We start from the raw sequence: 72,089 nt of genomic DNA, 5'->3' as shown, positions 1-72,089 counted from the left end.
ATTTTTATCAGTTTTTAATGTCATAATCAAAATCTCCTATATCATTCAATTGTTCATTTGTTGTTTAGTCATGTCCAACACCTCATGACCCCATTTAGGGTTTTCTTGGCAAAGATACTGGAGTAGTTTGCAATTTCCTTCTCCAGCTCATTTTACAGATGAGGAAACTGAGGCAACCAGGTAAGTGACTTGTCCAGGGTCACCCAGCTAGTAAGTTTCTGCAGCCAGATTTGAACTCAGGTCTTCCTGATTCCAGGCCTGACTGACCACCTGCTTTTTACAGAGAAGTTTTGGAAGAGCCAGACCTAGAGCCCTATTCTCTGACTCCCAGTCTAAGGCTCTTGTCACCTAACTACATAACATTAGAAGTTAATATTTCTCCTCTGTCAAAGGAGAAGTTCTCCCGTTTCCATTATGTATTTGTTTTAAATGTATTTGCAATATTCACATCTACTTACCAGTTTTAAGTAAGAAACCAAAGACCTTAGGAACACTGGGGGCATTTTCATCACTACTAAGACTAGGGTTTCAGAAAAGAAAAAAAGAATTTAGGAAGCAAGGATCTACTTAAAAAAAGATGGTGTCTGAGAACAATTTTTGAATTTCTCATCCACAGCTTAAAATATAGTAATGATAAGCACTTGGCCTCAAAAAGGCTGGCAATAATGTATTTAAATGGAGTGTTGCACATCTAATCATGAGAATTTCAAACTGAAAAGAAAAGGGAAGGGAGAACACTGCATAAGTACACCTGCCAAGTTCAACACCATAGAAAGAAACTCCAATATAGGAAGAAGCAAAGTCATAGAGATGACCAGAAATTAGCAGGAGACAAAATTCAAAAACGGGAGCCATCATTAAAATCCATGGCTTCAGATGTCTATTCACATATGCATAAAATACAGATGACAAGCTAGGTGAACTACCAATTTTAATGCAAGGAGATAAATTTAACCTTATAGATATTACTGAGGCTTGATGGGATGACTGGAATATGCCCCTGGAAGATTATGCTTTATTGAGAAGAAGATCTTGAACCAGGAATGTTTCAAGTTTTACAACTAATAAAAGTGGTTTTTTAGTCTTATTGGGACCATCAAAGAAAGGGTAGGAGTGTTTGTCAGGGTGGAGTAAACACTTTTTCTCCCAAATGGGAAGTCTGAGCCCCATGGGGGCAACATTTCTTGCTAGCACTGGGGTTTTGGGGGGGGGGTTGGAAGGATGGGGGTATATATCTGCACAAATTGCCAGTGACAATTGAAGCTTATGTCAGCTGCCTTTCAGATGAGCATGTATAGGAAGTGCTTACCATTTCTAGCACATCCCAGCTTCTCTTCCAATGCTTATTGGGTTCCATGGGGCTGTTAAGTAGCACAGTAGATACAGCTTTCGAGTGGCAAATACCTGAGTTCGATTGCTGCCTTAGACACTTAGGGGCTGCTAGATAGTATAATGGATAGTCAGGAGATTTGAATTCAAATCGTGCCTCATATGCTTACTAGCAATGTGACCTTGGGAAAGTTACTTACCCTCTGCAACTTTTCTCAACGATAAAATGGGAATCATAATAACACCTATCTCCCAGGGTTGTTGTGAGGATCAAATAAGGTAATATCTCTAGGATTTTGGAAACACTAAAGTGCTATATAAATGTTAGCTATTGTTATTATTATGTTCCTCTCTGGCGGTAAGGATATTCTAAGAATAATTCATCATTCTATTGTCTCCTGTCCTCGCTCACTTGGATCCTAATCTGTCTTCCCTTTTCATCAAAACCCTCAAGAGGGAGTCCAGGTTCCATCTCTATATCTCTATATCTGAAATGTCACAGATGACCCCAGAAGACCAAGAGTGAGTCAATCACTTGATACTTCCATGGACTCGCTCCAGATTCTCCCTAACTGAGATTTAAAGTTCAAGATAACAAAGCACCTTAACTGACCTCAATGAGGTCAAGTCACTATGTCCTGATAAGCTACATCCCAAGTTATTACAAAAACTGACAGATGTGATCCCATACCACTGTGCTGCCAAACAACAGCGGTACTACAAGACTAGAGAAGAACAAATGTCCCAACAGGAAGGAAGGAAGGAAGGAAGGAAGGGAGGAAGGAAGGAAGGAAGGAAGGAAGGAAGGAAGGAAGGAAGGAAGGAAGGAAGGAAGGAAGGAGTATAGTATTCCTTAATCCACAGTTATACACCACCAGCAGAAGAACATTGATTTTAAAAAAGAATGGGTCGATCCTCTCTGGAATTTTGTCATGGGTGAATTTTTATCTATCTTTATTGCTATCCTTCTTACATTGTAGCTATGATATCTGTCTAGCTTGGTACATTATAAGGCCTGTGAGAACATTTCTCTCCCTCCATTTTATGCTGTTCTTATCTCCATCTCCTATGTTCCTCCATCTCCCACCTCCATGACTTTGCAGAGGTTCCCTCTTCATCTCTTCTTCACCTCCCTAGCTTCCTTCAAAGTTTCTGCATAAAGGCTTTTATGATTCCTGCAATAAACTGCTCTGCATTTATTTTACATACATTTTATATGTATATGCTGTCTTTCCCTGATGAAATATAAGCTCCATGAGGAAAGAAATTGTTTCATTTATACCTCGGTACCCCCAGCATCTAGCACAATACCTGTCCCACAGTAAACACTAACAACTTGTTGATTAAGTAATGGTGGTGAAATAAATATGAAGTCAACCCTGGGTTCCCAAAACTTGTTTTAGCAAAGCAAAAGCTCTGGCAGATCCTGCCAACCTAGAAAAGTTTTCTCTGCAGGCCCAGCATCAAAGAATGTGACTATTATCTGAGGACAAGCCTATGCAAGGATGGAAAAGTCCATGCCCAGAAGGGTAACTGTGAGGTGATGAATATTTTTGGCTACAGCATCTTATGTAACTGTCTACTAAGATGTGGAAGGTTTTTAATCTGCATTAGTGAATGTACTACCCACTACTATTGGTCGATCAATCAATATGCACTTATAACATACCTACTATGAGTAAGGAAGGTGAAAAGGCTACAAAGAAAGAATTAAAATAATCCCTGCCTTCAAGAAGCCTACATGGTCATGTGGAAAACAGCAGGTATGTACAGATTAAATATCCAGAGAATTCATGCAAATAGAAAGTGGTTTGGGAGGAAGGATACTCCTGGTAGGTAGGGTCAGGAAAGACATCCTATAGAAGGTGGTGCCTGAGCTGTATCTTGAAGGAAGAGAAAGAGAGAAGGAAGAGAATGTCTACAGGGGAAAATGAAGAGGCAATACATGTTAGGCATGAGGTAATGGCCAGTGCAAAAACACAGAGATTGCTGTGATATCACAGAAGAAGTGATAGAAGGCTAGTTTGTCTAGATTGTGGATTGTGGGCAAGGGAGCAATGGCTAATGAAAGATAATTTGGAGCCGTGTGGTGAAGGGCTTTCAAAGCTAGACAGAAGAGTTAATATTTTATCCTTAAGGCATTAGTGAGTCACTGAAATTGATTGTATAGGAGAGTTATGTGGTCAGATCTAAGCTTAAAGAAAATGATTTTGACAACAGGGTGTAGAATGGACTGGAGTGGTAAGAGACTTGAAGCAGGGAGAGCAATTAAAAGGCCATCACAGTAATCTAGGCAAGAGATGATGAGGGTTTAAAATGCAGTGGTAGTTATGGGAATAGAAAGAAGGGGTTGGTGGCAGAAATGCTGTAAAGGCAAAAACAGCAAGATTTGGTAACTGATTAAATTTGTGGAATGAGAGAAAGGGATGATTGGAGGATAAGGTTATGAACCTGTGAGAATGGAAGGAGAGTCACACCTTTGATGGAAATGGAGAAGTTTGGAAGAGGGAAAGGTTTAGAGGGAAAGATGAATTCAATTTTAGTTATGTTGTGTTCGAGATGGCTGCAGAACATCTCATTTGAAATGTCCAATAGACAAATGGTGACGTGACTGGAGCACAGGGAGATGTTGGGGTTGGACATATAAATCTGGGAGTCATCTGCAGAGAGATAATAGTTAAATAGAGAAGAGGAACTAGAACAGAACATTTGGGAAACAACCACCATTATAAGGTTGATCCTATGGATGATTGTCCAGCAAAGAGGACAGAGAAGAAATAGAGAGACAGGTAGGAGATGAACGAGGAGTGAGCATTGTCAGGAAATCCCATAGAGGAAAGAGCATTCAAGTGGAGAGAATGATCAACAGCGTCCAGTACAGCAGTTGAGTCAAAGAGGATGACTGAGAAAAGATTTTCAGACTTGGCCATTGAAAGATAATTGTTATCTCTAGAGAGTTGAGTAATGAGGTTAAAAACCAGACTGCAAAGGGATGAGGAGTGAGTTAAGGAGAGGAAATTAAAACAACAAGCATAGACAGATTTTTTTCAAGGAATTTGGTAAAGGAAAGGTATAGGACAATAACTTGAGGGGATACTGCAGCCTTGTGAACATTTTTTTAAAGATGGAGAAGACTTGGCCATATTTGAAGGCAGTAGAGAAGGAACCAGGAGATAACAAGAAGTTCATGATTCAAGAGAAATGGATGTGATTAAGGTAGCAAAGTGCTAGAAACCATCGGAAGGCTCATGATCAATTGAACGTATAAAGAGTTTGGTCTTGGTCAGGAATCTGGGCACATCTTTGTCAGAGACTAGGGAAGAAAAAGACAGAATGACAGGTAATAGCAAAGGACTTTGACATGTAGAGAATAATAGAAGATGACAGTGACTTCAAATAGCCTCAATTTTCTCACTAAAGGAAAAAGCAATGTCCTTATTGGAGTGGGAGGGAGTGTAAGAGGTGTGGGAGGCTTGAGGAGAGAAGATTTGGAATACTCTCTGTAGAGAATGAGATAGGAAATCAACTAAGGAGGGATAAAAGAATTGTCTTGTAGCAGGGAGGGCCCAGGTGAAATTAGGTAAAATGAATTTATAATTTACCAGGGTAGCACAATTATGAAACTTCTCTAGCTCCATTCAATGCAGGAGCAGAAGAGGCTGATGATAGGAGTAATCTAGAGCTGAGGTTTGGCAAGAAGAGATATGTGGGGATAGGAGAAAGGGACAAGGGATTCAAAGCCAAAGGACAATGTAGAGATGACCCTAACTATAGGATCACGATGGGAAAGGGAGGGAAGGGAAGGGAAAGCAGGGCTAAAGGCTTGAAAAAGCATTGAAAGAGAGAGGGACTGGAGGTCTTGATGAAGACAATGAATAGATTAGGAGGGGTGAGGCCTGGGAAGAGATAGAATGGTAGGAGGTTATGATTAGATAGAGGAATATCAGAGTTTATAATAAAGGAAGTAGAATACTTACAGGACATGGTGAGATTCAATGTGTGAGCATCCTTTTGTGTGACTGAGGTCAAGTAAAGTCAAGTCATTTATTAAATGCCTACCATGTGCCAGACACTGTGCCAACCACTAGAGAAATAAGAGAGGCAGAAAACAATCTCTTCTCTCAAGGAGCTCACAATCTAACTGGGGAAACCACCTGGAAACAACTATGTACAAACAAGATGTACAGAGAATTAACTGGACATAATCAACAGAATGAAGGCATTGGCATCAAGGAAAATAAGAAAAGGCTTCTTAAGGGAGGTAGTATGTAGTGAAGGAAGTCAACTCAATTCAATAAACATTATTAAGTGGTTAGTATGTGCCAGATAATGTAAAGAAAAAGAGAGTCCCTGCCCTCAAGGAGTTTACAATCTAAAGGGAGAAGACAACAGGAAGGGAGCTGGAAAGCAAGGTGGGAATAGCAGGGGGCATCCTGTACAGGGCTACTTTTTTGTTCTGTGAAGATGAAGCCAAGCAGAGTGGCAGATGGAGAGTGGGGTAAGCTAGAACTCATGGAACTTAAGAAGGTTCCAAAGAGTCTGGAGGTTAGGGAATTTGAGAGAACATCAACGTGAAATCTGAAGTCTACTAGTATAAGGGCAGTTGTTGAGTAGAAGAGAATAAGAAGATAAAATCACAGATCCTTGAAGAAATAAGGTATTAAGACAGTGACATCTGTCCTATTTGTGTCTAGGTGCTCCTTGACTACATCAGGTAATGAATAAACCACTGATTTTGGACAAGAGGAGAGAAAGGATGTGGATTCAGATATCACACAAGCTTAAAATAGGGAGAAAAGGATGAAGAGCTTGAAGAATTTCACATGAATCATAACATTTGAACCCAACTTGTGAACTAACTCCCTCAAAGCCTAAGCAAGCTTTTGGGAGATAATCTCTAAGTTCCCTCTCAATCAGGAATATGATGGAAAACGTTTAACTATCAGCTTTTGGGGGAGCAAGGTATACACATTCTGCATTATTAACATTTTCTCCATCAATCTCTTAAATCTAGACACTCAACAAAACAATAAACCAAGTCCTAATTTATAATATTTGCCAATTTCCTTAATGTAAATGCTCAGACTGAAAATTTAACAATCAGCTCTTTTAAGCTGGTTCAAGCAGGCTCCAGCACACCCCTGCACCTCAGCTCTCACAATCTAGGATTGACCTTGGGGTTTCCAGAACAGAGTATTTAAAAACCCTGGTCCAGCATCCATCTTAACCTCAAGCCCCAGCTGCCCTTTTAATTAATTCACATAGCTCTTAGCTCCTGAAATAGACTGTAAGCTTTTAGAATGTAGGAATCCTATTTCTGCTTCCCTAACAGCACAGCATAGGGCTGATCACACAGTAGGTACTCCATGAATAGTTACTGGATGAACAAATGACCCAGTTTGGTCCCAAACCTGGCAATAATGACTCAGATTTTCCTTGAATTTGTTTTTAGTTTTAAGCAGCACAATTTTCTTTAAATCTGTTCAGTTCCAGCACAACAAAAATTTATTGAGTACCTGTCACTTGCAGAGTTCTGTGCTGGCTGCTGAGGGAGAGGCAAATTTTAGATAAGACAGAATCCTTGCTCTTGTGGTGCATACAATCTATTACTGGGGAAACAACCTGCAAACAACTACGTAAAAGCAAGATATGAACAGGATAGATTGGCTATAATCAACAAAGGGAAGGTGCTAGCATCCAGGAGGATCAGAAAAGGCTAGTAGAAGGATGGGATGCACACAGATGACCATAATATACCATAATACATTATTAGTGCCTCAGAGAGGCACTAATATGAAATTCAGAGTCCCATAAGGCCCACTTGAAGAAAGTTTATTACTAACTGGGGAGATCAGAGAAGGCTTCATGAAGGAGGTAACATTTAAGTTGGGTTTTAAAAGATGAATAGGAATTCAATAGGAGAAAGAAGGTAGTACTGAGGATAAGGAAAAGTCATAGCAGAAGTAAAGCACAGGTAATGTGTAGGCAGCCATGAGATGCCCAATAAGCCTGGAGCATCCAGCACATACAGAAAATGATATTCGAAGTGGTCAGAAATGTAGACTGCAGAGGGCCTTGAATGTCAAACAAAAGAGTCTGAATTTGACTGTGCAAACAAGGAGCTACAGAAAATTGTTGAGAGGAGGACTGATCCAATCAGATCCAGGTATAAGGAAGATTAGTCTTACATAAGAGTACCAACGGATTGGGAGAAAGGAAAGAGAAACTGTTAGAAGGCAAATAGTCCAGGAAGATGGTAAGGGATATGATGAAGGTTGGACTGGAAGTTGGGGAGCAAAGAGGATAAAGAGGAGGAGAGAGGAGAGGAGAGGATGTGAGATATAGAGGTCTGGAAAGTTTCTAGTTCCATATCCCAGCATGAAGATCCAGGCATCAGGCCAGGACATATACTCTCCCCATCACCTTCCCTGTAACACCTGAAGTCCCTTCATGACTTAGAAGCTTGGCACACACACAAATCCATCTTTTCTTCAGAGCTCTTTCAGCACTCTGCAGTTGGCAGATTAGGCACAGGAGGAGAGACAGGTGAGGAAACTGCTGTCCATATTTCTTAGAGTTGGTGGTGGAACTTATTTGCAAAATATTTTGGGAAACTGCAAGAGCTAGAGAGAAAAAATGATAAAAGGACAACCAAGGATTGTAGGAAGTAAGTTCTCACACTGAGTCTAGTGCAGATGGTCTGCTTGGATTGCTTTAATGCCACAAGAACCAGAGGAGTGGTGGGTGCCAAATTAGAGAAAGGGCACAGTCATCGCTGTCTGTAGAGGCCTGAACTGGAGGGGAAGCTGGTGTGCTGCCCAGACTTCAGCAGAACCAGGGAGTCCTTAACTTCACTCATCTTTGTGTTTTTGCACAAGCCTCTTCATTTTAACAACAAATGCTGGAGAACATTTTAAACATATACCAAACTTTCACCAAAAAAAAAAAGTGTAGCTAAAATATCAAAAGCTCTGTTCTCTTTCCTTTACTGATGAAGCAAAATATATAAGAAATGAAGACTGGTTTATAGATAATTTGGCACGGACATAATGGCAAACTTTGTAGCTCTCCAATTCTTTCATTAACTTTATAAGATTTTATTTATGTCTTGAGACATCTGAGTGCCCTCATGTGGCTCATTTCAACCTTTCAGTCTCAAACCAATTTCTATGCTAAAACAGCACATGTTACCAAACACAATGTGTTGTCTGTTTTAGAGAGAAAGCTGTCCTCAAAGCTAAGAAGACCTAAGTTCAAGCCCCTTTTTTGACAAATACTGCCTGTGGGAGCCTGGGTAAATCACCTTTCAATGCTCTAAGACTGTAAGTTGCAGGTGTAAAAGCATATTGAAAACATCTTTTCAGTTTCTCTAGAAATATTTAGAAATAAATATTTTCTCTAGTTTAAAACCCTTTCCAGCCTTCTGTCTTTATGAAAGTGTATACAACAAAGGTTAAGGGACCAGGAAAAGGATCATGGGTGAAAACCAAATTTAATTCTTGTCTAGACAAAATCAATGACTTTCCTACCCCCTCAGACGATTAGGCTATTAACTCATCTAAAGGCAAGAAGTGTCCTTTTTCCCCAACCTCAGAAACAAGGGCATTAGAACTCAGTCATCTCCACTGAGAAAGGATGATACTGATCACATAGACGAGAGCATTTTAAATCCTTGATGGGTGTGGCCCTGGAAAAAATAGGAAAGTGACTTGAATAGTGACTGTTCTAGAATGTTAACCCCAAACTGCATTTTAACATGTAATCTTTTCCTTGTTTAAGATTCTTATAAATGTTACCTCAAATTGTTTTGGGGTAGATGGGAATATGGCTCTATGGCTCCCTAAAAATCTCAACCTCTCTCTCTCTCTCTCTCTCTCTCTCTCTCTCTCTCTCTCTCTCTCTCTCTCTCTCTCTCTCTCTTTCTCTCTCTCTCTCTTCCCCTCCCTTCCTCCCTCCTCCTCCCAAGCTAGAAATGCTTGGATATTAGATGAATCTTAAAATAAGTTGAATTGTTTCTGGCATACTTGTACCTAAAACACAGAATACAATATTAATATTTTTTCTTCAGTAAAGAGAGGGAGCTGAGCTGTGTCGATAGGGGAAGTTTTTTCACCTGATTGTTCCCTTTGCCAATGAAATCAACGCTCCAGTTCCTACCAAAGGGGCAGCCCTTGCCCTAATGATGCAAAAATGTACTTATTTGGAATTTATAGGGACTGCCTGAGTGCGGAGGATAGCTTGATTCAGGGATTAATAAATATCATACAATGTATTGATTTTAAAAAACAGTCAAGTTCATAGAAGTCTCACCTTTTAAGATGCTGAAAATGGTTTTTTAAACTAATTAAATAAACATCTTTGAACTCATTTCGTCTTAATCTAATAAAACACCTTCCTCCTGCCCTCTAGTACCCTAGTATTTCTGAACTGAGCACAAGACAGATTTCCCCACAATCCAAGTCTATGTTTATGTGGCCATAATTAAATGTTCCCCATTTATCAAAAAGGAAGAAAAAGAGCCTTAAGAACTGAATTTTAAAATACCATCATGTCAAAGTTCTCTTGAAGAGGGGACAGTGGAAGACCTTGCCAGGAAATTTCAGACACAGAACAGATAGCTAAGTCTGAGTCTTATCACTGACCAGTTCTGACGTCTGCTCAGTCCTGATTCCCCAGCTACTTTTCTTCTGCATCCCCAGACATACTTGAGAAATGACATTTCTGCAGTTCTCAGGGAGCACGCACACATACACATACACACACACACACATACACACACACACACACACACACACACACACACGCATGAGCAGAGAGAGAAAAAGCTGTTCTCTCAAACCAAAGGACACCCCAGAAAGTCAAAGAGAAATTTCCCAAAAGTCTGGGATCTCTGAACCTCCAAGGATCACCGTCATCAAGTACAACTCACTTGCATTGAGGATATCTTTACAACTACCTAGTACCAGAGTGGCAGTATGGCACAGTGGATATAGACCTGGACTGGAATCAAGAAGATCTGGGTTCACATTATGCCTCAAACACTTATTAGCTGTGATGCCCTGGGCAAGACACTTAACATTTTTTAATCTAACTTTCCTCATCTGTAAAATAAGGATAATAATAGCGCTAACCTCACAGTTATTTTAAGGATTAAATAAGATAATATAGGTAAAGTGTTCTGCAAACTGTAAAGTGAGATATAATATTAGTTATTAAGCTTATTATTTTACCTTGCTACAACAGAAGGGTGTGAATTGATCTAGATAACACCAGTGTCTTACTGCCACCAAAGTATAGTGTTAACAGCTTTCAGTTAACTGTTATCCTATGGAATGACTCGCTAGGTGTCTCTTCCCCAAGGTAATGCCTATATCTAACATAACTCCCTCTTCTGCCTATGTAGTAATTGGTGTTAGTGTCCCATACTATACTGGTGGTACACTTGAGAGAATCAGGAGAGGCTCAAGAGGCATTATCAAGGATATGGCTCTCACTGATCTTGTAACAGAGGCATTATTATCCAAAACCCTCAGGTTTACTGTGCCAAGACCTTAAGCAGTTAGTGGTACACCCCAACACATAAGACTTCACAGAATTTGGGGGCTGGAAGGGACCTCAAAAGCTATCTAGCTCAACTCCCAAAAAGACTCCCTATTTCAAAACAACCAATAACTGGTCTTCGCAAGATAAGATCATCACTTGTAACATCACCATGCTGCTAACTCAAGACTTGATTGACATTCAGCCCTCCTTCTTCCCTCTGATTGGAGGGATAGAGAAGAGCACCCAAATCTTCCCAATGTCTTCCTGTGTATGGGACAGAAATTGGACTCTGCTCCTTCTACTTTCCATCTGCTGCTCTGCCTAGTTTCACCTCCATGGAACAAGATGCCCCCTAAACACACACACACACACATATACACACACATACTCACATACACACACATACACACATACACACACACACACACACACACACACACTTTCCTGCCTCTTTCTGTGTATTGTTTCCCCCTTCTGTTAGATTGTAAGCTTCTTGAGGACAAGGACTGTCTTCCCTTTTGTTAATGGTATCCCTAGCACTTAGCACAGTGCCTAACATACAGTAGGTACTTAATAAATGTTGATTGGATTGGATGGTCATCTGGCCTTTTCTTGAAGACCTTTAGTGAGAGGGAGCCCATTACCCCCTTAATAGCCCATTTCACTTTTGAATAGCTCTAATCGTTAGGAAGTTTTTCCTCATACCAAGCCAAAATTTGCCTCTTTCCAGGTTCCACTTACTGTGCCTAGGGAAACACAAATACAGACAGACACACAGGGAAAGGTGCCAGACAACTAACCAGACCATGCCTCCTCCCAGGAGCTGCATGGCTCTGACACCAGGAGCTCTGTCTCCCCTGGCTTTCTTGCTCTTCTTCCTGTCAAGATTATCAACTACACAGTATTTAGAAACAGGTTCAAAGACCCGGTTCTCCTTCAACTTTTATCTACTGCCTGCAGGCAACCTCAGAGTAAGGAAGAAGCAGGTGACCTAGTTTAGGGTTACTGTAGTTGCTGTTTTCCTGTTCCCACAAGTTAATTCCTCAGCCTCTCTGATTGTATTAACACCTATGCCAAATGCTTCTTCTCCTGTTCTATTGTAAATATACAAAAGGCTTCACCTCTACTCCATCACATAAACTTACAGACCATTTCTCAAGGTTTTATAGACCTGTATGATCTTTTACCAAAATTCTCTGTCTAAAAGTTGGGTTATATTTTAAACAATAACTTTGTGGGATAGACGCTACTGTTGTCACCAAGTTGCAGAAGAGGAACCTGGGACCCAGAGATGTTGGATGCCTTACTCATGCTCCCATAGATGAGGAGATGAGGACGGAAGAGTTGGAAGAGGAGGAGGAGGGGAAGGAGAAGAAGAAGAAGAAGAAGAAGAAGAAGAAGAAGAAGAAGAAGATGATGATGATGATGATGATGATGATGATGATGATGATGATGATGATGAAAGAAGGAGAAGAAGAAAGAAAGAAAGAAGGGAAGGAAGGAAGGAAGGAAGAGAGAGAAAAAGAAAGAGAGAGAGAAAGAAAGAAAGAGAAAGAAAGAAAGAAAGAAAGAAAGAAAGAAAGAAAGAAAGAAAGAAAGAAAGAAAGAAAGAAAGGAAGGAAGAAAGAAAGAAAGAAAGAAGGGAAGGGAAGAGAAGAGGAGGAGAAAGAAAAAGAAAAAGAAGAAACATTAAATCAAAAGTAAAGGGAAAGGGGTGCATTCCCAGTACAGATAGTCGTGACCGCTGTGCTTATAGCAAGTGAATTGAGTCACCCATCCTAGTAACTGTGACTTAATGGAACTCCTTCACCTGGTTCTTGACCCTAAGCTCCTTCGCTTATTGATTTGCCCGTGGAGTTCTTTTGTCTCATTTCTATTTGGCTTCTGCTAACAGAAATCAGACTCTAACTGTGTTCATTCTCTGATTTCCTTGTCTGAATACAAGTAGGGAATGCCTCTCTCACCTACTACTCTTTCACCTCCCTCTATGACTATAATTCTGTGATTCTCTGGACCATTCTTACCATATTTCAGGAGTTTGGACACCTAATTGCTCAAGTTACAGCAGCACTCCCCTCTGTGACAAACTTTATTCCTGAGGCTTAGGTCAGGGCAATTCTGCCCAATCAATTGACAAGTATTTATTAAATGCCTACTATGACCCAGGGTACTATGCTAAGCACTGAAGTTACGAAAGACAAAAAATGAAAAAGTACCTGCCCTCAAGGAATTTACATTCTAACAGAGGAGATAACACATACATATATAGATATATGCAAAGCATATAGAAAGTGACCTTTGAGGGGAAGGTTTAAGTAGCTAGGGAGGCTGGGAAAGGCCTCCTGCAGAAGATGTTACTTCAACTGAACATCAAAGGAAATCAGAGATTCCAAAAGACAGAGATAAAGAGAGGGAATATTCCAAGTATGAGGGAAGGAATCAGGAACTGGAGTTCAGAGAGTAAAGGCCCATATGGCTGAACCACAGTGTGTGGGGGAAAGAGGTGAGCAAAGCGTAACAAGATTGGCAAAGTATTTGAAGCTACATCAAAAATTTCTTGTAGGCATTTCTAACTAGCTGTCCCTCTACAAAAGGTAAAGTCACTTGCTATATTAAAAATTGTAATTTTTATTTTCTGTTTTTGCACTGGCTGTTTCAAAAACTCAGAAAGAGACTACAGCTAAATTGACATAGTACCGTTTTTAGACCGCTAGCTTCTTTTATGAAACTGCCCCTGGAATGTTAAATATTTCCATCCTCAGACATTCACACAAACTCTGTAACTTAACTCTGAAGATCACACTATCCCTGCTCTTTCCTTAAAATGGCTTTTGACCAAAAGAAATAAAAGCTGACCTATAAAACATTTTCATTGAATTGGAAAAAAAAGATACCATTTTATTAATAATTTTTAAATCAACTGCAACATTTTAAATGAATTTTGTTTGTACATATTAAAAACACCTATATTGAGATGCCAGATATTGTAACAATTGTTTTACCCAAATAAAAGGCTACTAATCACACCTAAACAGTTCCCTCTGCCCCTCTGATTAGAGGTGGAGTCATAAACTCCTCCATTTAAGGAGAGGAGACAGGACAGACATCTCTAGCTACAGTCATTTGGGATTTTTTTTTACTTCTCCACCATGTGCCAGCCACTGGTCCCTTCCACTTAGCAAAGGCTTGGCTCTGTTGACTATTGACTTAATTGTTTTACTGGAACTAAACAGGCGTTTAAATTAAGAACTTTTTTGTAAACCTAAATCACATTTTCTTTCCCTCATTTCTTTTCTCCTCAGATGGTTCATCCCTTTCCCCTCCCCCATACTCTCTTTCTCCTCCTCTGTCTTTCCTTCTCTTATCTTCTCTCTTCCCCTTACCTCTCCTCTCTTCCACACTTCTTCCCTTCCCTTACTCCCCCCTCTTTATCTCTTCATTCCCCTCTCTTCACCTCCCCTTTTCCTCCTTCCCCATAATGCAAAGTCACCCAAGATCTCAGGCTGCTTAAAGCACAGACCAACTAAGAAGACAGTTCTCTGAGACATACACATCACAAGGGAACAAAGACCCTCACAGAAAGCCTCCTACTTGACTAGATTCTACTCCACTTCATGGTTCTGTCACGTTGTGCTTTTGCCTGGCTCTCTTTTTCTCTCATGTCAACAAAATCAGTTTTACAGCCATAGTAAGTATATTAGTCAGTTTAAGGAACATCAGCCCAGTGGCCAAAGTTCTCCCTGTTTCTTGTCTGACATTTACAGGAAGCCTCGGGATGGAAAGATGCCCTCTCCAGATGCATTGGCAATGCTCCCTTTCTGCTCTCACAACTCCACAGATCTGTCTGTCTTCTTGATTCTAGCTATATCAAATCAAATGAGATCCTTATCATCGCCTCTCCAAATGGCTGTCCTCATTACAGTTGAAAATTTGACAGCAAGAAAAAAAATAGATTATTCAAATTCCACCTCCTCAATTCAATGAAACAAGCCATTATTAAGCACCAACTATGTGTAGTTTTCAGTGCTTGATCCTGAGGTCAGGCTTTAACCTCTAGGAGCTTACAGTCTAATAGGGAGGGTTACAACACGTACACACACACATACACACACCAACAAGTGTTATGCATAGTAGAATGTGATGAGAGCAAAAGACAGATCTGGATAAGTTGTTTAAAAAATTCTGAAGAAGAGAATATATCCAACTAGAAAGAAATGCATGATCCATGCACTAAGACTTATAGGAAGAGAGAATTTAAATAAGCAAAGGTGTTGGGGAAAAGTCTAGGCATGAAAGATGTCCTGAATAAATGCCTGGTGACAGGAAATGGCAAGATTGTATCAGGAAACAAGTTTGATTGCAACATAGACTATATCCAAAGGAGAATGTGAAATAAGGTTGGAAAGGTAGACAGATGTCCATTAAGAAGACTATTTTGATAGTTGTGTGAGGATAGATTGAAGAGAAGGGAAACTGGAGGTGAAGAGACTGGTTGGGAGGTTATTATAATGGTCCAAGCTAGAAACAATAATGGCCTAAAATGAGATCAATGTCAGTGAGAGTGGAGAGGCGTGGATGGATTTGAGAGATACTCGACAGGCAGAATTGAAAAGATCTGGCAATTGTGATGTGCAACATAATGGAAAGAGTCAAAGAAAATTCTGTGGCTTCAAATCTTGGACACTAGGAAGATAATGCTATCAAGAGAAGCCTTTTCAGAGTCGCCATTGGTAATGATCATTCCCCCATCAGACTTCACATAGTACTTTGTACCTCTCAGGTTCTTATGGATTCTTTTGGATTATACTGATATACACACACATGTTTACACACACACACACATAATTTCCCTTTTACTAAACTGTAAATTTTATGAGGGTGTGGACTGTGTCTTCTCTAAGTTTCCTGCCTCCTTCAGCACATAGCCCAATGCTCTCCATGGTAGATGCTTAATGAATGAGTGACAGTGGTGTATACTTTGATGTCTCAGTGACACATGGGGTGTTGAAGTAGCAGTAGAATAAAAGTAGGCTGTCAACTGATTGATTGATTGATTTAACAAGAGAATGTGGTATCTAATTTGTTGACCAGGTGGTACATCAAGCAAGTATTTGTTCAAGAGTATCCAGTGTACATGCACAGGCTTTCTCAACAGCTTACTCCACTGGTCAACAAGGCCATGCAAACCTACAACGTGCATTTATAATACTCTGGCTTCCCACCATAAGCATAAATGGGCAGGTTTAGCTGCCTTTTCTGGCCAAATTCAAAACATAGTCTGAGGAAAAATAAATGGAATTTTGCTTTGAAATATAAGGATTATGAACATCTTAATGTGATTCTCTTAATGGCTCCACCATCATCTGCATTTGGAAAAAACTCATCTAAATCACAAAACAGCTAGTTGGTGTAGTAGATAAAGTGCTGGACCTGTGAATAGTCAGGAGCATCTGTGTTCAAATCCCACCTCAGATACTTGTTAGCTGTGAGACTACAACCAAGTTATTTAACTTCTCTAAACCTCAGTTTCCTCATCTATAGAATGGTGATAAATAAAAGCACCTATCTCAAGGATTGTCATGAGGATCAAATTAAATTGCAAATCTTGAAACACTATATTAATATTTATTATGAGATTCAGACAGTTAACTTTTGTAGTGGCCACATGGTTTACTGAAGAACTTTAAAGCAAAGAAACGACAAAGAAATTGCTTCACCCTACCAATTCTCCCAACTTTTCTCCAGACTGGTAGATGAGGGAAAGAAATAAGAGAGGAGGTCAAATGCTGAGAACCCACCAAAACCAGCTCTGCAATCAGAAAGGGAAGGAGGCGCCACAGGGTGGTGTGTTACATAGAAAGAAGAACTCTTGGCTGGAATTGGTCTCCTAGTCCAAACTCATCGGCCCCTGAGGTTTCATGGCAGAAGCCAGTCCAGTCCAGTTTTGCCTCTGGCCGCTGATCTTTCTCCACTAACAGCCTGCTGTTGTGTCTGTAATGGGTCTCTGACACCAACACCACAACTCTTCCTAATTGTGCTCCAAGTCTCAAATCTCTCTCCATCATCCTCATCCTCCACACTGCTGCCAAAGTAATTTTCCTTAAACAATTATCTTACATGAGACTCTCCTACTCAACCAACTCAAGGATAAATTAGAAAGGCTCTGGTTAGCTTTTCTAGCCCTTCACAACCTGGCCCCATCTTATCTTTCCACTCTCACTGGACATTTCTCTGGACATTTCTCCTCCCACCCTCTCTCATCTGGCTAACCCAACCTTCTCTCTCTCTCTCTCTCTCTCTCTCTCTCTCTCTCTCTCTCTCTCTCTCTCTCTCTCTCTCTTTCTCTCTCCATATATACATATATGCACATATATGTGTGTACATATATATGTGTGTACTATATATAGATATAGATATAGATATATATCACAAACAAAACATAACATATTCCATCTTACTTTCTTTATACTGGCTATCCCCCCATATCTGAAATACAGTCCCTCCTTACCTCTGCTTCATAGCATCCCTCTCTTGAAAATGCAGTTCAGGAAACATCATCTGTCTGAAGCCTTTCCTGATACCACCCCCCTCCCCAGCTGCCAGTGCCCTCTCTAACTTTCTTACATTTGACTACTTTAATGATCTGTATTTATTGACTTTACATTTATGCTGTATGTATTTTTACATACATGGACTTTTCTGCCCCTTTAGAATGTAAGCCCATTACAAGAAGGAATTGTTTCATTCTTTGTACCTGGCACATGGTATGTGCTTAATAAATACTTATCTGTTGATTTATTCAGAATGTGCTTTGGCTCTTCACCACAGGGGAGTTCAGCAGCAATGGAAGGAGCCACAACAAATGGCTGCAGACCACCTGCCCCACCAAGAGCTCATTCCAACCCACAAGGAAGGAATAGCATGGAGCACTGGGCCAGAAGTCTCTTAAAGAACAACACAAGAGGAAGTTCAAGGACGGAGGTGAATTTATGTCCACCGACATTTCTTACTTTTCCCCATCAAACTTCTAAGAGGCATTAGGAACACACAAATGTTTGTTGGATAGAATATATCTGGCATGTTAAATTGGGAGTTTCCTGATTTAATATAGATTGGTCCTATGTGTTATGATTCATCAAAATGATCTTCCAATGTACTTTACCATGCATATGTTCCTCAGAGACAATAGCCACCTTCCCACCCCAAGAGGGGTTCTGATGATGGTAAAAGTAGCTTTTCAAAATAAGCAAGTATTCTGGGGCCACCTAGTGGTCACTAGATTCTATCAACAAGACTGTGCCCTTTCCTGGGGCCATAGTCTGCATAGAGGTTCACTTAGGTTTGGTGGATATCGGTTTCTTGCACCACACCTGGAGCTATTACTTTGAATGAGACTTCTTGTCCTCTATTTCCCTCGGCTAATAGTCAGTGTTATACCGAGTGCAACATTTCTTTCTGTTTTCCCCAATCCTACAGAATTAGAAAAACATTCTCTTAGGAAGTTGAGACTCTAAAGGTCCATGGAGACCTCTAATCCAAACCTCTCACTTTAGAAGTATGGAAATTAGCTCCAAAATGATAAACTGACTTACCCATGTTCATACAGGTAGTATATAGTAAAGCCTGAAGCAGAGGTCTAATGCTGTTGGACTCTTGTACTCTACTGAAGAGTCCAGACAAGGGGATAGTGATCATGTTGAGAGCAATGAACGGGAGTCTAGTCACAGCTACAGGGTAAACTGTTGAGTGAATCTGTTTGACTCTCACCTTACAGAAGTCATAGAATTAAGTATTAGATGGTAACCTACCCTATTTACCCACCTTCTAGTAGCTCATCTGGGTCTTTCCTCGGGAGAGAGAAGGAGAATTATGGAAAACTCTGTCCCCTAGAATCTTTTCTGTCTCCCCCACCCACATGCCAACCCTGGTGTTTATCCATTCTAAGAATGGCATGAAATTTATAGCTCCCTAGGCAGCTATAAATTGTTTTTAAAGAATCCTAATAAAAAGTTGAAGACTTGACTGAGCAAAGAACAGAACGTCTTTCCAGTCCTTGGACCTGTCTGTTCCTATACACTTTTACGTGTGTGTGTGTGTGTGTGTGTGTGTGTGTGTATGTGTGTGTGTGTGTGTGTGTGTGTGTTCAGGATCCTATACCAAGTCATGCTGCCAAAGATGGATAAGACACAATCTCCATTCTCAGGTAGTTCACAGGCTGGCAGAGAGGATGGACATGATCTTGAGTCACGTCTAATTCTTCATGACCCCATTTGTGGTCTTCTTGACAATGATACTGGAGTAGTTTGCCATTCCTTTCTCTAGCTCATTTTACATATGAGGAAACTGAAGCAAAGAGGGTTAAGTGACTTGCCCAGGATCACACAGCTAGTGTCTCAGGGAGACATGGACATAAGTGATCACAATATCTCAGATAAGGCATACCACTTCCAGTTGGGGGATGGAGAGCAGAGGGATCCATAAAAGATTTCTAGAGGAAGAATTTGAGCTGAGATTTAAAGAGATCGGGATGGAGAGGAGCTTTCCAGTCATAAAGAACTGAATAAGCAAAGACATAGAGGCAGGAAAACCTGAGGCATATTTGAAGAACTGAGAACTTTCTGTTTTCATTGAAATATAAGGTACTCGTAGGTGAGCACTGTGAGATAAGGATAGGAAACTGGAAGAGTTTTTATCCTAGACTAACCAGTTTGGACTCTCTATGGCAGCAGCAGCAGCTGTAGTAGTAAACGAAATAATTATAATTACTTGTTCCTTTACATTTTTGAGGAAATAGGCAAGTTGTTGGCCAAAATACAATACTAAAACAATAGATGTTGCTTTTGGTGGGGGAAGAGGAGGTGAGGTGGAGTTGGAGGGGGAAGATTCAGGGCTCCTAAAAGATAGGCATAAATTTTAAAAAGAATCCAGACCAGGAATGCAGATAGATAGAATAACCTTGACTTGTTTGCTTAATTTATGTTCTTATGCAACTTAATTTGCTTGCCAGTGTTGGGGGAAGGGGAGAAGGGGGAGAAGTTAGTATTACACAGTTCCAGCGGGTTTTTTTTTTTAATCAGTTCTCAAAATGGGTTTTGAGGACACAGGATTTCCATTAGAGTTTAAATAGGAATTAAAAGAAACTTTCTAACCCTTTCAGGTGGTCGTCTGGAACCACAGACTCGGAATCAGCACCAAATACAGGGAATCAAAAGAATATCTTTAGCATTACTCTGGGACAATATGATTTTTATTGATTGCCCTTAGCTACATGTGGCAGCTCCTAATCTCTGCTATGAACTAAAAGAGCTGCTCCTCTAAGACAGAGGTTTTCCAGCCACAGCACCTTAGCAGATCAGAGCCAAGAGTGCAGCATATGGTTCTGAAAAGCTGAAGCCTGGATGTCAGAAGAGAAAAATTAAATGACCATAAGACCAATGAACCATTTCATTCATTAACCAATTAACCATTCATTTAATCAAGCATATTTATTAATTAATCATTTATTAAGCACCTACCATGAGCCAGGTAGTATGCTAGGCACTAGGGATGCAAAGACAAAAAAGAAACAGCCCTTGTCATCAAGGAGCTTACATTACATGCCTATACAACATGTATATAGTTATATACAAAATGCTTGGGGGGAGGGGGTGGCATTAGTAGCTTGAAGGATCAGGAAACACTTCATGTCTGTAGAGGGTGACACTTGAAGGAAGCTTTGAAGGAACAAGGGATTCTAAGAGGCAGACGTAAAGTGAGAGTGCATTCCAGGCAAGAGAGAGGCTGGGGAAAGGTTCAGAGATAGGAGGAATATTATATGTGGGGAAGAGTAAGAAAGTTAATTTGGCTAGAACATAAAGAAAGAGTGGCAGCAGGGAGTCGCTGAAGTTTACTGAGTGTCGTAGTCATATGTATACTTTAGGAATATCACTTTGGCAACTGTGTAGAAAATGGATTAGAGAAAGAAGAGATATGAAACCAATGGAAATGGCCAGTAGAGACAACACAATGCAGACATAACCACCCACCAGAGAGGACATGCCTAGCAAGTACTATGTACCTAGGGAAAAGTCTTACCTAGTGGAGACCAGAGATACAATGAACAGCAGAAAACAGAACCCTGTTATATCACCAAAGAACACAAGCAGACCTGTAATGTCAAAGGCATGAATTGCTCTGGCCACTAGCATCCCATATCCCCTACATGTATGTCCTTTGAGGGTATGTTCTAGCCACACAGTTTCCTAGTGTGTGATCCTCTGCATATATTTTCTGGCCATGCATGTTCCCTACATAGGTGCCCTCAAGGCATGTTTCCTGGTTCCCCCATGTTCCCTTCTCCTTTAATGCTATCTGGGACATTTCAAAGTTGAAGTAACAAAGTTACTGGGCTTACAGCCAGCAAACATCTTGGAGTTCATCTGTAGAGAACCTTGAGGGTTTTGAAAGAGCCCCTTATCAAGAGCTCCCCTCCTCCAAGGGAGAATAATAACTGACTTGAGAAGTTAAGTGCGATGTTGTTCTCAGGTGCATGTCCTTGAACTCGGGTGTTGAAATTCCAGGAATTGAGGCTCCTGTACACGGGATAATATTCCAGGAAAAGAGGCTATGAGGCCCCCCTTGCTACTAATCACGATCTGTTCTGTTCTCATACCTTGATCGCTACCCCTATGGTTTTTTACTGTATAAGTACCCTGACCCCTCTGATTTGTTGGCTCAGTACGTCTAGAATAAACTCGGCTTGTTCAGACTGCTGTGTCCTGCCTGTCTTTTCATCTTGGCTCTGTGAGCCCCATAACCGCCCCAGACCTGTCTGACTGCGCTGGCCTCAGCATTCATCAGCCCAAGACAGTATCCTGGGTACAGCATTTTCACTGATGATCTTGTCCAACTCTTCCCACAATCCCATTGTAAAGATTAGGAATCTAGGGCCCAAAGAAGCAAATGAAAAACCCACGTTCCTGATATTCAATCCCACACCCTTCCATTGCACCAAATTACCAATACGTGCATGCAAATATCCTCATTCTGATACTTGCTTTCAGTTTCCTTATCTATAAAACTAAGCTAATAATAATTGTAACATCCACTTCACAGGATTTGTGTGTGAGCTATGTGACATTTGCTCCTACAAGAGAGTCTTAGGTTGCGTGATTCAAGTGCTGTCTTCTTGAAACCTACTATGGAAAGAGTTTGAAACTGTGGATGAATGACAGGTGGCATGCAATATCTAAACTGGCCACCAGATGGCTCTATTTGAGTCCCAAATCCGGAGACCTTGCAGGTCCCTTTTTCTCCTATCTGCACCAGTCAGCCCTTTCCTAAGAGACTTCTACCACACTGTTAAGCAAGACAGCTCAGAGTGACCCTTTGCTTGACAGGTCTAAAGTTAATCTAAAGAATGATTGAGAATATCGCTCAATATTGTGGAATAGAAAGAAAATCTACTTTTTCTACTTTGCATACTAGGATCACAGGGTTTATTGTAAATAAAATCAATCAATCAACATTTATTAAGTGCCTACTGTGTGCCAGGAACTCTGCTAAACACTGGAGATACAAAAAGAGGTAAAATATTGTCCCTGACTTCAGAGAACTTACAATCTAACAAAAAGAAACCCAGACCAACCTCCTAAAACCTGCAGGTCCTGGAATGAACAGGTGAAATGAAGTATGCCCTAGCCATCTCAGACTCATGGGCTAAAGAAGATGGGTGAGTCTCCACCAGCTCCCTGACTTGTGGGCACACAAAAGTCATGCTGCCTGCTTATTCTCAGTTGCTTAGGAGTGGTGCTGATCACAGCTGTAATTTTTTATGTACCAATTTCCCTCTCAAGCACAGGGGGTGAAGCCTTCAGCTCTTTCTCCTCAGAGGAAGTTCCAGCTCCTAAGAAAGAGCATTGTGAAAAAGCAATGAAGAAAGAGGGAAAGAGCAGAAAAAGGTGGGAGGCAGGGATATGTAAATAACATGCAGAGAGTTCCTGTTTTAAAATGTCACTTGGATTTTGGTCCCCAGATCCCACTCAGGGCAGGACAGGTTCCACTGTCATCTCTCTGCTCTAGAGAAGGCAGGGGCAAGCTCACTTCCCACAGTGCCTCACAACTTTTCTTTGCCTCCTTCCACAATAGTAAGAACTAATGTTTATATGATACTTACTATGTTCTGGGAACTGTACTAAGTACTTTATGATTACTATTTATTTCATCTTCACAATCCTGGGGTGTAAGTGCTATTATTACCCCCATTTTACAGTTGAGGATACTGAGGCAAAGAGAGGTTAAGTTCAGGATCACGCAGTTAGTAAGCATCTGAGGTCAGATTTAAACTCAGGTGTTCCTGACTCCAGGTTCAGTGCTCTATCCATTGCTCCACCTAACTGGATCTCAACAGAGATTTTTTTTTAATGTGCAGAAGTACCAGGCTATGATTATTATTACCAGAGACCACAAGAGTAGGAAATTGTCTATGAGAAGTGATGGAATGAGCCTCACATAAGAACTGAGGCTTGCTCCAAGCTCTTGGTAACTTTCCCCATCAGTGCTATTTCCACCAGACCTATCAGGGGTTCCATACCACAGTGTACTATGTGAATTAAATCTAGTATTGTAAAACAATATTTCTCAAACTCAAACAGAATCTGAGTGTTCCCATGGGATGTGAATGGAATTTCCATGAACAACTTTCCATGAAAAAACATCAGTGATGTTTATATTTTTCCCTTGTAAAATATTTAAAATAATATTCTATATGTGGCTAAAAAAAGCCTGGCAATTTTGAGATAAAAGAGACTTACAGTCCTCTATTTTGCTTCCTCATGCCCCTTTTTTTTTATCCCAAGCCTATTCCTGTTCCCAAGTCCCAGTCTTCCCCAGCATGGTACAGAAGAAAAAACCTTCACATTGGAGTCGGAAGCTTTTGGTTCAATCTTGCCTCTGTGACTGTGGACAACTCACTTAATCTCCTTAGATCTGTTTCAGCATCTGTAAAATGAAGGGGTAGGACTAGATGTCCTCTAGATGTCTAAAGATGTCACTTCTAGTTCTACAGCCATGATCCCAGTAAGATAGACACAGACAGACAGATACACGCCGATTCTAACTCTAACCCTAAATGCCTCCAGTTCTAACCCTAACTTCCAGTTCTACAGCCATGATCCCAGTAAGATTAGGTTTTTTTTTTCCTAGTGCCTTGGAAACCATATCCAAATCAGCCTGGGAAAGACTCCTGGAAACCATTCAGAAGTCCCCTACTTGTAATCCACAAGATGGCGCCCAAACCTCAGAGTTAGTGCTTTTGTCACACATTCACTGGGAAAGAATCCTGTCAAGTGAGAAGGCTGGCTTCTGACCTTGTTTATATGATGATTAAAGAATTGTAGTTTTAGAGCTAGAAAGAACTTAAAAGATGATTAGCCCAACTCCTTCATATTACACAATGTTTTCCCAGGTTTTTTTGGCACTGGTTTAAAATGTCACAATGTCTTTTATTGGTATTGAAGCTAAAGCTGTATCCTCTGACCATTCCTTCAATGTTGGGGGTTGAAGGGGTGTGAAGGGGAGACTGAGCTTTGTGGTGGCAAGAAACAACAGGGGGAAGCAAATGTACGGTGAGGGCCCCTTGGTCTGCTAAAGTCTGCAGAACAGGAAAGTCTGAGAAAGGAGTTACAGAGTAAAAGAATGGTTTTGTCCTTTTTATTCCTTAAAAACTGGTGTAAGGGACCAAAGTAATCAACAGAAAATACTTGCTTCCAAACATGAATCCTAAAGAAAGACCTTCTGTAGAGTTACCTCTCACCCATCACAGAATTCTTTGCCCCTTAGATGAAACCTCCTGTTTATTTGAGGAATCCTCTACCTGGAAAGAGGTTTAGGGAAGGAGTAGTGGCTGTGCCCCATGCCTGGAGTTCTTCATTCCCCCCAGCCCATGCCCTAGTTTCCCCGATGTCCTTCAAGAGTTTGTTCAAATTCCACTCATTGTAGAAGGCCTTTCTTGACTCCCTCCACAATTATAGTCTTCCTCTCTCATACTGCCTTCCATCATGTCCATATATATCTTGCTTGTACCTATTTATTTACATTGAATTGTAAGGTCCCCATTGAAATGTAAGGTCCTTGAGAGCAGGGCCAATGTTTTTGGCCTTCTAGGTATCTGCAGCTCTTAGCCCAGGGTCTGAAATAGCAAACTTATTGACTAACTTTAAAATGCCTGTTGGGATAGGAAGCTCACCACTTACCTAAGTAGGAAGACTATTCAGTTTACCTGAAAGGGAGTGGGGTAAGTGTAACAAGTTCGGACCTCTCTTAAGATCAATTTGACATTTGAGTGGAGGATGGAACAGAGAAGAGACTAGTGGCAGGTCAACCCACCAGCAGGCTAGTGCTAGAGTCTAGAGGGGAGGGAGAGAGGGAGAGAGAGGGAGAGGGACAGGGACAGGGACAGGGACAGGGAGAGGGAGAGGGAGGGAGGGAGGGAGAGGGGGAGGGAGGGAGAGGGAGAGGGAGGGAGGGAAAGGGAGGGAGGGAGAGAGAGAGAGAGAGAGAGAGAGAGAGAGAGAGAGAGAGAGAGAGAGAGAGAGAGAGAGAGAGCGTGTGTACATATATATATATATATATATATATACACATACACACACACACACACACAGAGAATATATAGACTAGACTGTAGTCTAAGCATGAGGTGGCGAGGGCCCGCATCAGGGTGGTGGCTGCATCAGGGGTGAGAAGGGAGCACAGGGCAGGAATGTTACCAAGGTGAAAACGGGCCTTGGCAACAGATCCGATGAGAAGGGAGGGAGAGTGAGGAGCCCAGGTGAGCAGGAAAGTGGCGGTGCACGCCCTAGACAGTCCGGGGAAGCTGGGCGCTCCCTCCTGTTTTAGAAGCAGTTATCAAGCATTTATTCAGTGCCTACTTGAGTGCCCACACTTGGCACTGAGGATACAAGGACAAAGCCAGAACCGACTCCGGCTCGCATGTTCACACTCTTTCGTCCCAAACCTCCTTCTCCACTTCGTGCTTCCCAGGCTGTTCTCATGCTCCCCGTCTCCCCCTACATGGGCCCTCTTCGGGGCTGGTCATCCGAGGGACGGCCAAAGGTTGGCCTTAAATCCTGGACGGGCGGAGACGCCGGCGGCCAAGCACCCCGGAGAGTGGGGAGGGCCCCGGGCTCCGCCGGACGGCCGGGGGGCCGCGCTCCCACACCTCCCACGGCAGCCCGAGGTGCCGCTCCAAGCGCACGGGAGCCTACACCGGCCGCCTCCGTGTTCCTTGCCGCCTAAATGATGCCTTGAGGTCGCTGCCCACTCCGGGTCCGGGGCCCCTCACACTCACTCCTGCCCTCCTCGCTCCCCAAAGTGCCCTCCTCTCCCCACGGCCGCAAGCGGCTCCTAAAGCTCGTTTCTGCCCGCGCAAGCTTGCGCACTCCATCCACCCGGGAAAAAACAAAGCAAGGCTGGATGGCATCGTCCTGGGCGCTGGGCGCAGCTGGTGGCGGCCCCGGGCAGGCGAGCGGGCGGGCGGCTGGGGCGGCCGCAAACCTGCTTCCTCCTGACTGGGGTCAGATGACTGGGTAAAGATGGCCGATGGGGAGGCGGGTGGCTCCCCGGGCGCGGATCCGCGGGAGGACTTCGAGATCGTAGACCGGACCCAGATCCCCCCGGCCAGCGAGGTGCGCGGCGAGGCCCGGGACGACGCGGGCTGGTCGCGCCCCATCCTCTCGCTGGCCAGGAAGGCGTCCGAGAACTTCTCGGTGAGCTGCGGCCACGCGCTGCGCTCCGCAGCCTCCTCCGCCGGGCTCCGCAGCAAACTCCCCGGCGGCGGCGGGGACAGCCCGGCCGGCCCAGGTAAGCCAGCGAGCCGGCGGGGTGGGACGGGAGGGGAGGGGAGGGGGGCGCTGTGCCAGCCCCGGGCCCCCCGCCGCCCTGCCAGCGGCCGGGCCGAAGTCTTCCCTAAAGAACTCACGCACCTCCCCGCACGCCCCCGGCCACTTTCCCTCCTCGGAGGGCGGAGGGGGCTGCGGAGATCGTCTGCCGGTCCGACCCAGGGTTTGGTCAGTAGGGGAAAGGGATCGGGATACAGTTTAAACAAAAGGCTACAGTAACTTTCCAGTCCTCGTTAGGCCCCTGTACCCAGAAGTTTAAAAATCCCCCTGTCTGTTAACACATCCTGACGGCAGGTGGGGTGTTCTCCCAGCCGACACTAACCTGTGTGACTAACGCATTAAATGTTGATGGAGTGGAGTGAAGATCCTTGCTTGGCTTGGTGTCCGTCACGTGCGCTTAACGCCTTACCTGCTCGGAAATGCGCGGTGCGTCCAGCAGGGCTGGACATCGCACCGGTGGAACCCAAGTGGGCCCGGGGCCGGGAGGGCAGAAGCGGGGTCCGAACCAAGGTTCCTGATTCCAAGGCCCAGGCTCCTTTCATGACTCCGCACTGCCTTCAGAAACATGGCCAAGCTATCCCTGGAAGAGGCAGAGCAGAGACTCCGCGGATGTGGGGATATCGGACCGCTTCTGAGGGGCCCCCGAACTCCCAAGTCCTGGTAGCCTGTGATCATGAAGAACCAAAGTTTTCCACTCTGTATTACGCGATTATAACTATATATTACATGACTGAAAAAGAACCAAACGGTTCTAAAGAAGTAGGTATAAAGCACTAGATGGGGGTGGACGATGCAAAAATCCTTCTCTTATTTGACTATTACTCAGGCTTTAGATATATTGAATCACAGTATCTTCCTGTAAGAAAAGGCCTGAGAGGTCATTTAGCCCAATCATTCTCCAATGGGTGAATCGCAGCATCTGAACTCCCTTTCAATACCTCTTGCTTAAACTTCATCAGTGAAGGGAGTACATGACCACTGTCATCTCCTTTGATTGTATCACTAGGAGATCCCTATAATGTGTTAAGGAGCATATACTAATTTGAGATGACTGAATAGTTTTTCATAGGGAAAGAAAAGCGCAGGGTTTGAAAGGATGAAGGTTGGGAGTGTTGGTTCTATAATGAGAGGATTTGAGCAATTCAGGAAAGTAGCAAGTATCAGGAAGCTCAAGAAAGGAAGGAGACAGGATACAGAAAACAAATTTTCCTTTTTATTTTTCTTTAAAAATAATTCTTCTGTCCTAAGTATGACCAGGTAGGATTTACACCAGGAATGCAGGTCTGGTTCAATATTAGGAAAACTATCAGTATAATTAACCATATTAATAACAAAACTAACAGAAATCATACAATTATCTCAGTAGATGCAGAAAAAACTTTTGACAAAATAACACCAATTATTAGAACACTATTAAATATTAAAAATATTAATATTAAATATTTAATTAAATTATTAAATATTTAAAACACCAGAGAGCATAGGAATAAATGGAACTTACCTTAAAATGATAAGTAATGTTTATCTAAAACCATCAGCAAGCATTATCTGTAATAGGGATAAGCAAGAAACCTTCCCAGTACAATCAGGTGTAAAGCCAGGATGCCCATTATCACTTCTGTTATTCAAGATCATACTGGAACTGTTGTCTATAGCAGTAAGAGAAGAGAAAGAAATTAAAGGAATTAGAATAGGCAGTGAGGAAATGGAACTATCACTCTTTGCAAATGATTTGGTATCCTTAGAGAATCCTAGCAAATCAACAAAAAAACTGGAGAAAATAATTAGCAACTTTAGCAGTTGCCAGATACAAAATAAACTCACATAAATTGTTAGCATTACTATATATTTCCAACAAAGTCCAGCAGCAAGAGATAGAAAAAGAAATTTAAAATAACTATAGATATTTAAAATAACTATAGGCAATATAAAATATTTGGGAGTCTACCTGCCTAGACGAACCTAGGAACTATATGAACACAATTACAAAAACTTTTTCTTATGGCCCTCCTTAAACAGGAGAAAAGTCAATTTAAATAATTTTTCATGAGAACATTAACATTATGAAAAAAAACAAATTTCCATTGATATTTAGATGTTTGAAGCTTGTTTAAACTATATGATCCATGAGGCCAAGGAGCAAGTGTTATCTAAACTTTGTATCTCCCCCAGCACCAATTTGTTGAATTGAAGTTTTACAGAAATGGAAGTACTATTCACTTAGCTCCTATGCAAATTAAATGGAATGATATACATCAAAAAATTAACTGTGACCATGTTTATATGTGCTTTCCACACCCTCCCTTTTTATTTGGACCCTTGACTTCAGCAGTATGCGAAACTTTTGGTATGGACTCCTCCTCCAAATGATGTGTAACTTAGTCTTTCAAGAGTTGCCTAGGGCACTGAGAGGTTATAACTTATGCCAGGTCACACAACTTGTTATGAAGCAGAGACTGGACTTAAATCCACGTCTTCCTGATTCAAAGGTTGGCCGCCTTTTCAAAATTCAGGATGCTTATCATTTTTTAAAATTTTTATTTATTTATTTTTAGTTTTCAGCATTCACTTTCATAAGATTTTAAGTTCCAAATTTTCTCCTCATCTCTTCCCTCCCCCAACCAAGAACCCATAATTTGATATAGTCTCTTTATATATTCCTATTGAACCTATTTTCACATTAGTTATATTGTAAAGAAAAATTAGAACCAATGGGAGAAACCACAAGATAGAAGAAACAAATAAAATAAAGGAAAAAAAGGCAAATAATATGATTCAATCTTCATTCAGACTCCATAGTTCTTTTTCTGAATGTGGACAGCATTTTCCATCATGAGTCTTTTGGACTTGTCTTGGATCTTTGCATTACGCAGAAGAGATAAGTCTATCAAAGTTAGTCATCCCACATTGTGGTTGTTACTGTGTACAGTTTTCTCCTGGTTCTACTCACTTCACTCAGCATCAGTTCATTCAAGTCTTTCCAGGTTTTTCTGAAGTCTACCTGCTCATCATTTCTTACAGCAAAATAGTATTCCATTACATTCATTAACTACAATGTGTTCAGCCATTGCCCAACTGATGGGCATCACCTCTGTTTCCAATTCTTGGTCACCACAAAAAGAACTGCTATAAATATTTTTGTGCACATGGGTCCTTTCCCCATTTGTATGACCTCTTTGGAATATAGATACGCACATTTTTGTAGCCCTTTGGGCATAGTTCCAAATTGTTCTCCAGAATGGTTGGCTCAGTTCACAACTCCATCAACAATGTACTAGTATTCCAGTTTTCCCACATCTTTTCCAGCATTTATTATTTTCCTGTTTTGTCATGTTACCCAATCCGATAGATGTGAGATGGTCCCTCAGAGTTGTTTTGATTTGCATTTCTCTAATCAGTAGTGATTTAGAGCATTTTTCCATATGACTAGAGATAGCTTTAATTTCTTCATCTGAAAACTACCTGTTCATATCCTTTGACCATTTATCAATTGAGGAATGACTTGTATTCTTATAAATTTGACTCAGTTCTCTATATATTTTAGAAATGAGGTCTTTATCAGAGATACTAGTTGTAAAAATTCTTTCTCAGTTTTCTGCTTCCCTCCTAATCTTGGTTGTATTGGCTTTGTTTATGCGAAAACTTTTTAATTTTACGTTGTAAACAGAAGATAATTTTGCATTTTGTGTTCCATAATGTTCTCTACCTCTTGTTTGGTCATAAATTCTTCCATTCTCCATAAATGTGACAGGTAAACTATTCTTTACTCTCCCGGTTTGCTTATAGTATCAGCCTTTATATCAAAATCCTGTACCCATTTTTACTTTATTTTGGTATACAGTATAAGATATTGGTCTATGCCTAGTTTCCACCTTACTAGTTTTCCCAGCATTTTTTTGTCAAATAGTGAGTTCTTATCCCAGAAGCTGAGGTCTTTGGATTTATCAAACAAATTATTATATTTGATGACTATCGTTTTATACCTTATAACTTAAACCAATTCTACTACCTGAAATATCTTTCTCTGTCTCCCTCTGTTCTAATGCCTTCTTCATAAAGATTTTCCTGACCCTCTACTAGCCAGAAGTAATCTCTCCCTCTTCCAAACCTCTATAGTATTTGTTTTTATCTATCTCAGTATAGTCCACATGGTAAGGATTTATTATTGTTGAACCAGATGAATTACTCTGGAAAGTTAATCTGCTGCCAGAAGCAGTGGGATAAACCTAGTTATATTAAGTACAAAGATTTGTGATACCAAGGTATATCTTATATACTAACACTCCTAATGAGTGAAACATTCATTAAACAGGTTAATGTCACAGCTCTGGAATCAGATGTGAGTTCTACACACAGCTCTGCTGCTGCTAGCTTTGTGACCTTGGACAAGTCATATAAGTTTTCTGGGCTTCAGCTTTCTCATCTGTAAAATAGGCATATTAGTACGTGTACTGCCTCGAATTGGTGGGACACCTTTTGGCTTGCTGTGTTGAATAATTACTTCACTCTTACAATGTATTTCATAGTTATATTTGATTTCCCTACCAGAATGTGAGATCTTTGAGGACAGTGATTGTTTTCTGTTCATCTATATTCCTTCCACAAGTCCTCATCAAAGCCCTAAATATAGTAGATGTTTAAGAAACATTTGAACAAACTCCATTTCTTGGAAGAGCTGTAGCTTCCGTTAAAAAGTGAAATTGCAAGATTATCCTTTTTTGTGAGGCCAGTTACTTGCCCCAGATGTCTTTGACCATTTCATGTAGTGAGATTTGAAATTTTAATAGAGTGTTTTTCATTTGTGAAGTCTACTGTAATCTTTAGAAGATTAACTTTCATGATATTGCAAAAATAATGGTGTTTTTTAAGAAGCAAAAAAAAATCACTTCTATGAAAGTTTTATTCAAGCCAGTTTTTCATACATTGGTTTGTTTTTAGTGCTTAATATGTGGGCACATCTGTTGTTTTTCCAGTTTGGTAAGTTTTTATATTTTGCTTTCTGACTAATAAGCACATTTAATTCAGTTACCCTGGGTAGGTGAATCCTTTCATTGTGCTGAATATGTGTGCAAAGCTGTTGCATTGAACCAATTCAATGAAAACTTCTTTACACAAAGGTGCGTTATGATAAAACATGGAAAAAGTTGTCATGAATTCAATATAGCAGATATTTACAAAAGTCTACTCCTTGCTGGGAACTGTGGGAGATATAAAAGAAATTCTTAAACTCCCTCTCTCTGCCTAGTTTATGACCCTCTTGAGAAAAGACACATATTCATATGAAACGGTTAAACTTCCATGTAAAGCAGGGTATAACTAAGTTCTAAAATGAAGGCTGATGACAGGAGGAGGTCATAGTGATAAAAGCTATATGAACCTTAGGGGAAGGCTTCATGGAAGAGGAGGGATTTGAGCTTGCCCTTGAAAGTGGATGAACAAAATATAATTAGGAGGGCTTTCCAAAGATCTTTCCAAAGATCATCATGAAGAAATCAAGGTGGCAGAAAGTAAAGCAAAGGGCCTAACCCTGCTAGGAGCAGTGGGAAATAAAGTTGGCTAGACAGGATGAGGAAATACTATGATGGGACTGAATCCAGAAGTAATTCCAATTTCCTTATATAGGTAACAGAGGTGTTTTTGAAAATTGTACTTTAGAACAAGGGTTCTTAATCAGGAGTCCACACAGCCCTAAGGGCTCTATGGTTAGCTTTCAGGAGGTTAATGAACTTGGATGAGGAAAAGAAAATCATACATATACAAAAGAAACAGTTGAAACAACAGTTCTAACATAAGGGTTGATCTTTATTTTTACTAATTTCTAACTGAAATTTAGCATTTCCTTTAATTATGAATATAGGCAGCAAACTGTAGTAGTATTAGCAGTTTCTGTGTTTTGTCTCCACCAGAAATCACAGATAGTTCCATATCACATTAAAGTTTTACAGATATCTTGAAATATCTTTTACACTCATCACTACTTCAAAAGTACTGTAATTATTTGACTTACCACTAAGTCACAGATAATGGAAGTCTTCCTTGTGTTTAGATATTCTTGCAATGCAGCTGACAACTGTTAAGGCCCACTAGCGTTACCAGACTGCCAAATGGGTCCATGACACAAAAAGTTAAGAACTCTCAGATAATTCTGGCAGTAATGTGAGGGAGGATTAAAATGGAGAGTAGGCCATTGCCATTAGCCCAAGTACTAGATACTGGGAAGCTAGGGTAATAGCACTGGGAAGCTAAAATAAGGGATAGATGAAAGACATCTTGAAGAAACTCTTTTTCCTCCACTGTAAAATGAGATTGGATTAAAAAACCAGATTGGACTAACTGGTTTCTAAAGTCACTTCCAACTCTGCGTTCTGTTAAGCCTCTAAATTAATAATTTGTGGCTGACTACGTATAAGGGATAAAGGAGAGGTAGCTGTGCTCAAAATGTTATATTCAAAGAAGCAGTGATAGCAGCCAAATTATCATCACCATATTTCTGTAATATGGTAATAAAGACCCTGGGATTTCATAGACTCATAGGAAAGTATGAAGGGAATTTAGAAATCATCTAATCCAAGCCCCTCATTTTCCTTTCTAGACCATAAGCTACTTGAGGTCAGGGATCATGTTTCTATATCTACCTTTGTGCCTAGTCTAAGACTTGGCACTTGGTAGGAGTTTAATAGGGGCAGCTGGGTGGTACCATGGATAGAACACTGGGCCTGGAGTCAGGAAGATCTGAGTTCAGAACTGGCCTCATACCCTTAATAGCTGTGTGACCCTGGGTAAATCACTTACCCTCTATTTGTCTCGGTACCTGATCGACAAAATGTGGACGTGCTGGACAAGGAAATGGCAAACCACCCCAGTATTTTTACCAAGAAAACACCATGGATTTTGTCCATGGGATCGCACAGAGTCCGAACAGTAACAACTGAATAATAACAAGGAATTTAATAAATGTGAGTTCTTACCTGAATTGCAAATGAGGACATATCAGAAATTTAATGAATTCAACAAATATAACTTAAGTGCCTACTGTGTACACTCAGTACTGGGGTGCTCAGTGCTGGGGATATAAGATGAAAACACAATCCATGCCCTCAAGGAGTTTACATTCTGTTAGGGAAAGTAACTTGACCAGGGTCACACACCAAGTTAGTGGGAGAGTTGGACTTGAACTGAAGTTCTTAAGTCCCAGGTCAATGTTCTTGCCACTAAGTTCACTACCTTATCTTCTATCAAGTGTCATTTGTAAATGTACACTTTTTATAGATAGATGATTTTGCATTTTGAAGAAATAAGTAGTAGAGCAGTGCTTAAGCTTTTCACCTAGTAATTATGAATGCCCCAAAGGAGCTAAGACCTTAATGGCCTCTTTGGCTATTGTGAGGTTAGAAATAAGGAGCAGAGAGTACTAGTCCTGGAGCTGTGTGTATTCATCCTTCATTGCCGAAGAAGACCATGCCATCAGAGAAATGATGACATGACTTGCGCTTGACTTTGTTTTTGAGTGAGGGAGGGCTGTGCAGGTCACCAGTCTCACTTTCTCCTTGTGAGCCATCTGGATCCAGTGACCAGATATTCATCAAGATGACTGGAGATAACCCAGGATGAGGCAATTGGGGTTAAGTGACTTGCCCACGGTTACACAGCTAGTCAGTGTCAAGTGTCTGAGATGAGATTTAAATTCAGGTCCTCCTGACTCCTGCACTGGTGCTCTATCCATGGCATCACCTAGCTGCCCCTGCCACCAGGAGCTATGATATTCAGGGATGGGAAACCTGAGATAAATACTCCAAATAATATCTAATTCATTATAATATAATATAAATTCATTATAAGTTACTGTGGGTATAGAAAAATAAATCACAGTGAAAATTAAAATATAATCAATCACCTGAGGGGATGGTGAATTTTCAGAATTTAGAAATATGAAAAGGATTTGCACAAGGGCTTTATCTTAATATTGGGGAAGGAAATGGACTTGTAGATAGTGGTAACATTGTCTCCTTAAGGATTAGGGCACACTACTGGGCTGGATGCTTGTAGTTTTCTCTCTGGGATAGACTGACTATGCACTTAGCCAAACATAAAAATTAGGAGGCCCTTACACTGTTAATTAAATAAGAAAGCTAAGGTTTCTAATGAATCTCTAATCCTACTAAGAGAAAGAAAGGGTTCCTCCTTGCAGTCACTTTGGTAAGGAATCATGTAGGGTAGATCCCAGAGAGGAATTTATCCAGGGAAATATAGTACCTTAAGAGAATATGGCCTTAGTTCCACTTCTCCTTTATTTCTGAAATATCCTTCAGAAATTAGGACAAGCTTGGCTTATCCCTTGCATAAACTAGTTCCAAGGCAGCTATGAATCTCTAAATTTGGAGGCCATCCCCTCTGATCCCTGAAGAAGCCAGGGCTACTATGGGGTTCCCACTAGAGGTCTGAGCCTATTCCAGAATGAAATTCAGGGATTTGGTTTGATAGAACTTGTAGGATCTGACAGCCCTCTGGGATGGCTACAGAACTCCCCTGAGCAGTTCTCAGGGGTGGTTTAGAAGCACTCAAGGATAAGTGAGCTCTCCTGGGTTCTTGCAAATATAATGGACCTGGTGGGACTTCTGTCTTCCTAGATCCTTGAAGGCCTTAGGGTAGGGATATTGGGCATTATCTGCCCACATGTATTTGCCATTCTTCTTAGTGGTAAGTGGCACAGGAATACTGAAAGACCCTTTTGAAGTACTGCTATTCCTTTTCTGTTCAACTAAACCACTCTTCAAAGACTGAAGAAATCTTTAATCATTCCATTCCATGAAAAAAAGAGGACGGTCTTCAGATGGCTTTTCTTAAGATGCCGAATGATAAGCAATAACTCTCAACCTTCCACACCCTGTCCAATTTACCTTTTTCAACCCTTCCACCTGCTGCAACTCAGTTTTGAGCAGAAAGGCACTATCTTTCTCTTGTTGCAACTCTTTCTGAAGAGCTTGTCTTTCCTTTTTTTCTGACTTCAGCTCTCTCTCGAGACTGGAGCATTGTTTGTCCAGCTGTTTGTGCTGGAAAAAATAAGAGGATGAATCACCAGACCTTGTGGTACAGTGGAAAGATTTGGAGCCAGAAGACCTGAAACTTACCTGTGAAGTGTACAGATTATTTAACCTTTCTTGGCTTCAGTATCTTTATTTATAAAATGAGAAGATTGGACTAAATAACCTTCCCAGCTCTAAATCTTTGATTCTATAGAAATGATCTGTACTATATTTCCCAGCAACCCCTTAAGCCTTAATTTCAGAAACACTAATCTAAAATGCCAATCTGCCTCTTAAAGTATGGTTGACATTTATTTCAAATATCATTTGTCCAGATTGTTCAGATCAGGATGTAACCAGTCAGTTCATTTTGGCATTTATGACACTGCTGAAATATCTAATACAAAGGTAAACTACCTAACTCCTGTGTTTGGGGAAAAAAATGTTCAATTCACCAGTATCTGAGTGACCGCGGAGCCACATTATTACCACAGTTTATCTGTATAAAACAAGTGCAATTACTGAACTATTTCATCTTTTATGGTTTTGTAATAGCTTTCTTCTTGGCTAGTAATAGCTTTAGATTGAGATTGAAACTTTCCCCTAAGAACTTAGCATTTCATCATAGTGTTTCATCATATTTCATCATTGCTCAGACACACTTGGACAATATTAAAGGTTTGAAGGAGGACAAACTTCTCAAAGGTCTTTCAGTAGCAAAGAAACAGTAGCAAAATTCTTTCACCTTCCATATATGTGGTGATTTTCCACCTCACTTCTTTAACAGTCATTTCTTAGCAACTGTGTAAAAATAGCCAGATTCCTCTCAAGTCTTATGAAGTAGATTTTCTTTATACACATTGTATTATATCTTACACAATACATTTTAAAGGCAAGGCCTCAACTACTTAGATTTTAATATCCAAGAGTGTTGTTAACTCCCTTGCTTGGTCTCTTATTCTATAGCATTCCACTTATTCCATAGTATTACTTACCAACTTTGTTAAGTACCAATTTTATATTTTAAAAATCTACCATAATGACAATTTCCCCTAAGAATATAATACTTAATTACTGGACAATATCTGTGTAATAATTTGTTGATGTTAATCCTACTTGGTAATCCATTTCTGCTCCATAAGATTTGTGAATCTTAGCTTTAGCAAAACATTCATCAGCATTCATCCAGAAATGTGGGCCACAATTTCCATTTTTACTGGTTCAATTTCTTCCTCAAAGCACTTTTCCCTAAAGAGAAATTACTCATCTGTATAGTTGAAGACATTGCCCTTGGGAATTGTTAGTGCTCTGAATATCAAAAAAAGATAATTCTAGCCCCAAATCTACATAAAATGTCCTATCATTTTGTCTTAAGTTCACATACAAACATACTCATGAAGTGAATCATCAGTAGTTCCCATTTAATATTTTTTCCTATGAAATAAATCCAAATAGTCCACATTTTCCCATCTATATTTTGTTTCTATTTTTACTCTGTATCGTTTTCTTTCTTCCTTTACAATATTTTTTTTAACATGAGAACCTTTAGCAAACTTCTTAAACAAATTTTCCTTTTGAAGATTCAAAGCTCATTTTCTTCCTGGATTTGAGATAGGATAAGTGGCATCATTCCTGTTTTACATTTGGGGAAACAAGGAATATTCAAGTAACAAAGATGACACAGCAAGAACTAAGATTCTGACTTTCACAAGGCTAATTTATACTGAATCCAGTCCAAGAGGCATTTATTAAGAGCCTATTATATGCAACACACTGTACTAGGCACTAGATACAAAGACAAAACAAAAAATAACTGACATTCTACTGAAGGGATGCAGTATGTAAACAGTTAAATATATACATGATATTTGAGGAGAGAGTAGTTAACAACTAAAGTGATCACAAAAGGTTTCTAATAGGACGTGGCATCTGAACTAATCCTTGAAGAAGGTAGGGATTCCTAAAAAGAGAATCAAAGTAGGAGTGCTGGAATTCTAGGCATAAGGCAGCCTGTGCAAAGGCAGGAGATGGAAGACCAAGTTCAGGGAAGTAAGGAAGATTACCTGTAATGTAAACTACATGAAGAAGAAGACGAAGAATATAAATAAATTGGAAGGGTAAACTGGAGTCAGATCGTGAAGAGCTTTAAATGTCAGACTGACACACTTGTATTTTATCTGAGAGGCAACAGAGCCACTGACAGTTTTTGAGCAAGGAAATTGATCAGACTTGTGCTTTAGGAAGATAATTGTTGCTGGATTGTGGAAAATGGATTGGAATGGGAGCTTTTTTAGGAAACTTGCTATAGTCCAGACAAGAGATGATGAGTATCTGAACCAGAGTGGAAGTCATGTGAATGGAAAGATACACATGTGACAGGTATTGTGGAACTAGAATCTATAAGATTCAGCAGCTTATTGGATGTGGGGGGTGGGGGAGAAGGAAGAGTTGAGAACAATGCAAAAGTTGTGAACTTGAGTGACTCAAAGGCTAGTTGCACCCTCAACGTTCATATAAAAGTAAGGGTAGTTTTAAAGGGAAAGTTCAGTTTTGAATTTAGATATCTCTGGGACTACTTGTTGATGCCCAGCAGACATCTGAAGTTGCAAAACTGGCACAGAAAGATCTGAACAGAGTTGTGCCATAGAAGCCCAGAAAGTATGCTGAAAGAATTGATAAACACAAAGGATTCAAAGAAACTTGATACAGATCAAAGTAATCAGAACAGAATAATTTGCTCATTGACCACAATCATGTAAAAGGAACACTTTAACTCCAAAACTCTCAATGCAGTTACCAGTTTTGACATCTGACTGTGTCATATGTTTCTTCTCAGAAGAAGTGGATTAAATGTGTGTAATGAGGCATACACTGTCACATCTGGCCAATGATTTGCTTAGCTATGTGTACTTAGTTACTAGGAGAGTTGGGTGTGGGGGCTGATAAACACTCTCAGAGACTGCAAATAGGTCAAGAATGATGAGACCACAGATAAAGCTGTCCGATGTAGCAACTGAGAGACCACTGGTAACCTTGGAAGAGCCACTTCAGTTGAATGGTGAGGTCAGAAGCCAGATTACAAAGAGTTTTTAGAAGTTGTGGGGAGGGAAAGAAGTGGAGGCAGTGAGTTTCAATGGCTTTCTATTAGAGCTTGGCTATGAAAGACCAAGGTATAGTACAGTATCTTGAAGGGATAGTAGTCAAGTGAGGATTTATAAAGGATGGGAATAGACCTATGGATGTTTGTTAACAAGGATGAGCAAGTGGATAGGAAGAAACTGAAAATTAGTGATTAAAGGGTCAAAACCCAGCCCTCCTCCAAACTCTCCTTTTTATCATTGTCACCACATTTACCAAGTTGTCTTCAACTCTTCTGTGTCCCTATTCCCACTCCATCATCGAGTCAGATGCTAAATCCCTTCTGAAGTATTCCCTCACGTAAGTCCTACTTCCTTTCATATACCCAGCACTCTAATTCAGGCCTTCATCACTTCTTATCTGTACTGTTGCATTTAGCCTCCTAATTAGTCTTCCTGCCTCTATTCTATCTTCTGCACAGTTTCCAAAATATTTCATAAAATAATGGTCTGACCATGTTACTCCCCTGCTCTGGAAGCTTCAGTAGTACCCTATTGCCTCCAGAATAAATTTAATACAGATGCTTCCGGTCTTGCATTTAAAGCCTTTCACAATTTGGCTCTAACCCTTTCTTTTTGGAATTTCACATTACTCCTTATAATGAGAGAATTTTGCATAGTGGAGAGACAGCCTTAAAGCCCAAAAGACCTGGGTTCAAGTCCTGCCTCTGACACATACTGGCTCAGTGACCCTGGGCAAGGCACAGAATCTCTTAGCAACTCTCAAGACTAAAAGTAGCTGAGAAGGAGCCAACTCACATTAATAGAGTTTCCTTACTTGGGAGTTCACTGTAATTGAAATCACAGGTCTGTCTAGTCTGTATGGCCCTCTTGCAATTCTACATTCCTGCCAAATTGTCCTACTTACCATACCCCACACAATATATTCCACCTCCCCCATAAAAGATGCTGATCAGCCGTAAAGCCACAGTCCAATCTTCAGTTGTATCACTGCCTCCCACAGTCCTTTAATACCAGACTAAAGTAGAAGAAGCTTCAGAAATCAATGTCACAAAAACCTAGTCTGTTCATCATGCTAGAAGAATCTTAAAATAGGGCTGGTTCAGTATTAGGAAAACTATTAGCATTATTGATCATCTCAACAACAAAACTAACAAACCACATGATTATCTCAATAGATGCAGAAAAAGCTTTTGACAAAATACAACACCCATTCCTATTGAAAACACTGGAGAGCAAAGGAATAAATGGAACTTTCCATAAAATAATAAGCCGTATCTACCTCAAACCATCAGCAAGCATTAAATGCAATGGGGATAAGCTAGATGCATTTGCAGTAAGATCAGGGGTGACACAAGGATGTCCTTTATCACCACTGTTATTCAATGTGGTACTAGAAATGTTAGCTGTAAGAATAAGAGAAAAAGAAATTGAAGGAATTACAATAGGCAATCTTTAATCTTAAAGTGATAGAAGTAGAAGAGACCTTAAGGAACATCTAATCATGCCTCTCATTTAAAGGATGAGGAAACTCAGACTGAAGGTAAAGGGACTCCCTGGAGTTTACAATTATTCAGTTGAGATGTTCATCCAGTCTTTGGGTGTGGGGGCTATATGTTCCTTCCCTATTAAAACAATCTCTTGCCAGATCAAGATGATCCCGTAGTTTAAAGGAAACAAATGCATGTAGCTCTTCTGTTAATGAGAAGAGAGGAGCTTGACTTCTACAAGTAACCGGACCCGATGTGGCCCTTCAGTTAGTGAGTGCCTGGGCCATGGTTAAGTATTCAGCAGACGCTTATTTCTGCCTGTGCTAAATGGACGACTAGAGGAGAATTTGAGGAGCAGGGTGCTGCTGAGGAAGGGCAAGCTTGTAGCTGGCTGAAAGAGGGGCCTCAGACCCAGAACTGGGCAGGACCCAGGAGGCCCCGCAGCCGAACCCCTTTCATGTATCAAATGAGGAAACCAAGGCTCCGGGAGGGTGGATAACTGCTAGACCAGAGTCAAGCTGGAAAGGATCTTCTCTGAACCCAGGTCTTCTGTCTTAGGAGTCAGGGCTACGCTGCAACGCCTCCCCATCTTCCAGCAGAGGGCTGAGGGAAATTTCTACTTCAGTGAACATTCATTAAGCGCCTGCTGCGTCCCCGGCCTGGAGGCTGGGGGGAGGAGAGTTCGTAGCTAACGCGAGGCTGTCGGCAGAGGCCCCGCCCCTCCCGGGATGGGGAAGGGGCTTGGCGCTGAGCTCAAGACCCCCGCCCTAGGCCCGGGAGGCACCCGGCAGGCCGGCCCCTGGTTGCTAGGCCTTGACTAAGTCTCCAAATCCGGGCTCCGTTTCGGTCAAACTCAGGGCAGGCTTTAAAGGAGCTCAGCCGGCGCCGCGACACTGGCGGCCTGATCGAGGGACAGGAATAATTTCCTCGGTCCCGTGACCCCCAGAACGCCATGGCCGCCCCGCCTCTTCCTGAAGAGCCTGGGCCCACCCAGTGCGGGAAGGCACCATGTCAGGACTGAAGCCGGAGGAGAACGTAAAATGGCGCCTCCCCGCCTTTGTCTCGCGAGACTCGCGGGGATTTCCCGCAGCGAGAAGGGCGTGATTCTCCCTTCTGCAGCCCCAGTCCGTCTCGCCCCAGGAATTGGAGGTGGGATGATGTCCCTCCCCCGCCCTTGGATTGGGGAGAGCATTGCGTCGTGCGCAAATCTTTGTGTTTTCATTGGTCAAGATAGTAAGGCTGCTGGGCCGGACGTCCAATCCCGAGAAGGCCCTGGCGAGCGTGAGGCTGTCTCCTAGGCAACATGCTCTGACCGCTCGGGAGAAGCCCCCGGAGTAACAGCCGTTCGTCTTTTCTCGGCTTTCGGGGTCTGTGGTGGGGCCATGGCCCGGGTCTTGTCCCTTGGTGTTCCACAGCGTGCCTGGCGGGTGGGAAGCTCAGGGAGTGGGGTGGACTCGGGCCGGAGGCCAGCCGGGCCTCTTAGTGGGGGAGCTTAGAAGGAGGCGGCCGGACCCGGAGAGAGGCCGACCCTAGGGGCTGCGAGTATGCAGGCCAACGGGCTCTGCCTGGATAGAAGCCGGCGCCTGAGCGGGGCCTTGGGCATGTCATCCCCCGCCCCCTCTCCGGGCCTCAGTGTACTTCTTTGTAAAATGAAGGGGTTGAACTCCTGACCTCCAGGGCCTTTTGGCAGCGCTTAAAATCCTAGGATGGGGTTAGTTCCCTAGAGGCATGGCGAGGAAAATTCTTGTCAAAATGTTTAAAGAAAAAGCACTTTGTGAGTGCGGTTCTGATTTTGTTACTGTTACTAGTATCGTTTGTTACATTGTTTCTTTCCATAAGGGGGGGGGAGCTGAATACAAGAAGTCTTTTATTATGATCTTTGGTTTTTAGGGGATGAATTCTTTGGCAAATTTATAAACTGAGAAACTTTGGGTAGATGTGGGATGGAAATAGGGGGAGATGAGAAGGTTCCATGGGAGATAAGACCGAAAAAGCAAAATCAGACCGGCTTGCTATCAGTTTTTTCAGAACATATGTTGTCTATTAGGCTCGATCCCGTATTTAATGTGCGTGGTAAATATGTTAGAATCCCAGAGTGCATAATGCAAACTCCAGCAGTCCATGGAACTAGGTTTTGCATACCGCCAGGTGAGCTCATTTTTTACTAATTAAATTAAGCAAGTAATTGATTCTTTTCATCAACAGCTACTAAAAGCCAAATGATGGAAGAACGCTCCAACCTGATGAATATGATGAAGCTGAGTATTAAAGTCTTGATCCAGTCAGCCCTGAGCCTAGGTAGAAGCTTGGATGCAGACTACGCCCCTTTACAACAGTTCTTTGTGGTGATGGAGCACTGTCTCAAACATGGCCTGAAAGGTGAGCATCCATGTATTGTAGAATATAAGAATTTGGGATTTAGTTTTTAGAATGCTTTGAAGAGGTGTATTCTGTTGATAGCAAGGATTAAAAGGAAGGGTTTTCTTCTAAAATAGTTTAACTGTAAGTACCTATCTTTTCAAATATACATTCAGTAGATATTTGTTTGAGTAATTAGCCTAGAAATCCCTTAGCTGCTCTAGTTGTTTTGTGGGTTTTATTTTTCTTCTTACAAGGTATTGCCCCTTACATGTACACACCAACCCAAAAATTATGTCAACTACAGAACGTAGTGTGGTATAATGGAAAGATCACTAAAGTAGGTGGCAGGAAGACCTGGCTTCTAGTCCTGGCCTACTGTCCTCCAAAGGAAGGACCTCAGTTTTCTCATTTGCAAAATAAGGAGGCTGGACTGGGTGATTTTTTTCTTTTTCTTTTTCTCTTTGGGATTGAGACTCCCCACATCAGCCAGGTTGGAGATGCAGTAGCCATTCACAGGTCTATTGCTTTGATCTACTCCATTTCCAACCTGAGCTAGTTCACTCCTCAGGAATCTTGATGCATTGTCCCTATCCAGGGAGTCTCACTATCTTGGTGCTGGCCTTAGTGGATACCTGATGGATTGCCTTAGCCTACTTCAGCTTGGAATTCCCAGGTCACTTGATCCATCAGCTTCAACCTCTATGAATCAGAAAAGTGCACTACCACACCAGGTGACTAGGTGATCTCTTAAGATTTCTCAGAGCTCAGGATAATCAAGGATTTATGAAATAATAATGATAAAGTACTATTGTGGGTTGTGGTTTTGTGGGTTAAGGAAGTTTTACCCTATTAACAAAATGTTGTGTTTTCCCTTATAGTTAAGAAGAGTTTTATTGGCCAAAATAAATCTTTCTTTGGTCCCCTGGAGCTGGTGGAGAAACTTTGTCCGGAAGCATCAGATATAGCTACTAGTGTTAAAAATTTGCCAGAATTAAAGTGAGTGAGAAGTACAAATTTTTGGTTCAAAAAAAATTTTCAGTCCTATAAAAAATGTTCACTGTTTCTGCAAGTTCTTCCTAATGCACATAAACAATATTCAGCTAAACATAACACAGTTAATAGGACAGCCACTGTATTTAGGCTGCACCCCAGAAAGGTGAGACAAATCTGGGAACCCTGTGGGTTTCTGTTTGTGCATTGTGTCAGATGAGTAGATTAGCCAAGACAATCTCCAATGGCGCTTCTGTTTCTTATCAGCGTAGATGTTCACACTGCACTGTCACCTTATTTCACCATCCTCTGAAATCTTAGGAAAAGATCTTTCAGATGTATTGGTTTCATTTTATAAATTAGTGGGTTGCTGAGGGTAGGCTGAAATGTGACACAGTGGACAGCACCAGCTCTCAGGTCAGAAAGCCTGGGTTCACTTCCTTTCTCTGATGCTTACCACCCTGGGCTTCAGGTTACTCCTGAAAATGAGTGGGTTAGATGTATTCTGACCATTCAGTTCCTGAACTATAATCCAAGAATGAGGGCCTAATTTTAGACTCTAAAATATAAAGTGTGTGTATATGTATATGTCCTGATCAAGTTTGGGTTTACATGCTAATGCTAATTGTTCTTTCTAATGGAACTCAGATATGTTATCCTTGTGTATTTCCACAATCAAATGGGAAACAAGTCATTGATGTTTGGCATAATCTTATAAATACAGGGTCCCTGAGAAATCAAGTTGGCTAAATTCCAGTCATTTTAAAGAAAATTTTATCAATCACCTTGTTATACATGTTTTCTTAAGAAACAGAAGTATTGGGGAGGGGGTTTTTGTTTTGTTTTGGAGTTTTTTTTCCTTTAAGGCTGTATAATAATTTTATTGCTTTCAAATATTGGCCTGAAATTTTGACAGAAATTCTAGAGGCTGTGTACTGTATACATAGTCCTGTGCTAATACACTTGTGGCATTTTAGCCAATGTATTTTACTGTCAGACAGTTTCAGTCAGACTGGAATTTTCCAGGCAGATTTTATGGCTGGTCTGCATATATCTTAAAACTGGACTGAGCTTTTCTCCTCCTTCTAGGTTTTGTGTTTACTGCTATAGTTGCCAGTGTTCTTGTTAACTAAATTGGGTTGAATATTAATCCCAGTTTTGTAAAAAGATAACCGCTTAGGATAAACTTATTTAAATCTACTTTAGAACGGTTTTAGTTTTGATATTTTTCTCCCTGTTGTTTTATGATTTCTATTTTTAAGTAGCTATTTACAACCTATTTAAGTCATAGAACTGTTGTCCCATGATTAAATTCAAGGTATCTACTTATTTTTAATTTTATTAGAATGTTTATATCCTTATATTTAAATCTGATATAATTCTTTCAGGGTCCTGGAGAAAATTCTGTATGTAGTGGAATGTTTTTATCTAATTATATTTCTTAAACATGAATAAAATTTACTTTGGGGTCTTTTGGTTTTTTTATGTTTTGGGGGGGTTTTTTGCTGTTGTTTTGATCCATCTGTTTTGATTTTAGGACAGCAATAGGAAGAGGAAGGGCTTGGCTTTATCTTGCACTCATGCAAAAGAAATTGGCAGATTATCTGAAAGTGCTTATAGATAATAAGCATCTTTTAAGGTATCTTATGGTTTTTTAAATTTCTCATAGCTGTCTAATGTTTGATTAAAAATGTCCCTTTAAATGATTTTTATGTTAGGCAAGAGTCTATGATTTATGGTTCCTAGTCAGATTAGCATTATTAAGCTTAGAAATCCTCTATGGCCATAATATCAGTAGCAATATTTGTAGTATAATCTTAGAGTCAGAACAGTGTTGGGGAAATAACTTTGTGATTTAAAAGTTCGGGGTCTGGTCTTGGCTTTCACGCCTAACCAACTGTGTCACGCTGGGGAAGCCATCTAAATTCTTTGAGCTTCAGTGTCCCTGTCTTTAAAATGGAAATAATATTTTGCACTACCAGCCTTAAAGGGCTATTATGAAGAAAAGGTTTTGATATCCCTTAAAATGCTATAGAAATGTGAGCTGTTACTATTACCTAAGGAATAGCATTTACTGTATAGCCATAGTTCAGTATTAAATCTTTCACTTATGTAGCACAGGCAACATTCTGAAAATTTGCTGTGAGTATTAATAATGGCTGTTTGATATCTTGTTAAATTATAGAATTGAAAATGATTGGTCCTTACTGCAATGAATAATTGGGAGAAATCATGATTGAAGCAGAGAGGGTAATATAGGTTTTATGGTCATTTTTATTGAGATAGAAAAAACTTTCCTTATAAGAAGATATCACTACCTTGACCAGTCAACAGAAGAAATGTCAGCACATAAATGTCAGACGATTTTGGCATAAAATCCATATTTATGGTGTCTGATAATTTTACATAGGCCCGATACACCTTTGACATTTGTACTTATGTAAATAGCACCAGAATATCTGGCTTTTGCTTCTTCTGATCACCTGTGGCCAATGGAAGAATTTTCACCAATATTTGTCCAGTTGCTACAGAGGTGAGGGGATGAGGGGAGAACCCACTTCTGGAGGTTATCATTCGCTGAAAGGTCATAATAGTTTTCATAAGCATGTCTAAATTGTTTAGTTCCTATCACTAGATAAGCTAATGTTTCTAGTCTCTTTTATAAACCAAGAAGTATTCATTGTGCCTTTAATCGGGCCACTTTGAAAACCAAGTTTAAGTATTCACAAATATAATTGGGGGAAACTTTCTAACTTATATTAGACCAGCATGCCAAGTTCGGCTTACATACCTAAATAGCAGCGTTATTGTTAAATACAGTTTGCCTGTTATTGCCATTAAACTAATCATAACTTTGGTGGTTACTAATCTCTCTTAGTGAATTCTACGAACCTGAGGCATTGATGATGGAAGAAGAAGGAACAGTAATTGTAGGTCTGCTGGTGGGCCTTAATGTTCTTGATGCTAACCTCTGCTTAAAAGGAGAAGATTTGGACTCTCAGGTGAAATAGAATTCTTGCTATAGATGAAGTGTTTGAGTCAAACCAGTGTTGCTTACTAGTTGTGAAGACATGCATATGGATGGGATACGCTTGGAACAAATGACAGTTTGGAAATTTAAGTTATAGGCCCAGTGTTTTAAGTGTTTCCATATACTCTGTAACATTTATCAGTGTATTAATTATTTCTTATTTAAAGGCCAGAAAACGCTTTCCTAAGCTACATTAAGAAAAGAAAAGCATGGAGAAGGAAAAAGGTAGTAGTTCCTTTTCTGCTCTGACCCAGCTGGAGCTGGAGTACTGTGTTCTTTTCTGGACACTGGACTTCAGGAAAGACATTAACCACAACTGGAGTCTTTCCAAAAGACAGCACGTGTGATATGAGAAAGACTAGAGAACATGCCATTTGAAGATCAGTAAAGAAAATGGAAATGCTTGACCTATTTAGAGGGGATGAGAGGGTATTCTTTTAAGTATTTGAAGGGTTGTCATGTACAAGAGGAATTATAGATTAGACTTCTAACTGCACAGCCAGCCCTAGAGAGCTGAACAGGAATAGTAGGGACAAATTGCAGAGAGGGAAACTTAGCTTGATGAAATGAAAAACTTCCTAAGAATTAAAGCTACCCAGAAATAGAATGGGCTACCTGCGTATATAGATTTGGAGAATACAGTCAATATGAAGTGGAGATTCATAGTTTCACATAGAATCCTTTTTTGTGTGTTCTGCTCTGTACATAATAGAAAGGCTGTTTTTTGGTGTTTAAATTCAGAATAATTTCTTTCTCTTCTTTGCATCCCCTTCACCCCTCCCCCCCAAAATAAGACAGGTATGGAGAGTCATGAGTTTCTCCTTAGTAAAAGTTGAATGGCCAGTGCCTAGGGTTTTGTAGAAGGGACTCTAGTACTGATTATACTAGATGACCTTGGAAGCCCTTTCTAGTGCATAGATCCTATGATTCTGTAATGAAAATTGACTCAACTTCAAAAAAATTATGTCTAAATTGGAGCATAAAGCCATTTAATGGAGATTATATTACTATATTTTTCTTTTAGTGGAAAAGGATTCCTTCTAGTGATATGGGTTCTCAGGGTATATGTATGAACTCACTTCTGAGCAGTGTACAGACAGATGTCGTCCTTCACTCCTTTCTGTTCGAGGGCTGTGCAGAGCATCCTCTTCTCTCACAATAGTCTACCACCCATTGCCATGAAAGCCTTCTGCAGCTAGGGCTCAGCAGCCCTTTTCCTCATTCCCAAAAGACTCTCAAAAGACAGGGAACTTCCTGAGAGTTCCCAAGGTATGGCCTTGGGTGACTCATGAAAAGTTCTCTGCCAGACATAGCACCATTACCACTTTACTATAAGCTACTGACAAGTATGGAGAAAGTCAGAATTTTTCCCCACTTCTTTAATACCCAGGCTAACTTGATTCAAGTGGAGCTTTGTTCTCAGAATATTTGTGAGTCAAGATATATTGAGTATAATACATTAAAAAAAAACAACACAGACAAGCCATAAGATCTCCAGAGTTAGAGGACCTAAGTTTAACTAGCACCTCTGGTGCTTACTCTAGGTATGGGTATTTGGTTGTCATTTAGCCTCCCTGAGGGGATGGACTAAATGACCTCTAAGGACCCTTTCAGCTCTATTACCTGTGATCACTTTCCAGAGCAGTCGTGCAGATCATTTGTTTTAAAAGAGGTCGTCATCTACAACAGGGCATATTTTGATTTCTTGAGCCGTATTGTTAGCAAAATTCATGTACCCTAGGGAAAATAATTATTTTACAGGGACAGGAATTTAAATGTTTGACCAGAATTATGAAGACAATGAATGGTATAGAAAATAAGAAATGCCATCTTAGACTTTTCTTGATAGGAAGAGTTGTCTTAACTTTTGTGCATGTGTCTTTTTTTAAACAGGTTGGAGTGATCGATTTTTCCTTGTATCTTAAGGATGTACAGGATATTAATGGTGATAGAGAGTATGTACACAGTCAATTATTCTTTATAACAGAATTCTAGCAGATATTGTGGTAGAGCACAAAACACCTTGGTGCAGTAGAAAGCAGGATGGACAGAAGTTAGAAGACCTGGCTTAGACTGCTTCATTGGCCACTTGGTGCCTTTAGCATGTCACTGCCCCCCCCACCTCAGAGCCTCAGTTTCCACATCTGTATAATGAAGAGGCAGAACTAGATTGTCTAAGCTCTGATGAACTCTTAATTATGAAAGGGCACCAGAGAAGGCTTGAGATGACCAGAGTTCTGATTCTCACGTGAACATTTACTAACCAGATGGCCTTCAGGAAATCACTTAACATCTTAGATTCTTGAGGACCTCTTCTCTATTCCCTGCCCTGTCTACCTCACAGACTTCTTGTGAGGAACAAATGAAATAATGAATGTGAAAGTCCTTCATAATCAGTGAAAGCCCTATCAAAATGTCTGGTGTTATTTTTGAGGCAATGTTGATCCTCACTGAAGTTGTTCCGTATTTTGAAATAAATGCGTTTTCACTAAACATACAGGTAACATATTGAAATCCAGTGGGTTTTGTTTATTTGCTTTTGTTCATAATTGCAAGTGCTAGCTCTATAACTGTTTCTGGGCTTTAAAAAATATATATTCCAAATGAGAAGATGAGCCCTCTCCTTGATTCTTCCAACACTGCCAAATTGAGGGCCAAGTTAAAGACTTTGACTCTGAGCTATAGACCAAGTAGTACGACAACTCCCAAACCTCACCAAACAGAGGGAGATGAGCTTACAAATCAAATCATACAGGCTTTGAATACCTCAATAGCTGGTTAACCACTGTCACTATTTTTCGGTAGAAATATGGAACTGGTTCAGGGAGGCATAAACATTGTTTCTTACTCTGTCATCTTTTATTATGCAGTTTGTTACTATTCCTGTAGGGTTTTTCTGCTTTCATTTTCCTTTATTTACCCTTAATAAAGGATAGGGAAAATATTTTTTAACACTGGCTATAAAAGTTACATCATTTGTAACCCTGTTATATGATATTAATTTTCCTCTCATTTTCTGAGACTCTTTAATAATGCAAGTTTCATTACTAATAGTTCTAGTGTAGGACTTCACCAATAATTCATTGTAAACCCTGCCTCTTCCCTTCTCCAGCTTTCTTTTTCCACCACTGGCTGTACCATTCATTAGTTTGGAGGATGGACATTTGTTCTCCAACCTTTCTTTCTAAGTATTGTGACTTAGTGGTTTTCTAAAACTGGAGATACTGCCTTTTATGCGAGATAGTCATCTTTGGGGTGAATAGAGAGTGAATGAAAATGAATAAATTCCAATTCCAATAAATTAAGGAATCCCTTTTCTTTAAAAACAGACATGAAAGAATTACTGATGTCCTTGATCAAAAGAATTATGTGGAAGAACTTAACAGACACTTAAGGTAGGACTCAGTCATTTTTTAATTTCATTGCCTGTTAAGCAAATTACTTGTCTTCTCTGAATCTTTTCCCTCAACTATAAAATGAGGATAACAATATCTGTACTATTATCTACTTTACAGAGTTTTTAGGAGGAAAGTGCTTTGTGAAACTTAAAGCATTGTGTAAATATAAGCTTTTACTATCACAGAACGTATTGTTTTAAATTTCTAGTTTGCTTTAATTTGTTTAATGAAAAATTGTTCTAAATTTACAATTGTAATTGTTAATTATCCTTTCACGAGATGTTTGTTTCCAAAAAAATTCATTAGAAATGTTATCACAATCTCATGCTTTTTTGAAGAAGTCTCTTTCTAGCTTTCATATATTTTCAGTCTCCAGAAGCAGTTGACTTGTATGGAACTGAATTGTTAAACTGCCTCTTGGAAAATAGATTGTAGTACCCTTTACAAACGGTCTTTTTGGCTAGTATTCTACAGATCATAAAATAAAAGTTTCAAAAGAGAGACTGGCAGAATAATAGGTTCTTCAGTATTACGCTGAGTAACTTCAGCTCAGGGTTAGGCACTGAGTCTTTCATTTGTTTCTCAATTATGCAGTTCTTCTGAATTATAGACAACAGTCAGCAAACACAGACCCCCACATGGTAGACATGGAGATGTCTTCAGGTCAGGCTGCCATTCAGATGACAGCAGTCCAGAAACTGATCGGAATGGCAGCCCCTATCTTAAAGATATACCTTCATGGGGTGGACATAGCTGGCCTCTGTTCTGTGTCATTTAAATCAGTTTTGATGAGCTTTATAACATACCATTTGTAACAAATAATATTATGTCAAGCACACTTTGGACATTTATAGCAAGTAAGTGAAACTCATGTGTATCTTACAGATAAATTTACTTTTATTGTTGAAACTTGTCTGAAAAGGCAAAAATGTTTTGTTTGGGTTTTTTTTGCTATTCCTTATCATTGTCAGATTTCAAATCCATACACCAGCTTTTACCTCCTCCAGAAAATAACTTTGTAATTTTAAACAATAGAGTGATGGGGGAGGAAGAGAGAGAAAGTTCATAAAACTCTTCCCATCAGTCTAGGTTACAGGTGGGGAACCTGGAGCCTTAAGCCCACTTGCAGCCTTTTGACTGAATCCAAATTTTACAGAGGCCACATGTGGCCTTAAAGCTGAAGGTTCCCCATCCCTCCTTTAAGTCATTGGAAACATCCTGAGCTGTTCTAAAACCAAGGTTGAGAATTATTGCCTTGACTGAGTATACAGAGCTGTGAACGTTTAGTGTGCCTGCAGGTTCAGTCTTTAATCTTTTTATTCCAGCTGCACTGTTGGGGATCTCCAGGCCAAGATAGATTGTCTAGAAAAGACCAATTCAAAACTTCAAGAAGAGGTTTGTAACAATAGATTTTTTAAGTATTGAAGTTACAGTTACCTGAAATGATTTTGATTTGTCAAGATTTGCTTGATCCCAGTTCTCTTCCACATCTTCTGGGATCTTCCTCTAGCAGTTATCTCCTCCTTCTGCAGAGATGCTCTCTTAGCCCTGGATGTCTTTCCCATTAGCCTACAAACATGTTCAGATCTCTTCCCTTCTAGGAAAGCCTGCACTTAATCCTTTAGCCCAACTAGCTGCTTTCCAATTTCTCTCCTTTCTGTTAAACTTGTTTTAAAAGTTCTCTAAACCAGCTATCCCTTTTCCTTTCACTATCTAATCATCTTTTCTCAAGTCTTTGCAAACTTAATTTGAGCACACTCTCAAATCTGTTCTCCCAAAGCCACCAATGACTCCAGTCACCAAATTCACTTTGGAGTCTTCATCTTTCTTTACATCTCCATAGTTTTTGATACTCCATCCCCTTCCAGCACTAAAAAAATATGTGATCCTATGATTCATCCTACAAGGTGTTCCCTCTTTCTTTGATTTAGAAGATACTGTACTCTACTAGTTTTCTTCCAACATCTCTTACCGTACCTTGTCTCTTTTATTGGCTCCTCATCTTCTCTACCCCTCAGAGTAAGGTTTCTCCCCCAAAAGACAGTCTGTTTTCTTGTTCTACATTCTTTCTCCTGGCAGTCTCATTTAGGGCTGTCTCTGTGCAAATAGTACCCAAATTGATACTTCTAGTCTGGCAAACTCTTCTGAGCTCCAGAGTCACGTCTTCAGCTGCCTGCAGGTCCTCTCTACCCATAAATCCTACCAGCATCTCAAAGTTAACCTGCCCCAAACCAAACTCACATTTCCTCCAAGCCTACCCATCTTCTGACTTCACTATTTGTGTCTATGGCATGTAACCATTCACTTGACCTATCATATATAACTGTGCTTATCTTTGACCCTTCTTCACATCTCATACCTGGTCATTTGCCAGGTCCATCTCCAAAACAGTTTGCACATTCATCCAGTTCCCTTCAGTTCCAGTCACATTGCCACCATGTTGCCCAGTCATTGACATCCACTCAGACTATAGTATTCTCTTGCTTACAGGTCTTCCCCTTTTTATTTTCTCTTCTCTCACCCACCCGTACTACTGGTAGTATACTTTTTGGTACGGATAGATTTGGGCGTGTCACTTTTCTTGTCAGAAATCTTCAATGCCTCTAGATTACCTCCTGTGTCAAGTTCAGGCTACTTCTCCTTCTCTAGGGCCTCCACAATGTGATCCCACCACCACCTCTTCGACTTTATATCCTATTCCTTCGCGCCATTCATGCTCTGTTCCAGCCTAACTGGGCTCCCTGCCCCCCAAAATGCACATTACTCACATATTTCTGTCTTTGTGGGAGCCAGTCCTTATTTCTGAAATGCTATCCCTCCTTCTCTTTACAACTAAATTCCTTTGTGTTCTTTTATAGCTCAATTTAAATAATGCCTCCACCCAAGATACCTCAGATTTTTCCTTTGCTTCCATATTAGGAACCACCTTCCCTTTCAGATCTCACATAGCACTTTATTTTATAGCTTTCTGGTACATATAATGTCATATATTAAGTACCTTAAAGATGGGGATTATATCTTATCTATCTTCCCCACTCCCAGCATCTTAGCACAGAGCTTCATATATGTTAAATGTTTAATAAATGATTATTGTTGTTGCTGTGGTACTGAGTTTCTAGTGGGTGAAAATCCTCCATAAGATTACTATCTAGAAAACCATACCTCCCCAGAGTCTGTGTCCCACCCGTAGCAACTTCCACTCTTAGGGCTCTTGTTTCCTTGATTTGGCAGCAGGTGAGAGCCAGCCTCAGTCAGGAAGATCAGTATTCAAGTCTCTCCTTTGACATGTTTTAACCATATGACCTTGGGAATCATCTAAACTCTCCTCAAGATTCTCTTAAGTCTATAAGTTACGGAAGAGTTGTTGATCTGCATTGATAAGGGAATTTCCTCATCACTTGTACACTAAATCAGAGGTCTAGATCCACACACACATAAAAAGAAAATGCCCCTACTAGTTTACCGAGGTTTAGGAGCCTCTCCAGACTTAGCCAGACTGGTCCTTAGGTGACAAGTCTATGGTCTGATCTACACTTGGAGCCTTTCTAGCTTACTAGGGCCTTCTAAAGCTTCACTTAAGAACCCAGGGTTCCTACATGCCACAATAAGACATTAAAGTGGGATTTCAGTGGACAGCCTATGGCTTTACTGTTTGGGCAGTTTTTTGTTTATTATTCTTTAATCCAAATGGAAGGGCTATTTCTGGCATAGAGTTATAGATAATACATTATACATCCACCCCTTGTATCAGAGGTTAAAACACTTGTTGAGAGGTACAAATATTCTAGCCTATACCCTCCAGAATACCTGCCTCTTGGAAGCATGGGACTAAGTCAAGTCAACAAGCATTTATTACAAGACTTGACCAATCTCTCCATAGCATGGTCTTTCTCTTGTCTCTTACATAGGAAGTGGAAAATGAGAGGACAGGAAGATCAAGGGATGAGGACGAGGCGAGAGTTTTCTACCAGCTGCCAGGCAGACACTCCTTTGTGGACATGATAGCCATCTTGTCTCCTCTCTTAGCAGGAGATGGCATTCTCAGCTGTTTGTGAACCTTTCTTCAGGTAGCTGTCCCTGTCTGCTTAGGCATCTTCATCCTGCTGTTCTGAGGGGTTGGGAAAAATGCTTTCCTGTATTTTTAATGATAAGAATGCATTAAGTGTGGAATCATTGCTCAGTTTGTGCTAGTTCATCAGTTAGAAGAATTGAAAAGAAATTTTATACCGGTTGGCATTCTGTCTTTGGCCAGTGGGGCCAACACAAGATTCAGGAAATTCCCTTTTTCAGACACTACCAAATACAAACATAGCTCAAATGCTTGTGACTATTGATGAGTTTACAAGCTATGAGCCGGTTAAAGTACCATTCAGAATAACTTGTGGATGTTATTTATTATCTGTTCTATATCATTGTAAGAAGAGAATTCTGAAAGCCCTTTGTCTAATGTTACAGAGTGACCTTCTGCATAAAGCCCAGTCTTTAGGCTATAGCCAAGAGTACACAGCTAGTTTCTCTAATCATCAAATGCATGTTGTTTGGCAGCTAGGAGTTTTAAATGTTGAGACTGAGACTTCTTTTCATAATTTGGCTTATGAACTTCCCAAATGAAACTCTCACCATCACAGTGGGGGGGATTGGAGAGATGCCCTAAGATTTGTCAGATTCTCTCTTCTTGTACTTTTCTCTACATTTATTCTGAGGCAGGGATGAGAAGGGTTGGCTTGTGTATTTATACCTAATATACCTAGCAGGTCTTTAAGCCTTCCTTGCGGATCAAAGAAATTATCTTTCTTTGGGTAATCCTCATTTTCTCTATATACAACTGTTAAAAATGTAAATAAAAGGGTAGATTTTGGAGTTATTTTTTTTAACTTATTAATCTTTTTGAATAATTTCTCAAAGCTGAACCTTGCCTGAGATTTTAAATCCTCAAGTTTCTATATACATTGATAACTCAAGTTCAACCACTTGAAACTTAAATTTTTACTTTGAAACACCAACTGATTAATATCCTTTTAGCAGAAACCGTCAGTTCTGTGAACTGAGTGGCAACAGATGGGACAAAAGAAGTTCTCTTTCATTTGTGATGTAAGATAACCTTTTAGACCTAAAATCCAATCCCTGACCTCTAAGAATGTTTTTAAAAAGAATTAAAAGGGTAAATGTCACAGTCATAGTCAAAGGAGTTTCTGGACTTAGCTAAATGACCTTAGGCAGATCATTTCCCCTCTGGGAGCCTGATTTCCCTCATCTGAAGGAAAACATCCTTTTCAACTCTAGATTTCTATGATCCTGCTGTTGTTACATGAATGCCAAGATTTGTCTACTTTGTGTCTAACTTAGTATCTTAAATCATATGCAAATTTCAGTGATTTAAATGAGTAGTTCATGCCTACACTAAAATTATTCTGTTTTCTTGACCAGCTTGCAGCAGCTACAGATCGGATTGATTCACTTCAAGAAGAACAGCGACAGTTAAAAGAACAAAATGAATTAATCCGGGAAAGAAGTGAAAAGAGTGTAGAGGTTAGAAATTGGACCTAGAAAACTGGCCACAGAAAATAAGCACGTTTTTATCCAGCAAGCTCTTCTCTTGGAGCTGAATAAGGATTGTATCCTTGAAGTTGCTCCAGGGGAAATTCTGCTGTGACTTATGGAAGACAGCCCAGGGCATCTCCCAACCATTACACTGGCAGTAGTTCATCTGAGTAACTTGTTTCCAGATTGTTTTGGGAGCCACTATAAGAGGAAACAAATGTGAAGGAAAATGGTTTTTTATGGCTCCTTTCTCCTCTTTTAACTAGAGTCTGGAAAGATAGCTAGTAAATGCTTTTTCTAGAAGGAAATACTCCTACATTACATTGGTTTTGACTTCCAGATAACTCCTTTAAAAGTGCTATCCAGAGAATCCCAGGACTGTTTTGATTCATTTACCTAGATTGGTTGTCTAAGTATATTAAACCTGTGAGTGTTCTTTTTTCCGTTTGTAATATGAAATTTAATTATCATGGTTTTAGGCAGGATTTCAGGCTCCTTAAAATTAGAATTTATTCATGCCATTTAGTAACTGTATTTAAAGAAATGAGCAAAAAGAGTTGTTCTCTGGAGGGCTCTAATATTTGTATTTGATACAGGTAACAAAACAGGATACAAAGGTAGAGCTTGAGACTTACAAACAAACCCGACAAGGCCTGGATGAAATGTATAGTGATGTATGGAAACAGCTGAAAGAGGAAAAGAGAGTTCGAATGGTGAGTGTGGGACACTAGGACAGGTGCAGAAGAAGTTCATCCTTATCCCTGTGATGTGTTTTTAATAATTCAGTGCTTAATTCCAAGAAAGTATTCAGCTGCTGAAGCACTGGGCATGTAGACACAGTTGCAAAAGTTTAAAGTAAAGTTTGTTTTGTCAGTCACATCATCAGCCAGTCGTGTTTTGTTGGCATGATGCAGAGTCAGTTTTGCTTACAGACATATAATACATTATGCAAAAAAAGTATATTATAACCTTGTCTGTGGTGTCTTATGTGACCTTCCTGACTCTCCTTCAGCCTTGTGATTCCACAATGATTGTTTTGACTTTAAGGGGGACTTGGAAGCACAAATAAATGTTCACAATATTAAGCACTAATATCCTTGGCAGTGAGCAGAAAGGGCAGCATGCAAAAATGAAACTACATGATTTCCCATGATACATTTGAAGTAATGATTTCCTTGTGAATATCTTCCTCCTAAGGAACTAGAGAAAGAACTGGAGCTGCAAATTGGAATGAAAACAGAAATGGAGATTGCAATGAAACTGCTAGAAAAGGATACACATGAAAAACAAGACACATTAGTTGCTCTTCGCCAACAACTGGAAGAAGTCAAAGCAATTAACTTGCAGATGTTTCATAAAGCTCAGGTAGAAATCAGCTTTATAATTGAAGTCAATATATCCAAATACTGCACAGTAACTCAGACCTCACTATTTGTCAGACATCCTTTTTCTTTACTCTTTGCCAGGTACATTAAAGTGACTTCTTTTGTTTTCTCTCTGGTCTGTTCACTTCTGCTTCAAATTCTAATTGTTCAACACCAATCACATAAGATTTTTATTAAGCAAACACTGGTTTCCAAATTTTTCCATTTCAATCCATCTTAAGCTTTCCTTTTATGTAAAATATACCCACACAGCCTCCCTGCACGCCTTTCCTTCTCTTCACCCAAAGTGACTGGGGGGGTAGAGGGCGTGGCGCCCATACAGAAGTGGCAGGCAGGCACACAAGAGTAGGCCTTTACTGAGAAGAATATGCTGTGATTAGATGGAAACCATTCAAATTGTCCACTGAATTGTGCTGACTTTCAGATAATTCTGTCTTGCTTACATGCCTCATGTAGTTGATCCTGTTAAATTCAGAATTATCCTTTCTAAAACGCTGCTTTTTGTTTAAAGTTTTACTTCCTACTTTATTATACAAATAACCATAGAAAATCATGTTTCGTTATGGTTCCTCTTTCACTTCCCTTAGTATCTTTGTCAAAGACATTGAGAGTAATACAATGCTAATGAACCAGGACTTTTTTTTTTCCTTCTTTTCTTGTCTCTTGTCTTTCCTCCTTTCTTTCTAGTATAAGAGAAATCACTGTAAAATGAATCAGTATTAGTTTATTGAACCACAAAGATTTATAAACCTGTTTCAGTGATCATTCAGGGCCCAGATCTCTCCCACTCTCTCCTTTAAATTCTGTTAATATGTTAGCCATTAAGTGATTATCTTTTTACACTTATGTATCTATTAAAGCTTTAGAAATTTCTCCTCCAGAAATGAAAAAGAAACCATCATAAAGAAATGTTTAACACAAATGATTGTAGTTAATAGAACCTGATAGATTTATCCTTCCTCTAATTTTAGTTGTATCTGGGTCTTCTCCATGGATTCTCACCATGGGCATACTAAATGAGGCATTCTGGGATAACTAGTTCCTTTCTTCGCTTCTCTCTGAACTTTAAGTCAGATTTCAACCTGTTTAGTTCAAGTCTGTTTGACCAACTTATCATCCAGCTGCCCATTCTGTGACTTGAGACTCGAATAAAAGAATACCTCAAGAGTTGCCATAGTGACTGTTTCTTTAGCCTCTTCAATGTATTTGTGTATGAGTCCAACTCTTTGACAAAATCTCCCCTCTTTACTTCTTATAAATACTGTTGAAAGGCCATGTTCCCATACTCTATATTCACCATCTTTCCTTTCTGCCAAAGCACTTAATTATGTCACGTTGATTTTTTCTCAATTAAAACAAGCCTATTGAGTTTATCATTTCTCATGAGTAGAGTGCACTCTAGTGGGGAAAGCAAAGGACCAAAATAACCTTTGGTCATTACAGCCTTGAGGCAATCACATAACCTCCTTCTTCATCTGTACAGCTTTTCCCATCTGTACAGCTAAGATTTGCTCATATATTTGCCCAGGACTCTGACACTCAGCAATTAATGATATACTTTTTAAAGGGATAGGAAAATAAGACATTAAGAATATATTTTAAGTAGACATTCCAGAGCTTTTGATTTGGGTTGATTCTCTGACATCTTATAGACTGTTAATATTTGTGATTATAGCTGACATCTATGTAACACTTTATAATTTACAACACTGGATAAATATACATATCTTACCTCATTTAATTCTCTGAATTTAACTTTTTCCTATCTAGGATGCAGAGAGCTGCTTACAACAGAAGAATGAAGCAATCATATCTTATGAAGGAAAAACCAATCAAGTAATGTCTGCCATGAAAGAGATGGAAGATAGGTAGGTAATGGATATCACCTGATGTTTACTGGGAAGTCTCTGTGGAATTCTTTGAAATTGGAGATATCTAGTTCTATGAAGTAAAAATTCGCCTATTGTTATACTTCATATATTTTCTGAATGCTAGGTTAGACATGTATAACTTTTCATGTTTTGGTCTAGATTACAACACTCTGAAAAGGCCAGGCAGAGTGCCGAGGAGAGAAACAACAAACTGAAGCAAGAATTTGGTGGCAAAGTTGAAACTCTACAACAGCAACTCTCCCAGCTGGACAAACAATGGTAAATAAATCCCAACTGCTTCTATTTCGTTTGGGGGCGGGGGCTCGGGGGGTAGCTGTGGGCCTGGGAGGTGTCTGTCCAGTTATGTAACAATGTAACAATTACTGTTACTGTAGCAACAATTACTCCCTGAATTTCAAAGTCACTGTTAGCAGAGCTCATATCCTAGTGCACAGCAAAAAAGTGCCTTCTCATTTAAGTGGAATTGAAAAGTAGTGTATGAAGCAAGTAAAATAGTAAACCTAAGAAGTTTCCCTTTTATCAGAATATTGTTTGTCTTCTCCAAAACTACCTTGTTTCCTATCTAAAAACTCTGAGGCTTGCCTTTTTGCCTCTTTCTTACCTATGTTCTCATCAGTTTTTCTCTTTAGGTTCCCAGGTCAGCATAATGATTTCTTTATTTATTTACCTTTTTTATTTTATTTTATTTTATTTTTAGCACTTGATGACAGAAAGCCATTAGTTTTCTCCCAGATGAAGGTTATAGAAGCTTCAAGTGACTTTCCATTTGGCTTGCACTAGTCCGAGGTTTGAATTGTATTCCATGACATAACAATTTCCAGTTAAAACCATCTTCTTTTTTAAAAAACAGCTCCAGTCTCGAGAGAGAGCTGAAGTCAGAAAAAGAGCAAAGACAAGCTCTTCAAAAAGAATTGCAACAAGAGAAAGATAGCGCCTCTCTGCTCAAAACTGAGTTGCAGCAAGTAGAAGGGTTGAAAAAGGTAAATTGGACAGGGTGTGGAAGGTTGAGAGTTTTTGCTTATCATCCTGCATCTTAAGAAAAGCCATCTGAAGACCGTCCTCTTTTTTTCATGGAATGGAATGATTAAAGATTTCTTCAGTCTTTGAAGAGTGGTTTAGTTGAACAGAAAAGGAATAGCAGTACTTCAAAAGGGTCTTTCAGTATTCCTGTGCCACTTACCACTAAGAAGAATGGCAAATACATGTGGGCAGATAATGCCCAATATCCCTACCCTAAGGCCTTCAAGGATCTAGGAAGACAGAAGTCCCACCAGGTCCATTATATTTGCAAGAACCCAGGAGAGCTCACTTATCCTTGAGGGCTTCTAAACCACCCCTGAGAACTGCTCAGGGGAGTTCTGTAGCCATCCCAGAGGGCTGTCAGATCCTACAAGTTCTATCAAACCAAATCCCTGAATTTCATTCTGGAATAGGCTCAGACCTCTAGTGGGAACCCCATAGTAGCCCTGGCTTCTTCAGGGATCAGAGGGGATGGCCTCCAAATTTAGAGATTCATAGCTGCCTTGGAACTAGTTTATGCAAGGGGTAAGCCAAGCTTGTCCTAATTTCTGAAGGATATTTCAGAAATAAAGGAGAAGTGGAACTAAGGCCATATTCTCTTAAGGTACTATATTTCCCTGGATAAATTCCTCTCTGGGATCTACCCTACATGATTCCTTACCAAAGTGACTGAAAGTAGGATTAAATATTCATTAGAAACCTTAGCTTTCTTATTTAATTAACAGTATAAAGGCCTCCTAATTTTTATGTTTGGCTAAGTGCAGGGTCAGACTATCCTAGAGAGAAAACTACAAGCATCCAGCCCAGTAGTATGCCCTAATCCTTAAAGAGACAATGTTACCACTATCTACAAGTCCATTTCCTTCTCCAATATTAAGATAAAGTCCCTGTGCAAATCCTTTTTGTATTTCTAAATTCTGAAAATTCATCATCCCTTCAGGTGATTTGATTATGTTTTGATTTTCACTGTGATTTATTTTTCTATACCCTATAATGAGTTTACAGTCTCAGATATTATTTGGAGTATCTATCTCAGGTTTCCCATCCCTGAATATCATAGCTCCTGGTGGCAGGGGCAGCTAGGTGATGCCATGGATAGAGCACCAGTGCAGGAGTCAGGAGGACTTGAGTTCAAATCTCACTACAGACACTTGACACTCACTAGCTGTGTGACCTTAGACAAGTCATTTAGCCCCAATTGCCTCATCCTGGGTCATCTCCAATCATCCTGATGAATATCTGGTCAGTGGATTCAGATGGCTCTGGAGGAGAAGTGAGGCTGGTGACCTGCACAGCCCTCCCTCACTCAAAAACAAAGTCAAGTGCAAGTCATGTCACTATTTCTCTGATGGCATGGTCTTCTTTGGCAATGAAGGACAAAAACACACAGCTCCTAGTGGTATAAATAGGTCATAGAAATGGGTTTTTTGTTGTTCAAAAATATTGACAATTCTTTCACAAGGAACCTGCTAATTTAGGATCTGTTCACAAATAGCCTACTTCTGACCAAAAAAAGTTAGCTTTTAATCTTGTATTGGTCCTAAGAAGGAAAATCCAAATGGATTTTAAAAATTATTTTTCTAAAAGTGATATTTCAAAAAATAAAAATGTAAAAATCCACTATTATGCTTACTATTTGAAGGCTTGACTGAAAGATGGATCCACACTAAGATGGGGATATATCTTTTTTATTTTTCATTTCCAAATGTCTCTCCCACCCACCCATTGAGAAGACAAGAGATACAATACCCATTAGGAAGTCAAATTTTCACATTAGCTATGTTGCAAACAAAAAGAAAAATAAAGTGGAAAAATATGCTTTGGTGTCTCCTCAGAATACGAGTTCTTTCTATAGAGATAGCATTTTTCATAACGAGTCCTTTGAAATTTCTATGCATCATTGTATTGATCAGAGTAGCTAAGTTGATTTGTCATTATAATATTATCGTCAGTGTGTATGTAGTGTTCTGTATCTATTTACTTCACTTTGCATCAGCTCATATAAGTCTTCCTAGGTTTTTCTGAAGCCATCCCCATCATCCTTTCTTACAGCACAATAGTATTTTTATTTGCAGAAGATTTTAGAGTCTCATTTCTAAACAGCTTCTTCAGTTACTTTTTGGATAAAGTCATTTTTGTGGCAAAGAGAAATACTATAAATAATCCAGGAAATAAGTCCTGTAATTTAGTCGTGGTATCAGTTCACTCTTGTGGCTTCAGGGGAATTTTCAAGCCCTGGTTGTAAATTAGGAGAGTGTCGCTGTTGTAGTTATCCTTGAAAAATAAGAGGCTTTAATTGTTTATAAAATATTTGGTTTGTTTATAGGAACTTCAAAAGCTCTATGAGAGGAAAGAAGAATTACAAAAAATTTGTGAAGAACAGGAACAAGCGCTACAGGAAATGGGATTGCACCTTAGCCAGTGAGTTCTGAAATTCATCATAATGAGGACAAATGGAATTTTTCAACTGAGTCAGATCAAAACTCTTTTTCAGCACTAAAAACCTGTTCACCAAGCATTCCACTCATATTTGTCTGAGTCTTTCTCATCCCCTCCCCCACCCCTTTTACCATACCCTTCTCTTTCTAATGTTCTTTAGTCTATAAGCAAGTGTACCTGGAACAATCACACAGTGATTTTCTTCAGAGCAGGTTAATAGTTTTCCATTTGGATCCCTCCCCACTCTTTATTATTCTTTGGCTACCTCAAGAAAAATATGATGAAACTAAGGTGGTCCAGAGATAAGCAGCTGAACAGTACTGCGTAAAACAGACTTCAAAAAGATTAGAATTTTTCAGCCTATAAATATAAATGGTATGGCTAGCATTCCCAATACTATAAATGGTATTCCTTCAAACTTGACAGCACAAAAATGTCCAATTTCTCATGAAGTATAATAAATTTTTGGACCTGTTTCTTATGATGAGAATATGGTATGGGTAGATTATATTTGGATTTTCTTTAAAACGTTTAAATCACATCTTAGATGAGATTGCAAAACTGTCATTGAGTTACCAAGGGAAACAAAGACGTTTCAGTACACATCCCACCACCTTCAACTTCATTTAGGCACAGTCATGAATTTCCAAAGCATGGAAGTCCATTGGAATTTTCGGGAACAGATTACCATGGACTGACCTAGTATGGTTTTTCTTGTGTTCTTATACTAAGAATATGTTCCATTTTCAATTAGCATGATGGGCTGTTGAATCATAAAAGAGTGGATCTCTGAAGTATTCTTTGGTGCAGCAGCTCTCGAAGTGCATAGGATTAAACTCTTAAGATTCCTTCATGTTTTGTACACACTAATCTCTTGTTAACATTTTGTAGCCATGCATGTCTGTACTTTCGTTTCTGATCTAGACTCACAATTTACTTTTTAATTTACTCACAGAAGCCTTATTGACATTTTACCAAAAACCAGACAGTGCAATTCTTCCTGTTCATTATGGGCTTTCATTTTTGCATTTTATTTTGTTATATTACTCTACTCATGCTCAACATTCATTAAAAAAAAGGAAAATGTTTTTAGAAGTTAGATTTCACTCAAAACTACAAACTTCAAAAATTTGAGCTTTATTGATGTTTTCTTTGGCTTTGCTCTTAAAAGTATAATTTCCAGTATGGGTTTAGTTTGGTCTTTATTGTGTATATGCAAAGGATCCACCTCCAGCTATGATAACTCTAGATGTAGTTTCAAAATCCCCAGATGAGCTACTTAATCAGTGATCTTGCTGCTCTAGGTCGTTCATCCTAATTAAAATATAACCTTTTTGCCTTTTGTTAAAGTTCACTATTTTGAGCATCATTTAGAGCACCTTCATGCTGGAAGATCCATCTTTCCTTCTCTCATCTTTCCCTTCTGTAATTCTTCTGTCCCATAACTGAAGGATAGAAATTCCTGCTGTCTCTTAGAAAACAAAGACATGGAAAGGAACTACATTTATTTCCTAACTTTCATCATATTTCAGTGTTGGGATAATTTCTATGGTACATACTCTTCATAAGATGGCCTAGTATATTAAACTGTCATTTTGATCCAGTTTTCTTGATGCTGGCTCATAGAGCTGATGTATGTATAGCTTCTTTTAGTTTCCTTTTTCCACAGCAATCCTCCATGACTATGCCTGTTTGCGGTACTTGGAAGATGTATATTCTTAAGTGTTCAGACTAATCTTAACCAAGTAGGAATAGAAATAGATTAAAATCACCCCTTAAATTAGAGAAAAAACACACCTAGACAATTATATAAACAAAGGAGAATGGTGGAATCTCTGGACCAAAAAAAAAAAAAAAAAAGGAAAAGGTAATTCCAAAACATTTTATTTTCATAAAAACCTTTTTCTAAATTTCGGTAAACATGATCATTGATTTCTCTCCTATTATAATTGTCCTTATTGTCCTTAAACATTTTCTTTTCAGATCAAAGCTGAAGATGGAAGATATAAAAGAGGTCAATAAAGCACTAAAGGTACTGGATTATGAATAACCAAGAAGTGTTTGAGTATTTTAGGCAAGATGTAGTCAGTACTTTGTGGTTTTCCTCAGAAACTCTCAATATAACTGATGTACAAAGTAAACATTTCTGGACTTTGAACTTTTATCCAGTGAACAGTGAGGAAATGATTGAAGGTCTTTGAGCAGGGGAGTAACATGAATAGTGATGCATTAATAAGATTACAGCAGAGGCAAGATGTATTGAAAGGGGAATAAACTGGAAGCAGAGAGACTGGTTAAGAGACTGTTGTGAGACTAATCCAGGAAAAAAGTGATGCATCCTAAACAAGAGTGCTAGGAGTGGGAATGGAAAGGAGGGAAGAGATGACAAGACTTGGTGACCACTAGCATGTACACTGGTTTTATTACACAGGAAGAATATTTCAAGAGGTTACATAGACAAGCTGTGAGAAACATCAGAGGTCATCTAAACCAACTTTTTCATTTTACAGCTAGATGAGACTAAGGCCCAATGTTGCACAGGCAGCAAATAGCAAAGCCAGAAAAGTGCAACCCAGGTTTTCTGACTCCAAACCCAGTGCTCCTTCCAGTCCTCCATGCTGCCTTCACAAACCTTACCCAAAGGGGGAAAAAAATTACCCAAGAAACATTTAAAATTCTAAAAAATTGTTGAAGAGGTTAGCTTCAGATTTCTGGGGAATTTTCCTTGTATTTAAATTCCTCTTATCTGATATAGGATGAGGTGCCACTACTGAGCTATGTCATTGGCATTTCCAGCCATTCTTGAATCTTCATCCATCTTCTTTCTGCAGATGAAAAATCCAGTTCTTAAGACTTTTTTCTTCTTAGGGTCACACCTGGCTAAAAGATGATGAAGCAACATACTGCAAACAGTGTGAGAAAGAGTTCTCCATCTCCCGGAGAAAGGTAAGGGCCTACTATTCTGAGGTTCAGGCATTGAGTTAGTTTCTTTTTTCAATATTTTCCAAGTTCAGAGAAATAAATTTATGCTCTCTCTCTTAAACCTGGTCTAAAAGGTAAGTATGTTAAACACTCCTGCTACTTAACTCATTAGAACCACTGCATGTACCCATTTCATCATCTTGCCCTGATCAGGAGGAAAAGTACTGTCATGCCCAGCTCCTACATTGCTTCCACTCACAGGTAATTGTTTTGCTTTCAATAACCTTGCAATAACTAAAATGTTACTAAAATGAAATCCAAGTTCTACTGAAGACAAAAATCAGCACTGAATAAATGGGGGTTGCAAGGGTAGCTTCCCAGGCAAAACTAAAGGGGGACAGGGAAGAGGCAAGAGACTTGCCTTCTTCAAACTCCTTGTTGGCTAAAGGATGCTATGGGTTTTGCTGACTCCCACCACAAAATCTCAGAAAAAGCACAATCCCTAATTTTAATTTCAGTTCCTGTTGGTTTGCATTACTTTTTTGCTGGTGCAGGACTATGTCTCAGGGAGTTTGTGGACAGTGAACATTGAGACCTTTGTAGAGCCTTTGATGTCTGTTCCCACCCCAAAGCAAAACTATTGAAAGATTCCAAAGTCCTGTTTTTGTAAAGCCTAGGGACAGTAGTAGACCCTAGTAATGAGCTGGAATGAAAGAATGGATATTGTTCTTCTTAAAGTACATTTGAAAGGATCTGTAAAGCAGATGTGTTTATATAAGGAAACCCACCTGCCTTGTTATTCCTTTTCTTTTTAACCACACTCTAGCATCACTGTCGGAACTGTGGACACATCTTTTGTAATACATGTTCAAGCAATGAACTGGCACTACCATCCTACCCACGGCCTGTACGTGTCTGTGATGCCTGCCACACCCTCCTCCTTCAAAGATACTCATCCAGTTCTTCCTAGAGGTCATGAATGCTAAAAAGGCTGTAAGTTAGCTGCAGAGCAAATCCAGAAAGCTTGGAAATGCGGTTTAACTGTTCGTCATTCATGGAAAAGGGCAAAGGAAGGCCTTTAGAACAGTAACCAGATCCTCTTTGTGCTTACTATTAATGGAATCTGTATGCTATTAATTTAGTGGTTTTTTGTGAGAGCAAAGATAAAAAGGTTCTTAAACAGTACTTCATATACTTTAATGTACTTTAATTGTTCTTTAATATGCTGAATATTGAACGCCTTTTTTATAAAGGTCTAAGATTATTTTCTGTGTTTAAAAAATTTCGTATTTCTTCTTTGATGTCTTGACTTTGGTCCTCTTCAGAATGGTTGTTTTTCTGCACAATGAATCTCAACATTTTGCTACTGTAATTTTTCATTTGTAAAATAATCAACATTACTTGGGACTATGGGTATGTAAAGCTACAAATTTTTTCATCTTTGAAAGCTTTTGATTCATGTGTCTCCAGGAAAATGGATTTCCTTCTCGAGTTGAAATAAACATCAAGGTTTGCTTCTCGTGCCCACAGGATACAATAAAAGTTTTTGATTTATTCAAGTGGGCACACATATATAAATTACTCTTTGTAGAGTCCTAAAGAGGGGAAGCAAGTATTCAAGTATGTCACCATTATTCCAGACTCCTTATCACCTTATCCTTATCTCCAGGTCATTTGATCTTTCAAAGTCCCTGTTCTTTTCCAAGGTTGCCCAACCCTTGACTTCTATCTTGTGTATACGGAATGACCAAAAACTCATGGCTAGAAGCACTTTTAGTCCCTCTAATTTAATGCTTTCCTTCCCTATTAATTCTAATCACTTTCTAAAGACAGGATAGAAACAGCAGGACTTGGGTTATTAACTGTTGAAGAGTCTATTTTAGATAAACTACCAGGAACTAAGACTTTTTCCTAGGTAAGGAAAACTCCTTTCCTTAAGCTACAACCAGTTCATTTGTTTTAGTCATATCTAACTCTGTGGGCAACTAGGTGGTGCAGTGGATAGAGCACCAGTGCAGGAGTCAGGAGGATCACAGTTCAAATCTCACCTCAGACACTTGACACTCATTAGCTGTGTGACCTTGGGCAAGTCACTTAACCCCAACTGCCTCATCCTGGGTCATCTCTAGTCATTCTGATGAATATCAGGTCACTGGTTTAGATGGCTGTGGAGAAGTAAGGCTGGTGACCTGCACAGCCCTCCCTCACTCAAAACAAGTGCAAATCATGTCCTCATTTCTCTGATAGCATGGTCTTCAGCAACGAAGGACAAACACACATCCACCTCTGTGACCGCACTTGGGAATTTCTTGGCAAAGATACTGGAGTGGTTTGCCATTTCCTTCTCCAGCTCATTTGACAGATGATGAAATTAAGGCAAACAGGACTTGCTTAGGATCACACAGCTATTAAGTATCTGAGACACTGAACTCTGGTCATCCTGTTCCCAGGCCCAGAGCTCTATTCACTGTGCTGCCTGAGCTATGGGCAGTTCAAATGCATCCAGAGGGTCTGCAAGAGCTTTTAACTGGACTAATTAACATTAACACAGTACCAAGTGTCCATGAACTAGATGAGGGTCTTCATCCAACCTCACAGAAGAGGAATATGATGGTGATAAATGTCAAAAAGTATTTTTTAAAAGCTACAGAACTGTTTCAGCTTGACAAAGGGTTGATCAGCCCTTCTGAACAGGAAGTACTGAATTCCCATACTCAAGTATTATTTCTTCTTCCTGTTTGGTATTGAGGGACAAGTTACAGAGGCTTGCTGTTATAAGCCTTTGGGGTGGGGTGAAGTATAGTATATCAAACCTCAAGTTATTAAGAACGCTGAAACAGGACAGCCAGGCTCACTAGTTTAAAACTGACAGTTGCTTCCTGCCACTAGGTCAAAAAATGAACAGGGCTTTAGGGCATATTTGTAGGACTGGACCTAACCAAAAGTGAAAATTTTTTCACTTTTTCAAGGAATGACCAACCTAGAGTCTAGCGTAGAAATTTAAAATAATTGTCTGAACCCATTTCTGCGCTGCTACAGCTGCCCCCTCACCACCCACTAACTCCTCACCTGCGACTTGACTGTCTTTTGGCATTCTGACACTGCTCTGTAAAGTCACCAATAACCTCCTAAATGGCAAATGCAATTTTTTCCATCTTCAACCTTGACATCACCGCTTCATCTGACTGACCCTCCCAATGTCTTTGGGTCACATTTGCTTGGGTTTTTTCTTTCTAACTGTTCCTTGGTTTTAGCCCCAGGCTTCATCTCTATCCTCAGTCTTTCAATCCATCTCTAAAGGTTCCCAAGAGCTTTTTAGTTACCCACATCTATCTATGGTAATGGTTGCCTCCCCAAAACCTCCATCTCTACCTGAATTTGTTAGCTAGTTGTCACTGCCAGTTGTTGACCAGATATATCCACCTGGCTAGGTGACAATGAGAATGATTGTCTGAGCCTCAAACTCATCTTTAGCTGATCCCCTTCAGGCTTGTCACTGTGACCCAAACTTTAGTCACAAAATTTCCTATTCATTTCTTACTGCCTACATATGCACCAGAGAGAAAACAGCATAAATTTTCAACTGGTCCCATCCATCCCTGAGAAATACTCTGGAAGCTGTCCCTCCTTTGGAACATTCACGTGTGTTCAAAAATTAAAGCAAAAGGTATAGGGAGGGGGTGGAAGAGAGGAGAGCTTGGGTCTGGATCTACTTATACGTCAAAAATCTTCATAGCAAATAGAAAATGGGAAAATAGGAGCCATCCCCAGGGAACTTCTAGTTAGAGACCTGAAAATCTTTTATGATATATTACAAGTGCCAGGTATTAAACAAAAAAAATAATTGAACAGATGCATAAATGGTCTACAAACTAAGAACTGGATGGGGATAATGTGGAAGCAACTTCTTGAAAGACAGTTTTGAGCTAATGGTAGATAGTCATAGAATGGGAGATTTGGCAAAGGCAAGTTGGGGGCATTTAAGTGGCAACTGTTTTATTTCATCTTAATATTTTTCCTGGCTTGCACAGTAGAAAAACTTAGCTCAAAATTAACTGGACTGCAAACTGGTTTAATTCATTCACCGACTATGTAAAGGAGGAAGTGGCTAGAGTTGTGGGCCTGTTTGTTAGTGGTGGGTCACAAAGGTCTGCTGAGTTCAAATTTGACTTAGACAGTTTGCGATCCTGGGCAAGTCATTTAACCTTGTTTACCTCAATTTCCTCAACTGTAAAATGAGCTGGTGAAGAAAATGGCAAACCATTCCAGAAAACTCCAAGTAGGATAGTTAGAAATTTAAAGACTAAAAAATAACACATGCAAAGCATTAGGCACTATCCAAAGAAAAGCATACAGAAAAATCCCTGCCTTTCAGATTGTACTCTTGAAAGAGGGATACAGTTTAAAGATAAGAAGCCAAAGTGTACATCAAAAGGGAGAGTTGCTAGCAGCAAACAGGGTGAGAATCGTGAAATGCCTCAAATGGCACCTGAGCTGCACTCCAAAAGAAGTTATGGGAATCTTCCTGGCTGTGTGCAAGTCCAAGCAACCAGGTTCATATGTGGGAACGGTCAAGGGCTTTAAAATGCTCACCTGAGCAGACATTTTATTCTGGAAGCAGACACTAATGTGTCTTAGTGATTTATTTGGTACCTTGTTTTGTGGAGGGTGCCATACATTTAAAAGTGGGATAATGGAAACCCTCTGATAAAACACCCTTTTCACTTTACAGATGGGACTTAGGCCCAAAAAGGCCAAAGTAGAAACAGAGGAACATGGCATTTGAAAAGGGAGTGGTGGAGGGGAGAAGGGAGCAGGTGGGTTTTCAGAAAAGTAACTCCAGGGTTTTAAATCTGCATGATTATACAAGATAATGGTGCTAAAAAACAAAAACTGCTCAGTTTAGCAGCGGATTTTGGGAAGCATCTTCAATTTTAGACATGTCAAATAGATTTGATCCACCTGCACAGATAACTGAAACCCTAAGAATGAAATCAAAAGCAATGCTACTCTTTAGCTGTGCTATGTTAAGAGACAAGTGACATGCAACACAGGACTAAGGAGCTGGTGGTATCAATGTACAGAATCCTAATTAAAAGCTAGCCTAAAATTGCCTTGTATTCAACACTATATATGGATTAGTTCAAAGTGGGGGTGGATGGCTGGGAGGGAAGGGTGAAGAGAAGCATCTCCAAGTCTGCAAATACTACACAAGAACAGCTATCAGCAGAGGATGTAATGGACTTTCCTGGCCCCAAATGGCAGAACCATTGCGTAAAAATTTCAAAAATGTACATTGGGTTAACACTTAACTGTCCAAATACTGAATTGGCTGCAAAGAATGCATTTTAGTTCCCCATTATTGGAGGTCTTCAATACAAAGCTAATCACTGAATTAGTACTTATTGCCTTTGAGGTTCTCTTATAACTAAGACTTTTACACTAAGAGCTACTAGAAGGCCCCTGAAAGATCAGGGAAAACCTTTTAAATGATACCTGAGCTGTGCTGCTTAGGAAGCCAGGGTATTCTAAAGGCAGAGACTAAGCAATTGCAAATGGGAAGAATCACATAAAAGGGTCTTGAAGCAAAATTGTACCAGCCAGCATACCTTAGCGAAAGAAACAGAAGGAACCATCAGACAAGAACCAAGATCAGTGTCACATCCAGAAGATGGTCACATGTCAAAAGCTAGGTCTAGATGAAGACTGAGAAAAATCATTGAATTTAGCAGCTCAGATAAATAGCAATCTTTTAGTTAAGCAAGGAAGCAACTGTGGCAGATTAAAGAGTTCAAGTCTTACTTGTCAAAGACCCATTTATTTCTTCATAGCCCATCCAACACCAAAAACAGCTCCTTCGGCTCCTATTCAAATGCCAATGACATGGAAGACCTATTCTTTACTTGGAAGTTTAGAGTTGTGACTCCTAAAATTCATCCCCTTGAGCGTTTACTGATAAACAGAAAAAATACTTGCATATTTGCTCAGTTGGCAAAACAAACCAAAGCATATGTAGTAATTTTATCAAGTTTTAAAAGAATTTTCTGCAATTTTTAATTCAAGACCATAACCCAAATCACTGCTTCAACTGAGAAGTGGTGGTTCTTTAAGGGTGGGATTTTCCATGGCCTACATTAAACCATCAGCAGCTGGAATGCTATGGACATTTAACATCTTGCTCTTAGATCCTAAGCCTTAGAAAAAAAAGTATCTCCCTACAAAGTTCCTACAGAAAACCCTCTACTCATATAGCACCTGTTGATAGTTGTGGTTAAAACAAAACCCCTCCCCCCAGTCATTTGAAGATTGGGGGTTTCATCCCAGATTACTTTATAATTTCTTTGGAGTAAGATAAAAGCAAACATTTTCAACTACAGAGCCAACAGAAAACAGGCCTGCTGTGGTTCTAGCTTCCAGGGCATTATCTCAGTTGACTTGTCTTAACCATCCCTTACTCCCAACTTGAGAACTTGGCACAAAAATTCAGCTATCCTAAGCAACTAAATTCCATAGCATAATCTGTTAGACACTCAACAAAAATACACAATTCCACGTAACATTTTTCAAAGGTTTTTGTCTTAAGCCCTAGTAAAATTTACCTGCCATAAATTCAAAGCAGCACAGCATATTTTCCAAATTACCTTTGGCCCAGACAGAAACAGCCAGAAATCTTGGATCCCTAAGACTGCCAAGATGATTTCCACTTGATTCCTTTTAGCACTCATGTCCTATACCATTTTTTATGTAAT

General features: G+C 39.9%; 1 protein-coding gene across 4 annotated transcripts; it reads left to right on the top strand.

Annotated features, from left to right (window-relative positions):
* Positions 1–25,989: 25,989 nt before the first annotated feature.
* Positions 25,990–66,899, top strand: RUFY1 (RUN and FYVE domain containing 1). 4 transcript variants are annotated; one of them, XM_072630725.1, is made up of 18 exons: positions 25,990–26,712; positions 42,567–42,740; positions 43,601–43,718; positions 45,250–45,351; positions 46,591–46,714; positions 48,637–48,698; positions 50,073–50,138; positions 51,467–51,536; positions 55,569–55,670; positions 56,279–56,395; positions 56,880–57,047; positions 58,838–58,935; positions 59,098–59,217; positions 59,810–59,939; positions 62,306–62,400; positions 64,402–64,450; positions 65,287–65,364; positions 66,167–66,899. In XM_072630725.1, the coding sequence occupies exons 1-18, from the start codon at positions 26,445–26,447 to the stop codon at positions 66,308–66,310; spliced, it is 2,085 nt and encodes a 694-aa protein (XP_072486826.1). In that variant the 5' UTR covers positions 25,990–26,444; the 3' UTR covers positions 66,311–66,899. The 4 variants fall into 4 exon arrangements, with proteins under 4 accessions (XP_072486826.1, XP_072486827.1, XP_072486829.1 ...); XM_072630726.1 differs by lacking the exon at positions 25,990–26,712 and adding an exon at positions 40,308–41,510; XM_072630728.1 differs by lacking the exon at positions 25,990–26,712 and adding an exon at positions 41,485–41,728.
* Positions 66,900–72,089: the final 5,190 nt, after the last annotated feature.

Source organism: Notamacropus eugenii, chromosome 1 (assembly GCF_028372415.1).
Source record: "Notamacropus eugenii isolate mMacEug1 chromosome 1, mMacEug1.pri_v2, whole genome shotgun sequence".
NCBI classification, from domain to species: Eukaryota; Metazoa; Chordata; class Mammalia; order Diprotodontia; family Macropodidae; genus Notamacropus; species Notamacropus eugenii.
This window is presented reverse-complemented; position numbering and strand designations above follow the sequence as displayed.

Excerpts from the sequence above, each read along its gene's own strand:
- RUFY1 (XM_072630725.1), top strand. The coding sequence starts at position 26,445 with ATGGCCGATGGGGAGGCGGGTGGCTCCCCGGGCGCGGATCCGCGGGAG. Across the intron at positions 46,715-48,636 it reads GAGAAGATTTGGACTCTCAG|GTTGGAGTGATCGATTTTTC; the intron begins GTGAAATAGAAT and ends TTTTTTAAACAG. Across the intron at positions 57,048-58,837 it reads AGATGTTTCATAAAGCTCAG|GATGCAGAGAGCTGCTTACA; the intron begins GTAGAAATCAGC and ends TTTCCTATCTAG.